Genomic DNA, 60948 nt, shown 5'->3' with positions numbered 1-60948 from the left:
TTCAGAGTACTTCGATTCTGTTTTTAAACACATTCTGTGTACCAAAACACTTACATTGGGTTTACATTCAAACATCATCCAAACACCAGCTTTCAGATTAGCTGCACTACTTTCATGGTTTCATTACACAATCATAGGGGTTTGAGTCTCTCTATTTTTACAGTCGGGCTGTACAACTGCCTCATTACACTAGCTGGCACGGCATCCTCTAGATGTAAAAACACAATAAAACAAAATAGTTTTAGAAATCATCTCTTGACCATTTTTGAAAATGTTTTATTGAATTAGCACATTAGTTATTTAACCGTTGAAAATGTCTTACATTTTCCAGAAAATGTACAGTATAATCAAATAATCACATTAATGCATCTTTAATTAGTACTTCCAAACTAATCATTAGATTAATGTACCTTTCTATGGTTTTAGTGAAGCTGATGGCATTGTTGTTGAAAATCATAGGGATGTGCCATTTTGGTCTTTGCATGTTTTCTTTTGAGGCGTGAGAAATAACTTTGTGACAAGGATAACTCGTGTGAGAGAACCAAACCCCCGGCCCCAACATATTGAAAAAAAAAACATTCCCAGGCTTGGGCTTCACATTGACTATACAGGATGTACAGTAGAGCCTTTTCCCACAGTAATTGTTAGTTGCGCTCTAATACCGTGGTTTCTCATTTCTGTTTTGTATGATCATACATACACACAATTTAAAGTATGCATAATACCGCCAACCATTATTGGTTGATCACATAATAAGCAGAATGGATCTTTCACAATGAGCAGAGCAGGCTGATGTTGAAATACTATACAAAGAGCCTCTACTAAAACACCACTTAGTTAGATTATACTGTTCTTCATAACTAAGAAACACTTGTGGGAGAGAGTGTGATGGAAAGTGTAAACATAGGAAACTTGAAGACACGAGTTGTAACAAGGCTGAGAAAGATACAGTGTTATTAACAATGGGGTCTTACATGTGAAAAATATTTCTCGGTAAGAAATCAGAGTAGCCTACATAATGAAGATATTGTTACAAGAAAAGTCTTGACATAACAATGGTATAGACAGCAAAAATGAGATTTTTAAAAAAAAGTATAATGTTTGTATTGCCATTATGCTTTCCTAAGGCATTCCGTGGTTGTATTGTACATATGATGTTGAATAATGCCTGATCAAGGTAATGTGTCAAGTATTTCTTGATGCTTAATATTGTTACATAAGTTTAAACAATAAATATAGTAACATGTCTGGACAGGAGATGTTAAGAAATATACTGCACAAGGTTAACAGCTAGTTTGGTTAGCTTAGAATGTTTGCATTTAGTTGTTGTGAGAGCATACACACATACACACACTGACAGTTGTGTTTACCAAATACAATGCTATTTCTCTGTAAACAAATTAACAACAGACTTTCAGCATGCTTATAGAGAAGGGCACTTGACATGTATTGCACTGACACAAATGACTGATGATTGGTTGAAAGAAATTGATAATAAGAAGATTGTGGGAGCTGTACTGTTAGATTTCAGTGCAGTCTTTGACATTATTGACCATAATCTGTTATTGAAAAAACGTATGTGTTTTGGCTTTTCAACCACTGCCATATCGTGGATTCAGAGCTATCTATCTAATAGAACTCAAAGGGTTTTGTTTAATGGAAGCTTCTCTAATATCAAACATGTAAAGTGTGGTGAACCGCAGGGCAGCTCTCTAGGCCCTCTACTCTTTTCTATTTTTACCAATGACCTGCCACTGGCATTAAACAAAGCATGTGTGTGTGTCCATGTATGCTGATGATTCAACCATATACGCATCAACAATCATAGCTAAGGAAGTCACTGAAACCCTTAACAAAGAGTTGCAGTCTGTTTTGGAATGGGTGGCCAGTAATAAACTGGTCCTGAACATCACTAAAACTAAGAGCATTGTATTTAGTACAAATCATTCCTTAAGTTCTAGACCTCAGCTGAATCTGGTAATGAATGATGTGGCTGTTGAACAACTTGAGGAGACTAAATTACTTGCCGTTACTTTAGATTGTAAACTGTCATGGTCAAAACATATAGATTCAATGGTTGTAAAGATGGGGAGAGGTCTGGCCATAATAAAGAGATGCTCTGCTTTTTTTGACACCACACTCCAAAAAGAAAGTTCTGCAGGCTCTAGTTTTGTCTAATCTTGATTATTGTCCAGTCTTGTGGTCCAGGGATGCAAGGAAATACCTAGTTAAGCTGTAGCTGGCCCAGGACAGAGCAGCACATGTAGCTCTTAATTGTAATCAGAGGGTTTATATAAATACTATGCATGCCGGTTTCTCTTGTCTATGAGTTGCGGCGAGACTGACTGCATCTGTCACGCCCTGACCCGAGTATTCTTTGTTTTCTTTATATATTTTGGTTAGATCAGGGTGTGACATGGGTGATGTATGTGTTTTTCACTGTCTAGGGGTTTTGTAGGTTATGGGGTTGTTTACCATCTAGGTGTTTATGTATGTCTATGGTTGCCTAGATTGGTTCTCAAATAGAGGCAGCTGTTTATCGTTGTCTCTGATTGGGAACCATATTTAGGCAGCCATCTTCTTTGGGTATTTCGTGGGTTATTATCTATGTCTAGTTGCATGTGTATGCACATTTAGATTATATAGTGTCACGTTTGTTGTAAATTTGTTTCAGTGTTCTTTCTTCATTAAATACAGAACATGTATTCATATCACGCTGCGCCTTGGTCTCCTCACTATGACGATCGTGACAGCATCACTTCTTCTTTTTATAAGAAACAAATCCCAAATTGTTTGCATAGTCAACTTACACACAGCTCTGACACACTTCTTATCCAACCAGACATGCCACCAGGGGTCTTTTCACAATCCCCAAATCCAGAACAAATTCAGGCAAGCATACAGTATTATATAGAGCCCTAATTGCATGGAACTTCCTTCCATCTCATATTGCTCAAATAAACAGCAAACCTGGTTTCAAAAAACAGATAAAGCAACACCTCGAGGCACAACACCTCTCCCCTATTTGACCTAGATAGTTTGTGCGTCTGCAATGATATGTAGGCTACGTGTGCCTTTACATTTTTTTTGTATGTAGTTCTGTCTTTGAGCTGTTCTTGTCTAATGATATTCTGTATGTCATTCTGTATTATGTTTCATGTTGTGTGTGGACCCCAGGAAGAGTAGCTGCTGCTTTTGCAACAGCTAATTGGGATCCTAATAAAATGTAAAAAATACAATAAAATACACCACACGCACAAACACCTGGACACATGCACACATACATACACACACTCACAGAAAGCATACGGAAAGAAACCAGATGAAAATTATTAGAAAACCTCCCAGTCCCAGTTCTTGTTAAGCCCCATTGTTAAAGATCTGTGAAATGGATTTAGTGCTTGGGAATTAAATCCTAACTGGTATGGCTAAAATAGCCCATTGAAGAGACGCCCCTTGGTGGTATGTTAAAGCACACCAGAGGCTGTAGGTCAGGCCCAATGATAGCAGAAAGTGTGTGTGTGTGTGTGTGCGTGCCTGCGTGTGTGTGTGTGTGTTGGGGGGATTTATCCTGTAGTTAGTAACCAAGATCACATTTATACAATCACCTTGATTATATAGTCAACGCGTAACCCCTTTCTATTGGCCTTGTTTCAGATATTTCTACACAATTTACCTTCAAGTCCTCTAGATGGCAATAATATCTCTGTACGTGTTTAGTAAGTCCTGAAAAGGCAGCATTTCGTTGGAACAGGGTTGAGTGAGTTAGTTTCAATTTCAGCGATGTCCAGTTCGAGAGTCAGTTAAGAAACTTGCTGCTATCAGTTCTCAGAATATGCACTCCATCAATTTCTTCAGAGTCAAAGCAGATATGATTCTTGTCAGATTATTGATGAATACTTTTGCATTGCATTGTTATTCAAATCAAATCGAGATGGGGGGGGGGGGGGGGGGGGTTGCAAATAGTATGGGTAGCCATTTGATTAGCTGTTCAGGAGTCTTATGGCTTGGGGGTAGAAGCTGTTTAGAAGCCACTTATTATATGGTATTGTCACAAATACCATTTTGTAGATGACCTCACATTGTAACCCATTCTGAAATGCAGAAAATATGGTCATTTAAGAGTGATTCTCTTTTTCATGTATAAATAATTTGTTTATAGTACAGATGAATTAGGCAAAGCCATAGCGTGTATCCCATCTATACTGTCTTTACAGTGGTTCTGCCTAGAATTCAAGAGGGAAAATCAACTTTTGCTCGTTTTATTGATTTTCAAAAGGCTTTCGATTGGGTGAATACAGACCTCCTTGCTTTTAGACTAATTAAAATGGGAATTGATGGTAAATTCTATGATGCTATCAAGCTCTTTATTGGGCTCCAGTTACCTGTGTTCAGGTCAATGACCTCAGGACTGGCTGGTTTCCAACCCCTTACTATGTAAAGCAGGGGAGCATACTCTCACCCACTTTATTTACACTATATGTTAATCATATATAGCCCTACAAATCAAACATGCTAAACTTGGTGTTGAAGTTGAGGATATATTCCTTGGCATTTTGTTGGGCATCTGATGACATAGTTCTCCTTGCTGAGACATACGATGACCTACAAAACACACTGAGTGAACAAAACATTAGGAACACCTTCCTAATATTGAATTGCATCCCCTTTGGCCCTCAGAACAGCCTCAATTCTTCGGGGCATGGACTACAAGGTGTCAAAAGCATTCTACAGGGATGCTGGTCCATGTTGACTCCAATGCTTCCCACAGTTGTGTCAAGTTGGCTGGATGTCCTTTGGGTGGTGGACCATTCTTGATACACATGGAAAACTGTTGAGCATGAAAAACCCAGCAGTGTTGCAATTCTTAACACGCTCAAACTGCGCCTGGCACCTACTACCATACCCTGTTCAAGCTTACTGAAAACTTTTGTCTTGCCCGTTCACCTTCAGAATGGCACACATACACAATCCATGTCTCAATTGTCTCAAGGCTTAAAAATCCTTCTTTAACCTATCTCCTCCCTTTCATCTACATAGACTGAAATGGATTTGACAGGTAACATCAATAAGGGATCAAAGCTTTCACCTTGATTCACCTGGTCAGTCTATGTCATGGAAAGTTGTTTTGTACACTCAGTGTATGTTCATTTAAATATTGTTAATTTATGGTGTACTAAATGGAGATTAGTGATAAATCAGGATAAGACCCAGGTTGTTCATTTCAGAAAGAAGAGTGTGTAGAGAAGTACACACAACTTTTATTTTGGTACAACCCTATTATTCTACACTGGGCTTTATAAATACTTTGGCTTCACTCTGGATGAACACATGACTTTTGAAGGTGGCATTAGATCACCAGAAGATTCTGCAGGTAGAGTCTTGGGGTCAGTGTTAAAGAACATTAAAGTATGTAAGGACCTTGGTTAGTGTGCTTATTCTCAGCTGTATAAATTATGTGTGTGTCCAGTGATGGACTATGCTGCTGGGGTATGGTGATCCAAAGTACGTACTAATTGTAACAATGTTCAAATCACAGCAATCCGCTGCTTTCTTGGTGTGCATAAACTGACTCCGAACCTAGCCATCTGTGGAGATATGGGTTGGGAACCGTGTGTGGTTAGGCAACAGTGTCACATGGTGCATCTATGGAATAGACTGATAAATATACCAGAACACAGAATCACAAAAAAGTGCTTGACTGGGACTTTACTCATAACTATCCGTGGGTTAGAGAATCTGTTTTTGTGAAACTGATTTGCAGCATATTTAAAAAATAAAAATAAACTTTATTTAACTAGGCAAGTCAGTTAAGAACAAATTCTTATTTACAATGACGGTCTACACCAGGCCAATTGTGCGCCGCCCTATTGGACTCCCAATTACAGCCGGTTGTGATAGAGCCTGGATTCGAACCAGGGTGTCTGTAATGATGCCTCTAGCACTGAGATGCAGTGCCTAAGTCTGCTGCGCCACAAATTACCATGTGGTGTTAACCAAATCAGGTACAAGCTTTTTCTGATCCACAAGGAAAAATTGCCAACTGATATTTGGTTTAATCCTGAACTTAGAATGTGTACTCTTCTCAAACAGAAGTAAAACCCTGAACTATATGTAAATCTGAATGTAACAAAAGCTCAAAAGTTAGTTTGTGTCCAGCTAAGATCTGCCCCCCCTCCCTGTGACACTACAGACAGGTAGATTCAACAGAATCCCTGAAGAGGAACATGTTTGTGTATTGTGTGATCCTCTACGAAATAGAAAGTGAAGTTTGTTTTCTTTTCAGAAAGGGAGTTTTTGACATTGCACAATTTATTTTCAAAGCATGTGGGAGAAGGAGAAGTGTATTGTTTGTGTAATGTAACAAGGTGAAAACTGTACTTTTTTTTATGAGTGCTAATTATTAATTTAATTGTTAAATGCATTTACTTTGTTCAATGTAAAAAATGTGTTTAGTGTTTTGTGTACACAGACTTGATATTGTGTTTTATAAGCCCGTATGGGCTGGGCACCAATTAGTGTACAACAGAAATAAAATCAATCAGTCTATAGTGTATTTATTTAGTGACACATTTTTACTGAAACCAAACCTGCAGGATCTATAGTCTATTCTGTCAATAGTGGTTAACTTACACATTCAGTTTTTCCAGTTTACACCTCTGTACATGTAGGTATAAAACTGCAAAGACACGTTGCTATAGAGTTCAAAGTCTTCATTTCTGGAAAATGTTTCAGAGTATCATATCATTACACTTGTTTGACAAGATAGAACATGCAAATAAGCAACTGAAAAGCATGATCAGTTCTGAAGCCAGGGCCTACATTAGACCTGCCCATCCTGCCCCTATCCCTCCCTCCCTTCCCTTGCCAAACAGGATCTGTAGGTTCTTTCAGAATAATTTTCTCAGGAGACAGGAATGTTTGAGTACAAGCCCTGTTGCCTGCTGGAACAGGCTCCTGACATTCCCTAAAACTCCCAGAAAAAAGGATGATGTACTGAGGATGATGTATTCGCCTTTCCTTTAGTTTTAAACCCAGGAGGGATAGGGATTCAAACCCCCCTGAACGCTGCCATGACTAAATCACCAAAAGCTAAATAAACATTCCCCTTTCCCTAAAGAATCAAGTGCTGAATGCCATAAGGCCGCCATCTTGTGACCTGGTGTACGTGCATAGTATATTGGCCCAGACGCACAGCCCAGACACACAGTGACTCACCACTGAAATTAAGCCGTCTGGAACGCAACCTTGAATGGCTGCAGGACTTGTGTTCACATGAGACTCTGACTTCTTTACCCATATGTGGAAGTGACACCCAACCAACCTCTCTGACCGTGTCTTCTTTAGAAGTAAGGTCATGAAGGATATCTGTTTTTGCGATTGTATTTTCTTCTACCAAATCAGTCTGGTGTAAGTCAGTGGTATTTTATTAAAAACCTATGTACAACAATTACAATCATAGACTCAAGGGAGGTAATGATAATGAACTGAATGAGTGTACAAAACATTAGGCTCTTTCCATATAGACTGACCAGGTGAATCAAGGTGAAAGCTTTGATCCCTTATTGATGTCACCTGTTAAAGCCACTTCAAATCAGTGTTGATGATGGGGATGAAACAGGTTAAAGAATGATTTTTAAGAATGGGGCAGTTGAGACATGGATGGTGTACGTTCAGAGGATGAATGGGCAAGACAAAATATTTAAGTGCCTTTGAAAGGGGTATGGTAGTAGGTCCCAAGCACCTCGACAAAGAGAGACTGTGGGTGGAATTCAATATTAGGAAGGTGTTCCTAATGTTTTGTACATGCATTTCAACCGTTTTCTAAGCATGACATTTTTTTCGAACAAGTGCATCATGTAGAAATTGCACACACATTTTCTTTCTGAAATTTCCAGGTTTATTTTTTATACAATAATAAGGTTAGCTTAAGTTTGAATTCATAAAGCTAATGGAATAACTTGCAATATCCCAACACAAATAGGTTTTTCCTTTTGAGTTGTCCATAGTTTATACAAAAACATGAAGTTACTGTGTTGAACAGATTTTGTGAATTTGTTAGCACTATATACAGTAGATAATTTATTAGACAGAAAATAAGATCCAGGTTAGTTAAAAAAACATATAGTATAAATACAGTATCACGAAAGTAGTGGCATCATCACCGAATGAAATGAAATATGGCACATTTAATGAAATATAATGGCACATTTCTTTTCTCCAACTATCATCCCACATCACCATCTATTCAGAGATAGATATGCTATTGAAAAGGCTGGGACAGGCTGGGACAGAAATTGAGAAATAAAGACATCACTGCAACATTTGCTTGTCCCCTGAAATTGAAATAACTCCCCCTTCCACTGGCAGGGAATAGACTCGTGGAGATGCACTCAATGGTTCAACCAAGAGTGGCTTAGTATTCCTGTATTCCTGTTCTCCAGTATAAACTTTCACCAACGTTGTCTCCTTGGTGCTCTTATTCCTTGAAAAGCATGGATCTGCCGCTGTATCGCATTAAATGCTATGTCTCAAAGTTCACTCTTTCTCCAGGAAAGCTCTCTGTAGTTTTATTTGACTGACCAGAAGCTGGAGGTGGGAGTGGTGGTACTTGGAGACTCTTTGGGAGCTTGGTTTGGGCTGTGGCCGTAGCTGGGGGAGTAAGTGAAACTTGGGCTGCTGGGTGGAGAGGATGTAGACGAGGAGCATGAGGAGGATTTCGATTTGATCTGAAACCACTTTTCTCCCAAGGCCTTGGCAAAATGGTCATCCACAGAGACGCTGATGGAGAGCTGGCGGGAGCTGGCCATTTGGTAATCCATCCCCAGGCTTCTCTTGAAATGTTCCTCCACAACATGGTCATAGCTGTGCTTAGATAACACTACAGTGGAAAGAATACAACAAAGGTCAGGCATAATTCTTAACAAGTCTGCAATATAACAGCAGCGTTGTAGCACTAGTTTTGATGAGATAAAAGGAGTATGAGACTGACCTGTGGAGGAGTGGCTACTGCTGCCGACCTCAGATCTGCAGGTGGGCTTTCTTGTGGAGGACACACAGGTGATCACAGAAGGACGCATCTGAACAAGGCAAAATCATTGGTTCATTTCACAACAGTATATGACTCTGTAGCTGTGTAGCTGAAATTCTCATTCCCCCAAAACAATAGGATTAACATGTCAATGTAAACATAAAACATTTCACCATCACTAACTCTTTGTCGAGGGTTCAGTTTGTTATTGGAAACAAAATACATTTGGTTATGGGATGGGACCTGAAAACTGTTCACCCTCATCAGGGTGGCACAAACAGGCCAAAGAGAGAGCTGTCTGTTTGCTCTTACTGATGACCATCCTCCCACCATTGCTCACATTATCTTCCCAAATCAGGCTGGATTGGATATCATGGACAAGCAGAGTCCCATAAAGTCTCTTGGGAATAGAATGTGCCTGAGAGTTTAGACTCCCTACAGAGATCTCCGAGATATGTAGGCTCTGACTGCCTAGGGCTACACTGGGAGATTACAAAGGCACATACAATATGACTGACACAAACAATAAATCCCGTCTTTCAAGTTGTTAGCACCTGGACTCACTATTATAATTCTTCCTCTTGAAATTACCTGATTGATGGCTGCGGTGCTTTTGGTTTTCTCCTCTGTTCTCTCAGGCTCTTTCCTTGGTTTCTTAATTAGGTCCAGTGGCTCATCGATAGGTGGTGTGGGATACACATGGCAGGGCAAATGACCTGTGGGGCTGGGGGTTGGGCTCCAGGAGGATGTGGGACTCTGGGGAACACTAAACACAGTTGGCCTTCTCATGTTGCTCCTGCTTTGTGCCCTTTCTCGCCTGAAACACAAAACCACACATTGAAACATGGAATCACACACTGGACATGGAGTTATGAAACCAGTGGTTGTCAATGATAATGTTATAAAGTCATGGGGAGGTTTTACAAACCTTTCTTCCAATGTTAGACCACACTCAAAGCTGTGCTTGCGCTTGACCGGATGCACTTGGGGCACTCGAACTCTCTCATTGGCCATATGCCTGAATCTATCTTCACTTCTTTGGTTGGGCTGACCTACAAGAGGAAAGATCAAGCACAAGTAAAGCTCATGGTTACTATTTGAAATAATATACAGTATAAATATTGGTTGATATATTGGCACAGATAATGATGACTTACACCTAACTGTAACTGACTGAAAAGACGTTAGGTGTGGCAATGAGTAAATAGGTGACTGGTTGTTTTGGTCTGTGGCACTGTGACATATGGTTCATCACCTGTATGAGTGGTTCGTGGGAAAGCTTTCATGCCACCGTTAATTGTAAACTCCGTTAAGCTGTTGAACTAGACCAACCAGATTGGTGAGTATTACAACTCTTTCCAGCTGATTCAATGTGAACGGTAAATGTTGTTTTTCTACATACAGTGATGATGACACCCATCTCATTTACATATCTATGAGAGAAATATTAGTTTCTACTCAAAATGTGATTTGAACTGGACAAACTTAACACTTCAGTTGCTAATGCCTTGATTGAAGTATCACTTCTTACTAAAAGAGAACTAAATGTCTCACAACTGTCATTACAATACACACATCACACAGAAGCATTCTCCTTATTGCAAGAAACTAACTGAAACACATCAGCAGCTGCTAACATCCTTTTTGTTACTGACAGAGAGATCGATGTGAAGCTTACCAATACATGACACTGTTTTTTGTATTTTGTAAAGCTAACACCAGTCCTCTTCATACCTCACATCATGTTGTTCCTTTCAAGCTAAATTCAAATGAATGCCAAAAGAAATCCACCACATTAGCATGCAATGCTCTACTACCACATTGAGATGCAACGCTGAATGATTAGGTCATGTTATTACATGATTGGTCCCCCTAACCTCAAATACTCCCCCAATCCACAATCCTCAATCCAATCCACATCCCAAACAGTACTGTCCCTCCAATCGCAACCTCTCACCTACGACCTCCCCTTCTGTCCTTTGGACAGCAGTGTCACAGTGGAGGCCTGTGGAGGGGGACTGGGGGGAAACCACACCTTGCCTGACTGACTTTCTGATGCCTGAGGCGTGGTTATTTGTTTCCCATGCAGGAGTAGAGGTACAAGAGGGCAGTATCTTCAGAGCATCTCCATCTACCACAGTTATTTTCAGCATCTGACCTAAACCCCTCTGAAATGATGCTTGAGTGCCATGACACATTTTAGGAAGTTGAAACTGCACCAAAGTTTATACAGTGAGGTATCATTATCACACTCGTCTACATTATCTATAACTCAGACTGTAAAAGTGAACGTTTGTCTTGGTTTCTTGAATGGGAGAAAAATGTTTTAGAATGGATTACATATGTTTGTGTGTTTATACAACTCAAACCATCAGCTAAAATGGCTTCATTGACATTCACGCCGACTTAGTAAAAGTTATTTTATAATGGCCATAAACATTTGCATTTCTAAAAACATTGTGAACTAATTACTAACTAATAACAATATAACAACTGTGCCATCATACATGATAACAATGCAATACGCAGCTGTGAAGACCGCTATTTAAAGCAGCACAGATCACTGCAGCACAATTATATTTTGTGAAACAATAGTATGAGAAAATAAATAAGAATTATTACCTTCCAAGATGTAGACTTTGAAACCACTGCTCATCCGAGTTATGTATTGGAAATTTGCAACAGCCATGGCTCCTTAATTGTCTTTGTCTGTGAATAAAGCCAACTACAGAGGACCACCTTGTCTGTTTGAGCTTAGAGGACACAATGAGCCTAAGTTCTGGTTGGTAATGGAAAGGCAATGAGATGCTTGGCTAGAGCTTGCCCAGGTAACGTATCAGGAGGCTGTACAGAGCTGCAGTGTCTTTCAGGAAAATGTATTCCTGCATTGTCATTGGTTGTTCCGATCACAACCTCCCCCATTTTAGATGCTTTTGTTATTGTTGCAGGAAGTGTGTAGGTACCTCAGAGAAGGAAAATAATGGTAAACTGTTCTATGACTGTCCCTGCACCACCCAACCAAGCATCTACTTCACTTATCCAGAAGACTAGCTATTTCAGGAATAAACAGGATTTGTAGTATAGATTACTCAACACACAAGTTAATTTAACAGAGACTCTCCTCTCTCTGGAAGTCAGCACCTGCCCTCAGCCCCTCCCTCGCTCCTAATCTACAATCTCACCAAACTGCATTTTTTAGAGTGCTTAACCCACTGGTGCTCCAATCATTCCACTGACCTGCCCATACACGCACACAGCTGTACTGTGAGCCAGCCTCACCATTAATCCAAAGGCTTTTGTTGATGGCCAGACAAAGGCTCCTAAGTCCTGGAAATGCTACTGCCCTGAGAAACAATCTTGCCTGAGCATGCTGAAGAGTATGGACACAAATGAGCACACTCAACACTCAGGACCTGACACATATAAAGTCACTTAAAAATAAATAAATACAACTTTTAAATTTTCTCTTTAAAAATTAGCACATTTAGAATTTGTATTGATTGATATGCCTTTTAATGGGGGGACTCATTTAGTGGATTACATTTTGTTATAGCCTACATTATATATTTATTTTGTACCTTGATTAAAGGATGTAATAACTCATTGAAATATCTTATTGGGTTTATGTGTTGTACGAATGCATTCTGGAGTTATTGGTATATTCTGTCTCAATTATTTTTGTGGTGATGAAGGTCTGTGAATGCACTCAACAAATATGGAGACTACTCGTGTCAGAATATGATTGGTGCTGCTTTAAAGCAAGGCAAGCTCAACAGTGACCCCATGAGGAGCACACTGGAATTTCTAAAATGTTATTCATAGGATTTTGTTAATTATAATGTATATATACTTCAAGAATACTGTGTGCAGAGTAAAACTGACATTCCTTCATGATCACCAATGTTATACATGAATTACATTACATTTGCTTTTATCAACATTCAATAGAATAGGATGATTTAATAGGACTCATTTTAATAGGACAGAAAATGATTCTGCATGTTCAGACTATTTAGTGATGTTTTCTTTCCTGCAGTCATTGTCTCATTGCTTTGTTTTATGGGAATATTTCCTGCCATAATGTCAACCAATCAACATGCAAAAGAGGCGTAACTTGATGTAGTGTGGATAATAGAAACAACATTGTGAGCAGTTCCCATTCAGCAAACATTTACTGGGTTCTATGGGCTAGTAGTTAGTAGACCAACTGGTTTCTATGAGTGTTCTGGGTGAGTAGGCTAATTGAGAGTAACAAGAACAGGAGAGCTTTGCTGGACCTGTATTTATATAACATGAACCCACCAGTAAGAAATTCAACCAGTGAACTCAGTAATGGAATCAGTGATGGTGCCGTCCAGGGTTCTGAACTGGCAACAATTTAACTCAAAGAAGTCATTCTCTCTGTAACAATCACTCGTTGCTTTGTCTATAAATTTGAAGCCTATGATAATGCATCACAAAACTCTCTAAAATCAATGACTTTCTTTTAATATCAAAATGTAACCAGATGCCTCAACATATCGCTATTGTTACCGCTTTATTCACTTTTTTCATTCATCACGAGCATAGACAACAGATGGCGCATTTCCTGTATAGATTGTTTTACCACATCACAATTACTAATTTCCTACACTTTATAATGCAATGATTACAGTGTAGGAGGTGAAGTGTCTGTTTTATTTCTCAGAATGCCCGCAGTCATTCCCCCGACACGAAAGCTACGCGCCTATCAATAGTCTCTCTTCAGCACCACCCTTCATCCCAACCTGCCCCGCTCGTCTCGAAGGATACAGGGGAGTGACGCAGGAGGATAGAAGGAAAAACTGCGCCGAACCTCGAAAGAAGGATTGGGTAGGGGGTGCTGCAATAAGAAAAAATATGTACACCCAATTGTAAGTCACGGATCATCCGTTCCCTAGAACTGAGACCGAAGCACGTCCTGTCTGGTCAGAGGACGTGGAAGCCAGACTCACCTGTTATCTATTTTACGCAGCCACCCACGAATCTTTTGATGGATGCGAATCGAATTTGGACAATTATTTGAGGTAGGCAAAGGTTAGATATTCGTGTTGACTTTTCTTACCGTGACCAGTAGACATATCCTTCCTCGAGTCAATTGAACAGGTCTAAACCTTGAAGCAGGTACAGGCCACTCCATCGGTAGAATTAGAAAATAAACGAATTTAATTGATACCCATTTTGACAACCTGTTTTTTTCTTCTGCGACCCCGGATTTATTATTTTCCAACTGATTATTCTATTCAAATGGAAAAATAGGTTTGGTTATAGGCTATTGGTAGGTTAATTCATCCATTGTTAATTTGCATCAGAGGGGAGGGTTCGCCATATACCTTTTCGTATACTTTTTTGATCTTCAACATGAATTACCTGCGTCGTCGGCTGTCGGACAGTAATTTTATGTCCAATTTGCCCAATGGGTACATGACTGACCTACAACGCCCTGACCCGCCTCAGCAAGACCCTGCAATAGTGTCGCCTGGACCACCAGAGAGGCGTATGTCTACCAACCAGCAATCTGAGGGCACTGGAAGCGGAGCCGGAGCTGGCTTTTTATCCTCCTTTACTAAAGCTGTCAAACAAACCACTGCCGCTGTCGCTGAGAAAGTCACCGAGGTAGCAGACAAAGCAGGCGTTGCCTCTGGTGCCAAGATACTCCTGGTTATTGATGACCAACAGACAGACTGGTAAGGAGAGTGATGTGTAAGGTTAGACGCCATTATACTCAAATGTGAGCCAGTAGCCTATGCTTCCAATAAACAGGTCATGATTAGGCTATACTTAATCTTTACTATAGTCATAACACACACACGTATGCATATAGAGCGAAACAAAGTGAGTCTAATACAGTGTACATGTCAAAGACATGTTATCCACAGTCATTACCTAAACAGGACACAGAAATTGCTCGTTTGCATCACCAGCGCATTCCAGGTGGTCTCGCGTGTGCCAAGCATGGCAAACGAGACTATGCTACATATTCAGATGATTATGTCGTGCCAAATAAGCATGCATAATATACCATTTTTAGAGTTTTTGGTTTTCTTAAAGGGATGGTTCACTCAAATTACACATTGGTTTCCTTTCCCTGTAAGCAGCCTATGGACAAGGTATGACCGTGTCACACCCTGGCCGAGAGCTTTGACTTTTGACTAATTTCAGTACCATAGAACCGACTACAACACCCTAGGTTTACACCAAGAGCAAAGAGAGCAGGTTATTTGAGAATGGGCTTGAGTGGAAATACATGAAAGGTAAGTCAGAGGCAGGTAATAGGTCAGACACACTGAGAAATATGACTGTCTACTTAGCACCTCTGCCTAGCTTTGGCAGTTAAAGCTGCTATATGTAACCTTTTGGGTAACCTGACCAAGTTCACATAGAAACATAAGTTCTTGATTGTCATTCTCATTGAAAGCAAGTCTAAGTGGTAGATCTGTTCTATGTCTGCTATTTCAATGCTTCCCGATCTTAAGTTTTGTTTTGGCGTCTTTTAATTTCGGTTTTGTACACCAGCTTCAAACAGCTGAAAATATTTTTTTTGTTAATGAAAATAGGGGTTTAGATGGTACAATGATTCTCTACACCATACTTGCTTGTTTTGTCCCATTTAACTGAAGTTAGACGAACTATTAGAATTTTAGCAACCAGGAAATGGCGGAGTGATTTCTACACAGTGAACCTTTAACTTCTTGTTGTGCATATAGAACAGTTTTACCTCCAATTTACTAAATTGAAATACAGCAGGCCATAAGGTGGCAGTATCTTTTTTGGCTTGTGCCTGCTGTAATTAAAGTAAGCTAACTGGCAATCTAATTTGTAGTACGCCTTTGTTGATACTTGGCATTAACTGGATAACTAGTGTAGCTAGCAACATAAATAACAATTCATTCATTTTTAGAATGAAGCAGCTGCCTGCTAACTGTTGAGAGTCAGTGGATTAGCTAGCTAGTTATGTTGTGCTAAATAGTGATGCTAACCATTTAGCTAACTTTAGCTAGCAAGCAAACTGGCAGTATGGGATAATGGAGAGCGAATTAAAATATGTATTAATCTTAAAATAGCTAGCTTGGTAAAGCATTGTGTGCATTGTGCTTCTGTTACCCATTCGTTTCATATGCCAGCCAACTAATGCGCAGTTGCACATTATCAAACTGAATCTAACAAAAACATTTTTTATTCAAGCCCAAAACTCCAATCCTCAATGTGAAAGCTGTAAAGTCTTGCTCTAGATGTTTATATTTATTATGAAGCGTTATTGTTGGTTAGGAAGCTCATTTATTTCTTCCCCAATTTGGTATTTTATCATCAACTATTTTAGCGTCGCAACAAAATGGAGGGATACATAAAACACAATCAAATTTTAATCAAACAAAAACAGGTTTAAGTGGATGGAAAGCATTCCCATGATAACCTTAATTTAAATAATCTCATCCAAGTAATACTTCTCTCCACAAAACCAAGGTTTCCACTGTATTGCCCACCGCAAACAGTTTATAAAGGGGCAGAGAAAAACAGTGAGCCAATCACATCACTCAATTAATCAAGCAATAAACAAGCTCTCAGTTAGGAGCATATGGACAGCTAGAATTTGCACATCATGTTCAAATCATCTGTAAGTGTCTTTGTTGAGCTTCACACTCAATTTGAGATACTTGTGTAAGATACCATGACGATGTATTGTTCTAAAATAGTTCATGTTTTTCTGTTTTATTTGATGTACGTACATCTCACCATCATTTGAGTATGCTTGTGTGGTAGGATAGCATTAAAAACTCCTGTCCAAAGTAGGCCTAGTTGCTATGCAAGTCAAATATATTTCTAACCCTCTTGCCTCTCTTCTCCATAGGGTAAAGGTCTTCAAAGGTAAAAAGGTTCATGGTGAATTCGACATTAAGGTGGAACAGGTGGGTTGCTCTTGCACCTTTGTTTTTTTCATTGTCTCTTTTCCCTGTATAATTATTTTGGTGACTGGTTTTCCCATACAAGCCATTAAAGACTTGCTTTTTAGCTTGACATTTTTGTAGATTAAAGGGGTGTTTGCTTGAAATAAAGAAGGACAATTTAGAATAGAGTTGATTTTATATTTGAGTCATTTAATAGATGCTGTTATCCAGAGAACCATATAGTAGTGAGTGCATACATTTTCATATGTACTGGTAACCCATGGGAATTGAACCCCCAACCCTGGCATTTTATGTGCCATGCGCTACCAACTGAGCCACACAGGAGTTGGAGAGGTGATTTTAGGTAATACAACACCCAATGAGACTCACAGGTAACCTCATGATGGGCATTATTGAGTGTAGGGATTGAAGCACACAGATAGACAACCCTTGCATCTAGTGACATTATCAGACTGTACATTGGTGCTGCAGACCTGCACTTACTATATGCAATAAACAATGAATCAAAGAAAACACAAGACATGAATAACATATTAAGTTGACTGAGAGTTGGATAATCATTAAGTGTGATAATATGTTGTCACTTTGAATCTGATAACAATATCTATGGAAAATAAGATGATGTTATGTGGGACCCCAAAACATTTATACCCGGTGGTGGAGTTAATGCTACCATCTGTGCTTTGTAAATGAAGACTTGAAAAAATGTTGGGATTATTTTTTCTGCCTTGTGGCATTTTCCATGTCTCCTATTTCTGTCTTCTCCTTTTATGTTGCATTAGAGTGTTTCCGCTATGTGTGCCATGAGTCTCTCAGCAGGAATAGCCCTGTGCAATGAATGTCTCATTATCTGCAGAGGTGATAGTCGTTACCTTGTACAATCTTCATAGTATTTGGGGACAAAGCCATTGAATTAATACGGTAAGGTATTCCACACAATCTGTCTTCTAGATCCATCTGTCTTAACTCTATCATCTAATTTAATCACGTCTGACAAACGTCGATTTCTGGAGTGAACTATAACCTTAGAATGTCACTGTTATTATAATCACAATGCTGTTTGACTGGGATTGCAACCTGGTCTCAGAGCATTTCGTATTATTCCGTACAATATGTTACGAATTTGAAAAACATACAATATGCTAAGAGTTAGGGTTAAGGTTAGGGTTAAGTTTATGAGTTAGGTTAAAGGGTTAAGGTTAGGGTTAAGGGAAGGGTTAGCTAAAAGTGTTAAGGTTATGGTTAGGCGAAGGGTTCGCTAAAATGGTTAAGGTTAGGGGAAGAATTCGCCAACATGCTAAGTAGTTGCAAATGAGCTAAATACCTTAAATTGTCTGGGATGAGACTCAAACTCGCAACCTTTGGGTTGCTAGACGTTTGTGTTATACGTACACTCATCCAGCCCTACCAACCACCTTACTTTAGTTTTTGCCTTAAGTAACCATCTGTCTTATGTAACTATATGAAACTTAACATATCATACTAAATGTAGTATCCCAGATTTACATACAGAATAATACAAAATAATCAGAGACCAGGTTGGGGATTGACACTGATGTTTTCCATTCAGGCTGACTTCTCTGAAATCAACTTGATAGCTCATGCTACGGGGGCCTATAGTGTTGATATAGAAGCAATCCGGAATGAAACCAAGGTCACCAAGTAAGTCCACTGTACATCCTTTGAATACAGTGTTCTACATGCTGTTTAAAGGCTGAGTGCATTCAAAAACATGATTTTCATGTGTTTTATATTTCCACACTATGAGTTTAGAATAATGCTGTGAAATTGTGAAAATTCTGACAATGCCTTTTTAGTGTAAGAGCTGCTTGAAAATACCTGACATTTCTGCCTGTTTTGGTGGGATGGAGTTTTGGTCTGCCTGGTGACAGTCCTAGCTAAATTCTTGCTTGAGAAATTGCTCTTGCTTGAGAAAAAGCTATTTTTGTTTCTTTTTGACTATTTTAATTGAAAACTGTCACAGCAAGTTACTTAATTGTTACCCAGAAATGATTTGATATTGAGAAAAAAACTTCTGCAATGGATCTTTAAGATAGTTATACATTTTTTAAAAAGATCATCAGTGTGTCATGATTTGCTGATGTTACAAGACATGCAGGATTTCTTGCAAGTTTCAAGTACAATACCAGAATAAAATGTTCATATGTCTGTCTGAATATAATGTATTGGTAATTTGTGGAATTGTTTTGTATTTTCTATTTTGCAAGATGTTTCAGGCCTGACTTTGTGCTGGTTAGACAGCATGCCTTCAGTATGGCCAAGAATGGAGACCACCGACACATAGTGATTGGGTTGCAGTATGCTGGTCTCCCAGGTGTAAACTCTCTGCACTCTGTCTACAACTTCTGTGACAAGCCATGGGTGGTAAGTAGTGTTGCCCGGTATACTGAAACATATTTTTTGATGCTAGAACATAAAAAATGGTTTGGTACTATAATTTTTGTTACTTTCGGTGCTTCTATCAAATGTGTCTCACGTTGTCTAGTAATTGAGAGAGGATCAAGTCTGTCTGTCAGCACAGCCGATGTCCCCTTTTAGAGCAAGTACACCGTGCCTGCTCCACTTAAGGAGTCCTTATACATTCTGGCAGAACTCGACTATGCGAAATGAACATCTGTGCTCGCGTACTCCCTAAAGACCTTCGTTGAAAGAAGAAAAAAGCGGCAATATTACTGTTGTTTGTCCCTATTGAGCCACCGTAGCAATAACATACCCAGTAACACTTTCTCAAAATAGGTAGAATTAATCTAAAATAAATCCAAAATCTATATTTAATTTAGACGATTTTGCCGAGGAGGTCCTTTTACATCTATCTAAGATGTTTGGTGCAGTATTTCTCAAGTGGAAAAATTTGCATGAAAACTAGTCTTTTCTCGTTGAATGACAACGAGCACTTAATTGAATAATCCCGTCCATAGCTCCCACTCCTACTAGGAGTAGTACTATTGACCAATCACCGATGAAGGGGCGTAGACTTTGGCTACCGAACCTTAACTTGAGTCAAGAAAACAAACCCTGCCGAAGACCAAAACTAACCAAAACGTCAGAAAATGTCAGCATAAAATATGCGCAAACTGTTTAGTCTGGGAAGCATACGGTAAGCTTAACTCATTGCTAGTTCTAGCCTGTCCTGAGGAACACCTGCACAGTCTGGGCTGCATCATGTTAGCTCCCCACTCCATTGTGCTGCAGAAAAGTTAACACACTTGAATAATGCAACATGGCAAAATGTTGCAATTGTTAATTACTGTTCCCAAAACAATGTCGTTTACATGCTAAGAACACTTTCAATGCAAGATACCGGTAGCTTCCAGCTTTGTAGGCTAACTTTCCATTCTAGCTTACAGTTGAAGCTAATATCAATTCACTACCCTACTTCTACAAGATGATTTCAGTGGTGATTTTAGCATGTACATTTTTCTGTGGGGCAAAAAATATATATATTATGTAGACGTATTCCAGTAAAGCCAATAAACAACACAACAGTAAACAATACATTAATTGCACTATAATGGTGACAAACAGTGCCACAAACTGTTAGGGCCTACATAAAGCTGTCCCAACAGCAGAGCTTTCTTTTTAGCACCATGGAGTGAATTCTTACCACCCTATACCTCACTATCAGCTGAGCATTGTCTGGCAGCAAAACAGTTAATTCAACCTAATTTATTGACTTGAAAAAAAATATAGCTGATATGGCTGACTTGCTTAAACAAATGTTGTTTCTACTGACAATTGAGATGTACAAACTATGGCATAAGGGAAAGAGGCAATTCGTAATTTCGATTAAGACATTAATGAGCGAGCTAAGACGGACCTAGTCAATATAATTATTTGTTCAGCGCTTTTGAAATGTACAGTGACAGAATTCCGAACATGGGCCGTTCTTACAGTGTTCTCCCTGCACACCAAGTCAGAACCATAGGATAAGTAGAGGGGGAATATAAGCAGACAATTTAAGCTCTTAAAATATTAAATGATGACATTTCTCTAAAACAGGCTATAGGCCTCATGTGCACCACCAAGTCAGAAGTTATGAGGGGGAAAGGGACCAAATTATTAGAGTGAGGCACATGGGCTACTAACAGCTAACTACACAACATAGACTTTGTATTACTTTCTTAGCTACAGTATACATATCTTCCTGGCATATTACATCATTTATGCAGCAGCACACAATACCTTTTTGGACTCACCTTGTTGTGCCTTGCTCACTTGAACAGGAAGGTGGCGTGGACTTGTGGGCATATTCTGTCATCAGAATTTGTCATCAATGTCTGGCGTTCTCTGGATTTATGGTTCTTTAAAGACAACTGGGAACTGGAAAAAAAACTAGGTTGAATCATGAAATCAGTGATCTTCAGAAAGAGGCCAGAGTTCCCGACTTCTCAGATCTCCCAGTCGGAGCTAGAGTTCCCAGTTGGCTTGAACTCACTGAAGTCTGAGATTTCCCAGTTTCCAGTTGTTTTGAACGCGGCAGAAGTCATGCTGGATTGATTGCATGGCCAATGTATTCAACCTTTTCTGGCCCGTGGTGTTGCATGTGAATGTTTATCCTTTTAAGCTTGGAAGAGGGACCCTTTTACCCAGACTTGGACCACACACCCTCTCCACTGAATAGCAGGCTAGTTAGTCACTGATTCCGTACAAACCACTCATTGTTGAATTTGCGATTTCCAACTTGTTGTGAAATGTTTATGTCAAATGACCGATGAGCACCAAGCCAATCACGGTGCAACTACAGAACATTACCAACCCCTACACTCTGTATTTTCCGCTGGCTGCCCCACCACCTCAGAAAGCACTGTACTAGGCTGAAACACCTGCATTTTGGAGCTGCCTTACTCAAGAAAGCAAAAAAGAGACCATGTTTGTATGCCGCTTTATTAACTCAATTATATATATTTTTTACATTGTTTGCAAAATGATATGTGACATGTATTAATGATAAAATAACATGCAAAACAGGCAACGGCTAGCCCCACTTGCCCTGAATGACGGGTCGCGACTGGCTGATTTCAAAGCGGATTGTCACCAAAAACCATACAATCATTGCAAAAAACGTTATTCATTCACTTTGTCTCCCTCGCCTCAGTCACATCTCTCCTGTTTCTCTCGCTGTATGTGAATGATGTCATTTGATCTTAAAGAGACAGTGCACACTTTGATAAAATAAGAGATTGCTTCTTCTATACAAATGTTTTTGATCAGTATAATAAAATAGGTCCCAAATAGAAAGGAAACAGAACATTTTTCATCTGTATGAAATCAGCCAAAATAAGCTCAATAACTCAATGCATGGACACATTCCTATTGAATATGCATTCACCTGTATTGTGAATAGGCCTAGTCTACAGCTTGATTTAATATTCAGATTAACATTATGTAGTTAGATTGGTAAAAACAAAGTCAAATTGTTTGTATGCTTGTATAATTGATTCATTAATACATACATGGCTGTCTCTGGAAAAATTGACATCAAACATTTCAAATGTAATGATATTGAACTCAAAAGATCTGTCTGGATCTAGTGCCATTATGTGACTTAGGCTAATACGCCTTCTTTTTATGCCATGGTATCGTTTTGGTATCCTTTTTTATATTGTTTTGGTATCGAGTATCGTGATGGTAATCGAGTATTGTGATACTAAACCTGGTATCAGTATCGAAGTCAAAATTCTGACAACACTAGTGGTAAGCATGGCAATATAAAGCAGGTTAAATTGTTTATTTCTTGAGCTAGACAGATCATGACTATTGATTTTACTGTAAAGGTAATGTATTTTCTGTATTATCATGTCTTGTTTCAGTTTGCTAATATGGTGAGATTGTACAAACAACTGGGACCAGAGGAATTCCCACTGATCGAGCAGGTTTACTATCCCAACCACAGGGAAATGGTGGGTGTTCTGCCATCTGCTTCTCTCTACTCCTCCCCCACCACGGCATGGCCATGTCCTCACACTAAACAGACCTAAGCACAGACTATTAGGTTGCCCCTCTGTTTGGATGACACACATGCTTCTGTGGCCAGTAAGAAAAGGATAAAGGAATAGCTAGTTCACATCTATTTTCTCAGATCTAATTACAGCGATCAATCTTAATACTGGCTCAGAGTGCATGTGTACAGGTCCTAGTTGAGCCAGAGTGGGTTTGATTATTCCTGTGCCCTACGGATCCCCTTAGAAGCACTGCACTAAGATCAGTGTCTGCCTGTATTGCCGCAGTGCTGTCCCCCTCCATGACTACAGTCGCAGGCCTGCTCTCGGCTCAGCTCGCCTCAACGATCAACATGAATCACTCCATAATCACTCCAGTTTTCCTTTTCCTTTTTGGGCTCATGCTGGCCTCGGCATATTTCACTCAATGAAGTAGATGTACACTACCTTTCAAAAGTTTGGGGTCACGTAGAAATGTCCTTATTTTTTTAAAGAAAAGCACATTTGTTGTCCATTAAAATAACATACAATTGATCAGAAATACAGTGTAGACATTGCTAATGTTGTAAATGACTATTGTAGCTGGAAACGGCAGATTTTTTAATGGAATATCTACATAGGCGTACAGAGGCCCATTATCAGCAACCATCACTCCAATGTTCCAATGGCACGGTGTGTTAGCTAATCCAAGTTTATCATTTTAAAAGGCTACTTGATCATTAGAAACCCCTTTTTCAATTATGTTAGCACAGCTGAAAACTGTTGTCTGATTAAAGAAGCAATAAAACTGGCCTTTAGACTGGTTGAGTATCTGGGTTCGATTACAGGCTCAAAATGGTCAGAAACAAAGAACTTTCTTCTGAAACTCGTCAGTCTATTCTTGTTGTAAGAAATGAAGGCTGTTCCATGCGAGAAATTGCCAAGAAACTGAAGATCTCGTACAACACTGTGTACTACTCCCTTCACAGAACAGTGCAAACTGGCTCTAACCAGAATAGAAAGAGGAGTGGGAGGCCCCGGTGCAAAACTGAATAAGATGACAAGTACATTAGAGTGTCTAGTTTGAGAAACAGATGCCTCAGAAGTCCTCAACTGGCAGCTTCATTAAATAGTACCCACAAAACACCAGTCTCAACGTCAACAGTGAAGAGGCAACTCTGGGATGCTGGCCTTCTAAGCAGAGTTGCAAAGAAAAAGCCATGTCTCAGACTGGCCAATAAAAATAAAAGATTAAGATGGGAAAAAGAACACAGACGCTGGATAGACGAGCTCTGCCTAGAAGGCCAGCATCCTGGAGTCACCTCTTCACTGTTGACATTGAGATGGGTGTTTTGAGGGTACTATTTAATGAAGCTGCCATTTCTCGGAACAAGAATAGACTGACGAGTTTCAGAAGAAAGTTCTTTGCTTCTGGCCATTTTGAGCCTGTAATCAAACACACAAATGCTGATGCTCCGGATACTCAACTAGTCTAAGGAAAGATTAAGATGGGCAAAAGAACACAGGCGCTAGACAGACGAGCTCTGCCTAGAAGGCCAGCATCCCGGAGTCACCTCTTTACTGTTGACATTGAGACGGGTGTTTTGAGGGTACTATTTAATGAAGCTGCCATTTTTTAGAACAAGAATAGACTGACGAGTTTCAGAAGAAAGTTCTTTGCTTGTGGCCATTTTGAGCCTGAAAATCGAACACACAAATGCTGATGCTCCGGATACTCAACTAGTCTAAGGAAGGCCAGTTTTATTGCTTTAATCAGCACAACAGTTTTCAACTGTGCTAACATAATTGCAAAATGGTTTTCTAATGATCAATTAGCCTTTTAAAATGATGCACTTTTAGCTAACGTGCCAAAACGTGCCATTGGAACGTTGGAGAGATGGTTGCTGATAATGGGCCTCTGTACACCTAAAAATCTGCCGTTTCCAGCTACAATAGTTATTTACAACATTAACAATGTCTACACTGTATTTCTGATCAATTTGATGTTATTTTAATGACAAAAAATGTCCTTTCTGTCAAAAAGAAGGATATTTCTAAGTGACCCCAAACTTTTGAACGGTAGTATACAGTAGATGTTTTAATTACAAGGGTTCTCACTCAGTTGATTTCACTGTATCATCTTATCTATATAGCCCATTAACACTTGATGTGGCTTTCTTATTTAGCTGTATCCTGACTCTTTTAGCAAAGAACAGCAACTTTGAGTTTATGGTTTACTCAATTAGCAATTTACTAAGAAACTCTGTGCTGCACATTCTCTTTAGTCAAACAAACCTACATATCTGGAGACTGTGTAGTATGATGTTTGCCAATGGAGGGTGTTGTGTTGTCTTTTGCTCCAGATCACCACTCCTGGTTTCCCTGTGGTGGTGAAAATGGGCCACGCCCACTCAGGGATGGGGAAGGTAGGATAGGCCTGCTCTTGTTACTGTTTTAAATGAGATAAAGTAGGCCTGGATCAGTGTTTATGCTTCACAAGTAATTACTATTAACATAATCTATTTCAATCGTATCTTTACCCTGTAGGTGAAAGTGGACAATCAATATGACTTCCAAGATATTGCCAGTGTTGTTGCTCTGACCAAGACCTATGCCACATCTGAACCTTTCATTGATGCAAAGTACGATGTCCGCATCCAGAAGATTGGAGACAATTACAAGGCCTACATGTGAGTGAAATAAATGAGCTCCTTGTTGTGGTGTGACTGAGGTCAATCCATTCTACAAATTTCCAAGCTATTTAGCACAGGCTACAGATCAAAGACCAACAAGATCCATTTAGACTGCTTATCCCAACATTGATGTGAATTAGATGATCAAGAGAGAACATGCTAAATGGTAGATCTTGTCTTTTTAACAGGCGGACATCGATTTCAGGGAACTGGAAAACCAACACTGGTTCAGCCATGCTGGAGCAGATAGCCATGTCAGACAGGTGAGTTCTATCACAGACTTGGCCTTTGTGCATCACACAGACAGCTGTGTGTTTCCTAGTTAGTAACAGTGTTCTCCAACATTGTAGGTATCGAATGTGGGTGGACTCCTGCTCTGAGGTGTTTGGTGGTTTAGATATGTGTGCTGTGGAGGCTCTGCATGGGAAAGATGGCAAGGATTACATCATAGAGGTAAAGGATTAGAAGTAATTTTAACTATTTACATGATGTTGCTCTTATACCTGTGTAGTAACACTGTATTTACACTGGTAACAGCATTGTATTAACATGTCATTTCCCCCCCTCGTTCCCTCAGGTGGTGGGCTGCTCCATGCCCCTGATTGGAGACCAGCAGGATGAAGACCGTGCACAAATTGCAGAATTGGTCGTCTCCAAAATGAACCAGACAGTCCCACACATTTGTCCCTCTCCTGTCCGCCCCACAGCTGCACAGCCCGCACAGGTGACAGACACACTGTTGCTAACCACAACTCAGTTTATTACACTTAAAATGAGTCAACAATTGTCAAAAGCCGTGTGTTTAGATGAGTGGTCTCTTTTGTTAATTGGCCAGTATATTTGGTCAATTGATCAACTAAAAGTGTATTTGTAACCCATTAACTCTGTGTCTCATTATAATATGTTGGCCATTCAGAAAGCTGCATCCCCTCAGCCCATCTCACAACCCAAAGTGCCACAGGCTCAGCAACGCCCTCCTCCCCAAGGTAAGAAAATGGCTCTATATTAAGGCCCCAAATCCCATTGCTTTCACTGTTGCTTTTGTTCATTAGCTGGTAATAAGATAGCTACATAGTTGTTTTCAAATGACTGCTTGATAGGGACTCTGGACTCTGGATAAACAGTGCTCTGTCTCCTTCAGGTGGCCCACAACAAGCCCCCACCAGCAATATAGGCCCTCGCCAAGGCTCCCCCTCCCAGCAGCGCCCCTCACCCCAAGGCCAGTCCCCTGCCCAAAGCTCCAACACCCAGAACCCCTCTGCCCAGGCACCACAGCAGGCCAGACAGGCCAGCCCAGGAGCTGGGGCCCAGCAGCGTCCCCCAGGGCAAGGGCAGAAACCCTCCTCTGGTCAGGGCTCCCCCCAGAGATCCATGAGCCAGGGTGGCTCCCCTCAGAGCCAGAGGCCACAGCAGTCAGGACCCCAGCAGCAGCAGAGACCCCCCCCTGGAGGCCCGGGCCAGAAGCCCACAGGGGGCCAGCCCCAGCAGAGGCCCCAGCAGAAGCCAGGTCAGCCCGCCAGGCAACAGTCCCAGGGAGGAGGTCCCCAGGTTCCACAGCAGCAGAGGCCTCCAGCCCAGCAAGGTCGCCCCGGGGCCCCTACTACTCAGCAGCCCCGCCCTAGTGCACAGGGCCAGGGAGGCCCCGGAGGGAAACCCCCTCTGCAGCAGAAACCCCAGCCCCCACTGAAGCCCAGCCATGACCACCCTGCTATGGGAGCCACCCCTCCACTGAAGTAAGCAAAGCTTTCCTAAAATATTCCAAAACATTCAAAACAATATATTTTTTTCTTAGTGTATCCCACCTGTATTACTCAATAGCTTAATATTTCAAATCAAATCCAATTGTATTTGTCACATGTGCCTTACAGTGAAATGCTTACTTACAAGCACTTAACCAACAATGCAGTTTTAAGAACAATACCTAAAAACAATGAGACATAAAAGTAACAAATAATTAAAGAGCAGTAGTAAAATAACAATAGCGAGGCTACATACAGGGGGTACCGGTACAGAGTCAATGTGCGGAGCACCAGTTAGTCAAGGTAATTAAGGTAATGTGTACATGTAGGTAGAGTTATTAAAGTGACTATGCATAGATAATAACAGAGAGTAGCAGCAGCGTAAAGGGGGGGGGGGGGGGGGGGGGTTGCAAATAGTATGGGTAGCCATTTGATTAGATGTTCAGGAGTCTTAAGGCTTGGGGGTAGAAGCTGTTTAGAAGCCTCTTGGACCTAGACTTAAGCCTCTTGGACCTAGACTTGGCGCTCCGGTACAGTTTGCCGTAGGGTAGCTGGAGTCTTTGACAATTTTTAGGGTCTTCCTCTGATACCGCCTGGTATAGAGGTCCTGGATGGCAGGAAGCTTGGCCCCAGTGATGTACTGGGCCGTACGCACTTCCCTCTGTAGTGCCTTGCGGTCGGAGGGCGAGCAGTTGCCATACCAAGCAGTGATGCAACCCGTCAGGATGCTCTTGATGGTGCAGCTGTAGAACCTTTTGAGGATCTGAGGACCCATGGCAAATCTTTTCAGTCTCCTGAAGGGGAATAGGTTTTGTTGTGCAATCTTCACGACTGTCTTGGTATGCTTGGACCATGTTAGTTTGTTGGTGATGTGGACGCCAAGGGACTTGAAGCTCTCAACCTGCTCCACTACAGCCCCGTCGATGAGAATGGGGGCGTGCTCGGTCCTCCTTTTCCTGTAGTCCACAATCATCTCCTTTGTCTTGATCACGTTGAGGGAGAGGATGTAACAACCTCCTGTTGTTTTTGTCATATGTAATATGACACCAGTCAGCCACACAGGATGCTCTATCTATCTCACTCCAGATAAAGATGGTTGTATAACTGATGAGAGCATTCTGTGTTCCAGATTTAGCTTTAATTTATTTTTATCTCCACCATGGAGACTGATGTGCATGATCCTGTTATTCCTGTAGGCTAGATATTGAGATAAATATTGAATTTGCAAATAATCTATGTTTTGTAATGGGATATGTTATAAGATCGCTATTTGATCGACATTACAAATGTTTGGACTGGGTGTGCATGAATCACTCATATGCATAAGTCTTGTGGACTGTTTCTGTATCATGTAAAATCATGCTCAAAGGAATGTTTTTTTCACACTTCGTGTACTGCACACTATTCAACAAGCCCTTTTCCAGTGACTGCCATCATCTAGAATTTCCTGCACTCCTTCAACCCTTTTTTTTGTTTGTCAAACCTTGGGAATTTGTTGTTGCCTATATGTTGTGCTCCCCTTTATCATTGCTCTACAAAATAATTTGCAGAAACGGTAGAAGTGTGTGTTAAAAGCTTTTACAATCAAGCATGTGATTATGTGCATGGCTGATCAAGTTTAGATTCAGATTATTCTTCACAGGATTCAACAATAACATGAAATATGTCCAATTTCAGGAAACACTGAAAAAGTAATGAATAATTGTAATGAAAGACATGGTGACTATTACTTTTCCATTGAGGATCAGGAAATTACAAGGACTATTTTTGATCATGCTAGATTTGATGGTCTCATTGACGAGAGGTTGGTATTAAATACCATCGGGTATGACCATGTTGAATTTCTTTGTAATTCTCTGGTGATGAATGAAAAATGAAGTTTAGTTGATACATCCTTTAAAACTGGAGCAGTGTTCGCAGAGAAAGGAAGAGAGGAATTGCTACTAGGATACACAACAGTAGGTGTTTGTCGTTCAAAGGTGCTCTTTGGTATAGGGGTTAATTGGTCATAAATAAAAAAAACAAGGAAGACCAAGGCACTCGTCATGTCATTAAAATACCTTTATCATTACGTCATGTTCAATAAAACAAAGATTTAAAAGAGCAGTGTCCCTTAGTGCATGTGATAGAGTGCCCAAATGTGGAAGGAGTAAGAGAAAGTGTTATGTAGTAGATTAGGACGGCATCAGGAATATGGCTTTAACAAGCTATTAACAGTCAAAGCTGCAGACAATTCCTTCAATTAATTTCTCTTCGTGCCCTCCAGAACTTGGAACCCTGGTCAAAATCAAAGTTGAAAAAGGAGCATGCCATTTGTCATTCACCGATCAAGTTGAGCTGATCAATGCACTGAATCAGTTATGTAATTAATTATATTACATACTGAAGGAACTTGTGTGTCTCTCTCTCTTTCTCTCCTGCCATACCCTAGTCTTACCATTCCATGAGTTTGCTGCATGACGTTAATAGCCTCTTCCTCTCCTCTATTGCCATTTCCTCTCTTTATAGCAAGTCCCAGTCTCTTACCAATGCCTTCAACATTCCAGAAACCCCAGCCCCGCAGGCCAGCCTTAGCCAGGATGAGGTGAAGGCTGAGACCATACGCAACCTACGCAAATCTTTTGCCAGTCTCTTTTCAGACTGAGAGATGGAGTAAGCCCCCCTACCACACCGACAGAAAGACAGACAGACTGAAAGACAGACCCTTCCCCGCCAATGCGCAAAGGACCAACAGGACTTCACCTCCCTATTATGGACATTGATGTACATTGATGTGAACATTCATTATAAAACATTCACTGCCTATACATTTCAAGACCACACATAGAATATAATACAGATAGGTTTGTTGGTGTCAGTCTGAAACATTCCCAGTCACCTTCACATTCAAAATTATTTGTACACACACACACACACACACACACACACACTTCTCTTGTTGTTGCACGTGTGTTTAAATTTCTGAAAAAAGGGTGAAGATTCTTGTCCCTTTATAGATTGTGTTGTTATATAATGGGACAGTGGCTGTTTGTATGGTATGTATTGAAAGATATCTGCTTGGTCATCCTTTGATCATTTTGAATGTTTTTTATGCTAATAGTGGGATCAATACACTGGTAATCTTCATGAAAGTGTTGCCAGTTTTCTGTTGTTACTGTAAAATCATAGTGACACATTTGACCAACTTTTGGTTGGCTCTCAAATGAACCATCACAGTAGGTCACTTCATTGTTACAGTAAAGCAACACTATAGCTGTTTGAGCTACCCATTTATTCTAAGTGATGTTGCTTTAGATGCATGTCAATAAAGGAGGTATGGTTGCAGTTTCAACCACTCACTTTGGCGCTTGTAACCGTGTTGTCACATGTAATTAGCTAGAGTAGTTAGCATTGCAAAAGTATGTGTTATTTTTGTGAGAATGCCGTTGCTGCCTCCCTCTCCCTTCTCCTGTTACATTAGGACAAAACCCCAATAGCACTCATCTTGGAAAACATGCCTTACACAGACACAGAGTTCAGTCAGATCAAATGGTATTGTCTCAGGGATGTCCTGGTGATTGTGACACACTCGTGTCAGGAGTCAGGTCTTCCATACGTTGCACTGTAATTAGGATAATGATCTACTGCAAATGATAGTAAAAGCATGTGTTTTTATTGAGGTAGAATGTATTTGTTATTTGAAATGACCCAAGAGATGTTTTTTTGATTTTAATGTCAGATTGCAGAGACACAGCCGTCTTAGTGCTCTATTTTACCAGCCCACAAGGGCCTGGAATGCTGCTGTCTCTGTGAGTGGAGAGTGTCTGGGTGCCTGTGCTGTCTGTCCCCTGGTTCCCAACAGCGTCACAGCTTGTGAGCAGGAGGCCTAGTCCAAGGAAATGCTCAGCCAAGGAATGTCCCATGGATCATGTAGGCAGTGTAAAATAAACGCACTGGGATTCCCCCTGTGGGATATAGCACTGCATTATACTTCTGTTTGATTTTCTACTCATAACACTTTCTCCCCAAAATATCAATCAATGACCCCTTTGATAATTGGTCAGAAAGAGAGCCCATTGCTGAGACCTCTTTCAAGGGCACTAAACATGTCTTCCAAAAAGAGTGTGTTCCATGTCAACATGGCAATATGTTGTTTTGGAGCCAATTTCGGAAAGTCCCAACCTCCTTGCAGAACCCTGTGCATCTGCCCCTTTGTGTATCCACAGTGACCCCTTGTGATAAGTGGTGCATAAACGTGTTCATGTTGTTCTGTAAAACTGTCAAACCAAATAGAATTGTTGTATAGATAGTGACATACAAATTATGCAGATTCGTCACGCCCCCCCCACCCTCCCCCCTCCCGCTGACGTGCTTGTTAATATTTTGTGTGTTTTCAATGAATACTTGTGGATGTTGGTTGTTGATTTTTGGCATTTCTGTCATTCATTTTTTGGGGATTATGCCCTTTTTAGTACTGGCATTTATGGTCATGGATTATTTCTACTTTTTGAAGAAGCTTTTTTAACTTCAGTTTCTCTTCTATTCAGGATTACATGTCTTTGGTTTTCGAACGTCTATTAAACTTCTTATAATAGGACTCAATGTAAATCATAACTCGGCAAACAGAATTGTCATGGTATACCATTTTGTGTGGATCACAGAAACCTCAAATGATACCTCCTACAAATCTGTGAAATTGACTTGTCTAGATGAAGGCGTGATTGGCATGCATTGTTACTGTTTTACTCTGCCCTCTGCCTCTGCTCGTAACAGAGTGGTATGCTCTCCCTCCTATAACTAATAGCTATGTTTGGAGTTATAATCCTCCTGTGGGTTATACATTGGGGTGATAATTACAACAATCTTGATGAATCCTATTTGTTGACATTCATAGACGTGTTTGTTGACGTGGTACATGTTTCTTTTAAATGTTTACATTCTTTTTAATGGATATATTTGAATGTATGTTTACAATTGGTAGGCTATGCCTTTTTCCTTTGGTAAAGTGGTTTTCCTGTTTTCTAAATGCAGATGTTTTATTTTGGAAAGGTTTTTATCTGTTATCTGCACTATGAATTTCTGTGAAATTGATTGTCAATATTGATGCCTGCCAGATGTATAAAATAAGAAATCTATATATGTATCTAAAATAAACAACAATGAAGAGGAAATATTAAATATATTGTAAATCATGGTGGAGTGTTAAAATACATGTAGAAACGTATAGTTGATGTTATTTGCAATGTAGCTGAATAATTATGTGAAAATTACTATGCTATCAACATGTGCACATATTCAATAAAGTTCAAGACCAATAGTAACATTGATTAAACATTTTCTTTGTTATGTTCAAATGAGGAATGATTCAGATAAAGGATAACTTATCATTGAGTAGATATGACATCAGCAAGCCCAGTGCAAAACTGTGAATAGCCAATGGCTCATTTCCTCTGTGGAATGATAGCATAGTTGCATACAGTACACACAGAGAGATAAGCTATTCTATACATAAGGTTTGACTCAATAATATTGGTGTAATAAGGTTTAGCTCTACCAATGTGACCACAAGGTGGTGCAGGGTTGCAGTCTGACTGACCAGCCAGTGGAAGGCTCAGAGGCCTTTACAGTATGTACTGTGAACTTTACCACACGCACAATGCACCAAAATGAGATCCTAGTTTCAAAATACAGTACCTAGAGTGGAGTGGCCTAAATGATTATTTTCTGATAATGTCTTTCTTATCATATTGTTGTAAGGACAGAAATAATGTTTTATTGCTTGGATAACATGTTATAAGAGAAAGATATATACAGAAAATAGAATACCACAGGTTGGCGCCACCTTAACAGGAAGGAATGCAACAGGCTTGAACCATATTACAGCAACAAATGAGCTGTAGAGGATATTCTAAACATCTGGTAACCTTGTAAGATTTCTATTTTCATGCATGATATGCCAGCTATACGAAATGGATAATAAATGTAGTATGGTGAGACGTAGGATATACGATTTGGTGCCAGCATTACTACAAAATACTATCCACTTTCAAATTATCCTATTCATTAAAACTGAGCCAGCAAGCACAGAAAATATCCAAAGCTGATCATGGCTTCTTTTTTTATTATTACAGTGCAACATGTGTGTTCATTCAAGGCTAATATACAGTACAAGCAAACACACCAACCCTGTAAATTCAATAGGAATGTCTTACCAGACAACAGCAGCATTTACCCCATACGGCCAAATAGATCTAGATAATATTGTTATTCTTGGTCTCTTTACTCTGGACAGAGGACTTGCTTCATGGCTTGTTTGTTTTAAGCTTTATTTTGTATATTAATAATCCAAGTACTCCCTTGAGTGCTCTTGCTGTGACTTGGCTTGGAGAAAAGGTTGTTAAGACAAAGTCAACCCATGGCTGTGTTGCACAACTGTCTTGTAAAATAAAAGTCCCTGAGCTCTGTCAAAACTCCATGGTTGGCCCATGCAGCAGAAGGACATAGCTAGGGAAGGATGAGGGAGTTCGATATTTTAATTACACCGTGGATCAATTTATGTTTCCCTTGAAAGTTTTCATTATACACTAGTGTGTCTGGAGTGCAGAATCCAATTTCTGCAGGATGTTATATGGGTTCTAACCGGCTAACTTTTTCTGAAAGGTCACACAGGATTTTAAAGCTCTGTCTGCCTGCATTTCTTATCTAGATACTCAGAGCGCTGCTGTTTCCAACCTCACTATACATCTTCTTAAATATCTGATGACCTATAGAGAGACCTTCATCTCAACAGTGATGAGATGATTTCATGTTGAATAAGTACTTGCACAAAATCCCTCTCTGATCTCCTGGCATACAAATGGCATAGTGTCGTTTACTGCTACCTCTCCACCTCTCGAGTTGACACAATATGACATGAGAATCGCACTGACAACCACATGATGTAGAGTGGAGGTGGAGTGACAGTGACATATGAGATGTTGTCAACCCTATCTATCAGATGGAAGAAAAGTGTTTATATATGACAAAATAACACACATTCAAGTGCAACATTTTATATTAGTTCAAGGAGCAAATACAGCAAATCTATTCTAAAGCTTTTAGGAAGTAGTTCAGGTCTACAGCTCCACCCAAACCCTGCCTGGTGCTGTTAGTCAGTAATGCAGTGTTGGGGGAAATGTCTTTAATGAGTTCAGCTCTCATTATCTTGATAGAGATTAATACAATTTCTGTGATAACATGAGCCTTGCATTGTCACCGACAGGGAGGGAGGGCGAAGACAAAGATGGCAGAGCGAGGAGGGGGCCCTGACATCTCTTTCTCTCACTATTTCTAGATCGGACCTACTTAAACAGCCCTGAGACACCGTGAGCACAGGTGCATCTGGTTCTGACTGTCTCTGATACCCAGACAGACACAGTAATTAGCATAAGAATAGAAAATGACAACCTAAAACAGAACAACTCATAATCTGACATGTCACATTAGGGAATGGTTGACGACTGGACATGTTTTGCGCCCTTCATAGATATTTACAATACTTTTTTATTGAACCTTTATTTAACTAGGCAAGTCAGTTAAAGTACAAATTCTTATTTACAATGACGGCCTACCCCGACCAAACCCTCCCCTAACCTGGATGACGCTGGGTCCCTATGGGACTCCCTGTCACAGTCGGTTGTGATACAGCCCAGGATCAAACCTGGGTCTGTAGTGACGCCTCTAGCACTGCGATGCAGTGCCTTAGACCGCTGTGCCACTCAGGATCTTTACACAGTAATGAAATGGGAAATTCAGTCAAAGCTATGAAGTGTGAACAATCATATTTAGGGAGATTACCTGCCACTGTATGCTAACTAAATTCTTGTTTAAATAAAAACACCCGGAAGTAAATCTGGAGATTTGCTAGTATCAAATCACATTTTATTTGTCACATGTGCCGAATACAACAGGTGTAGACCTTACTGTAAAATGCTTACTTACAAGCCCTTAACCAACAATGCAGTTAAGAAAATAAAGTTAAGAAAATATTTCCTAAATGATCAAAAGTAACACAAGAAAAAGACATAACATTAACGTGCGACAGCAGAGAGAAAAGTCTATGACTTGGGTGACGAGTCTTTGACAATGTTTGGGGCCTTCCTCTGACACTGCCTAGTATATAGGTTCTAGGTCAGGCCTACCACTCTGGTGTCGTCAGCAAACTTAATGATGGTGTTGGAGTCGTGCTTGACCACACAGTCGTGGGTGAACAGGGAGTACAGGAGATGACTAAGCATGCACCCATGAGGGGCCCCAGTGTTGAGGATCAGAGTGGCATATGGGTTGTTGCCTACTCTTACCACCTGGGGTGACCCATCAGGAAGTCCAGGATTCAGTTGCAGAGGGAGGTGTTTAGTCCCAGGGTCCTTAACTTAGTAATGAGCTTTGTGGGTACTATGGTGTTGAATGCTGAGCTGGTTAACCTGTCTAGGACTGGGGTTCCGCTAGCCAACAGCCAATGGAATTGCAGGGCGCCAAATACAAATCAACAGAAATCTCATAAATCAAATTTCTCAAACATACAAGTATTAGGCACCATTTTAAAGATAAAAATTGTGTTAATCCAGCCACAGTGTCTGATTTAAAAAATGCTTTACAGCGAAAGCTCCACAAACGATTATGTTAGGTCACCACCAAGTCACAGAAAAACTCAGCCATTTTTCCAGCCAAAGAGAGGAGTCACAAAAAGCACAAATAGAGATAAAATTAATCACTAACCTTTGATGATCTTCATCAGATGACACTCATAGGACTTCATGTTACACAATACATGTATGTTTTGTTCGATAAAGTGCATATTTATATCCAAAAATCTCATTTTACATTGGCGTGTTATGTTCACTAGTTCCAAAACATGCAGTGATTTTGCAGAGAGCCACATCAATTTACTGAAATACTCATTATAAATGTTGATGAAAATTCAAGTGTTATGCATGGAACTTTAGATAAACCTCTCATTAATGAGCCCAAACAAGCCAAAATAAATATCCGCCGATGTTGCGCAGTCAACATTAGTCAGAAATAGCATTATAAATATTCACTTACCTTTGATGATCTTCATCAGAATTCACTCCCAGGAATCCCAGTTCCACAATAAATGTTTGATTTGTTCAATAAAGTTCATCATTTATGTCCATATACCTCATTTTGTTAGGGCATTTGGTAAACAAATCGAAACGCGCGTGCAACTTCCAGCGGAAAGGTCGGACGAAAATTCCAAAAGGTTATATTACTAGTCGTAGAAACATATCAAACGATGTATAGAATCAATCTTTAGGATATTTTTATCATAAATGTTCAATAATGTTCCAACCGGAGAATCCCATTGTCTGTAGAAAAGCAATGGAACGTGAGCTACCTCTCATGTGAATGCGCATGACTGAGCTCGTGACTGCTGGCAGACCTCTGACTCATTCCCCTCTCATTCAGCCCCCCTTCATAGTAGAAGCATCAAACAATGTTCTAAAGATGGTTGACATCTAGTGGAAGCCTTGGGAAGTGCAACATAACCAATATCCCACTGTATCTTCAATAGAGGCTGAGTTGAAAAACTACAAACCTCAGATTTCCCACTTCCTGTTTGGATTTTTTCTCAGGTTTTTGCCTGCCATATGAGTTCTGATATACTCACAGACATCATTCAAACAGTTTTAGAAACTTCATAGTGTTTTCTATCCAATACTACTAATAATATGCATATATTAGCATCTGGGACTGAGTAGGAGGCAGTTTACTCTGGGCACGCTTTTCATCCAAAAGTGAAAATGCTCCTCGACTTTGGCGATGTCATCTACAAAATTGCTTCCAACACTCTACTCAGCAAACTGGATGCAGTTTATCACAGTGCCATCCGTTTTGTCACTAAAGCACCTTATACCACCCACCACTGCAACTTGTATGCTCTAGTCGGCTGGCCCTCGCTACATATTCGTCGCCAGACCCACTGGCTCCAGGTCATCTACAAGTCCATGCTAGGTAAAGCTCTGCCTTATCTCAGTTCACTGGTCACGATGGCAACACCCATCCGTAGCACGCGCTCCAGCAGGTGTATCTCACTGATCATCCCTAAAGCCAACACCTCATTCGGCCGCCTTTCATTCCAGTTCTCTGCTGCCTGTGACTGGAACGAATTGCAAAAATCGCTGAAGTTGGAGACTTTTATCTCCCTCACCAACTTCAAACATCTGCTATCTGAGCAGTTAACCGATCGCTGCAGCTGTACATAGTCTATCGGTAAATAGCCCACCCATTTTTACCTACCTCATCCCCATACTGTTTTTATTTATTTACTTTTCTGCTCTTTTGCACACCAATATCTCTACCTGTACATGACCATCTGATCATTTATCACTCCAGTGTTATTAATCTGCAAAATTGTAATTATTCGCCTACCTCCTCATGCCTTTTGCACACAATGTATATAGACTCCCCTTTTTTTTCTACTGTGTTATTGACTTGTTAATTGTTTACTTACTCCATGTGTAACTTTGTGTTGTCTGCTCACACTGCTATGCTTTATCTTGGCCAGGTCGCAGTTGCAAATGAGAACTTGTTCTCAACTAGCCTGCCTGGTTAAATAAAGGTGAAATATTTTTTTTTTTTTTAAATGATGGTGTTGATGTGAGCCATGGCCAGCTTTTCAAAGCACTTCATGGCTACCGACGTGAGTGCTACGGGACAGTAATCATTTAGGCAGGTTACCTTCGCTTTCTTGGGCACAGGGACTATGGTGGTGAAACGTGTAGGTATTACAGACTCGGTCCGCGCATGCTTTGAGTATACATCCTGGTAATCCATCTGGCCCCGCGGCTTTGTGAATGTTGACGTGTTAAATTGTCTTGCTCACATTGGCTATGGAGAGCGTGATCACACAGCTGTCCAGAACAGCTGGTGCTCTCATGCATACTTCACTGTTTCCTGCCTCGATTCGAGTATAAAAGGCATTTAGCTCGTCTGGTAGGTTTGCGTCACTGGGCAGCTCGCGTCTGGGTTTCCCTTTGTAGTCCGTAATAGTTTTCAAGCCCTGCCACATCAGTGAGCTAGTGAGTTTATCCTAAAGTTAACCTCTCTCTTTTAATTGTTTGCAGGAAATATTTGAGTACACAATCGTTTAATTAAAATGTCTTTGTGTGTGTCTACCGACGGCCTGTACAGGTCCGGAAAGATGCATCCGTTGTTTTGTTATTTTTGTTTTACTCTGCCTGCAAACACGCTGGATGATTCATAATCTATTGAAGAGCTTGAACGATTCATTATCGAGAGATACTTACGAGCTCAAAGAAACATGTCGCTAGTTTTGGAGGATTTAAGCACTGTTAAGGACAACACACCCAATCAACAAAAGAAACGAAATCCAAGTTGGCCAAGCGGTATCAACGATGACGTCAAACCATCCCCAAACAAGAGGGCACGCGTGGAGTGTGGGGAGAGGTTTACGGATATGAATGTTGACTTGCTGAAATCCATCAATGAAAGGCTTGCCAAACTTAGTATCTTGGATATACTACGAGAGGACATCAATTATATATCAGCATTATATACCAGCATTATATACCATTATATACCAGTCTAAATTCAGCCAATGTCAGATTGATGATCTAAGGAAAGAGAACACGGTGCTGAAAGGTACTGTAGACGTTATTCATGGCAAGGTGGACGTGGTGCAAAGGGAGAAGAAACAACTTAAAGAAACCCTGCTTGATGTACAGTGTCGATCAATGCGGGACAATGTAATCTTTTCAGGGATACCGGAGAATGACAACAGCAGAGGCTGTGAGGACACTGTCTGAGACTTTATGTCAACTCAACTGAAACTGCCCACAGATGTTGTGCGTAATGTCACTTTCTCCAGAGTCCATAGAATAGGTAAGGCCTCTGGAAATAGGCCACGGGCTATTATTGCATGTTTTGAACATTTTAAGAAAAAGGAAATGGAGACGAGCAGGGGCAGAGAACTCAGAAACACTGTTTTTGGAATGAATGATCACTTCCCCACGGAGATCAATGAAAGGAGAAAAAACGGTATCCCATCATGAAGGTAAATCTACAGGTTATGATCTGGAATGTTTTTACTTTTCTATGCTGCTCCCCAGATTGCAGCTCCACTGAAATACATATTTAATTGGTCACTGGAAAAGGGGACATTTGCAAATGTATAGCATGCTAAACTGTGTCCAATCCCAAAAGACAGCAAAGAACCCATTTCTCCTGCCAATATTCGACCAATTAGTCTACTCCCTTCACCCAGTAAGATATTGGAGGGTATTGTGAGTAGACAAATATGGGAGCACATGGAAAAGAATGATCTGATTACTGCCAATCAGCATGCTTATCGCAAAAACCATTCCACTGCATTGGTTGACATGACTAACCAGTGGCTCAATGCTATGGATAATGGCAGGTTTGTGGGTGTACTATTTTTAGATTTTAGTGCAGCATTTGGTTTAGTGGATTATGAAATAATTTAGACAAAATTATTGCATTATTGGTTTAAGGAGGCAGCATTGAATTGGGTACAGTCATATCTGACAGGAAACAGTCCACCTATATCAATGGGTCGTTTTCTTTCCCTCATGCTTTAAACTGTGGAATACCGCAGGGCAGCTGCCTTTAAGGCCACATCTTTACTTAACCAACGACCTGCCTTATGCCTTATCTGAAATTCAAGCTACTATATTTGCAGATGATACTACAATTTACAGTGGCAAGATAAAGTATATGTGAACCCTTTTGTAATGACCTGGATTTCTGCATAAATTCGTCATCAAATTTGATCTGATCTTCATCTAAGTCATAACAATAGACAAACACAGTGTGCTTTAACTAATAACACACACATTATTGTGTTTTTCTTGTCTATATTGAATACATCAGTTAAACATTCACAGTGTAGGTTTGAAAAAGTATGTGAACCCCTAGGCTATTGACTTCTCCAAAAGCTCATTGGAGTCAGGAGTCAGCTAACATGGAGTACAGTCAATGAGACGAGATTTCCCTATAAAAAAAAAACACAGAATTTGAGTTTGCTATTCACAAGAAGCATTGCCTGATGTGAACCATGCCTTAAACAAAATAGATCTCAGAAGACCTAAGATTAAGAATTATTGGCTTGCATAAAACCTGGAAAAGGTTACAAAAGTATCTCTAAAAGCCTTGATGTTCATCAGTCATCAGTAAGACAAATTGTCTATAAATGGAAAAATTCAGCATGGTTGCTAATCTCCCTAGGAGTGGCCGTCCTGCAAAGATGACTGCAAGAGCACTGTGCAGAATGCTCAATAAGGTTAAGAAGAATCCTAGTGTCAGCTAAAGACTTACAGACATCTCAGGAACATGCTAACATCTCTGTTGACGAGTCTACGATATGTAAAACACTAAACAAGAATGGTGTTCATGGGAGGACACCACGGAAGAAGCCACTGCTTCTTGCTGCAGGTCTGAAGTTTGCAAAAGTGCACCTGGATGTTCCACAGTGCTACTGGCAAAATATTCTGTGGACACACGAAACTACAGTTGAGTTGTTTGGAAGGAACACACAACACTATGTGTGGAGAAAAAATGGCACAGCACACCAACATCAAAACCTCATCCCAACTGTAAAGTATGGTGGAGGGAGCATCATGGTTTGGGGCTGCTTTGCTGCCTCAGGGCCTGGACAGCTTGCTATCATCAACAGAAAAATGAATTCCCATGTTTATCAAGACATTTTGCAGGAGAATGTTAGGTTATCTGTACGCCAATTGAACCTCAACAGAAGTTGGGTGATGCAACAGGACAACGACCCAAAACACAGAACTAAATCAACAACAGAATGGCTTCTACAGAAGATAATACACTTTCCGGAGTGGCCCAGTCAGAGTCCTGACCTCAACCCGATTTGAGATTCTGTGGCATGACCTCGAGAGCAGTTCACACCAGACATCCCAAGAATAAACTGAAACAGTTTTGTAAAGAGGAATGGTCCAAAATTCCTCCTGGCCAAGGGTTCACATACTTTTCCCACGCTGCACTATGAATATTTACACAGTGTGTTCAATAAATACAATAAAAACGTATAATTGTTTGTGTGTTATTAGTTTAAGCAGACTGTGTTTGTCTATTGTTCTGACCTAGATGAAGATCAGATGAAATTTTATGACCAATTTATGCAGAAATCCAGGTATTTATAAAGGGTTCACATACTTCTTCTTCCCACTGTAAACAGCAAGACAATCGGTTCAACAGGTAAAAGCAAGCTCTACAAGTAGATCTGGGAAATATCAGGGAGTGAGTTGTCGTAACAAACTTATTTTGAACATCAAGAAAACCAAGGTTACGTTGGTCTGTTTAACCAGCAAAAGGCCAACACAGAATGGGATACAATTAAGTATGGGGGAAGTACAAATTGAGGTGGCAGAAACCAATCTACTAGGGGTGCAGCTAGACAACTGCTTATCATGGTTGTCACAAATAACTAATCTATGAAGAAAACAAATATTCAAACTGCTTGCATGATCAGAAGGATGGCTAAATATTTACCGGGAAAGATTCTTAAACAACCCAAAGGTTAATGGGGGGTCAGGTTAACTACTGTTCTGTGGTCTGGGGAAATGCATCAGTAAATTAAATTAGGAGGCTACAGATTGCACAGAACAAAGCAGCAAGGATTTTTTTAAGGTAGAGATATGGTTCTTCTGAGGTAGTCATGCTCAACGCTCTTAGTTGTTCATCAATCAACAAGATAATTGGAAAAAAACATGAGCTACATAAGCTACAAAGCTTGGCAGACAGTTTACACTCTTCAAATAAAGAATCAGGGAGGAATTGGTACCATTAATAATCTTTAGTAGAATATATTTTGTCTGTAAAACTGTAACAGATACAGAAAAGAGAAAATGTATTAGAAAAATCACTATATACATTCACACAAATGGATACAAATAAAGAACAGCAGTTCTATCACGAGCTGGCAACAAGAAAATAAGCCTAGATAGCCAACATGACCCGTGCAGAAATTATGACAATATGTTGGGTGAATGGGCGATAGATAGCACAATTAGCTTAGCATCATCGGAACTTAGAAAACTAGAAAACATAAATATTCTAGAAACACAATTTGAATTAGCAAAAGCATGTCCTAATAACTCAAAAGTACAGTTGAAGTCAGAAGTTTACATACACCTTAGCCAAATAAATTTAAGGACAACAAAGTCAAGGTATTGGAGTGGCCATCACAAAGCCTTGACCTCAATCCTATAGAAAATGTGTGGGCAGAACTGAAAAAGCGTGAGCAAGCAAGGAGGTCTACAAATCTGTTTCAGTTACACAAGCTCTGTCAGGAGGAATGGGCCAAAATTCACCCAACTTATTGTTGCTTGTGGAAGGCAACCCAAAATGTTTGACCCAAGTTTAACAATTTCAAGGCAATGCTACCAAATACTAATTGAGTGTATGTCAACTTCTGACCCACTGGGAATGTGATGAAATAAATCAAATCATTCTCTCTACTATTATTCTGACATTTCACATTCTTACAATAAAGTGGTGATCCTAACATACCCAAGACAGGATGTTTTTACTAGGATTAAATGTCAGGAATTGTGAAAACTGTAGTTTAAGCCATTTTGCCACAACTTTGGAAGTATGCTTGGGGTCATTGTCTATTTGGAAGACCCATTTGCAACCAAGCATTAATATGCTTCAATATAGCCACATAATTTTAGCCATATAGCCACATCCTCATGATGTCATCTATTTTGTTAAGTGCACCAGTCCCTCCAGCAAAGCATCCCCACAACATGAGATGCTGCCACCCCCGTGCTTCACGGTTGGGATGGTGTTCTTCGGCTTGCAAGCCGGCCCTTTTTTCCTCCAAACATAATGATGCTCATTATGGCCAAACAGTTCTATTTTTGTTTCATCAGACCAGAGGACCAGAGGATTCTCCAAAAAGTACGATCTTTGTCCCCATGTGCAGTTGCAAACCGTAGTCAGGCTGTCTTATGGCGGTTTTGGAGCAGTGGCTTCCTCCTTGCTGAGCTGCCTTTCAGGTTATGTCGATATAAGACTCATTTTACTGTGGATATAGATACTTTTGTACCTGTTTCCTCCAGCATCTTCACAAGGTCCTTTGCTGTTGTTCTGGAAAAGATTTGCACTTTTTTGCACCAAAGTACGTTCATTTCTAGGAGACAGAATGCGTTTCCTTCCTGAGCGGTATGATGGCTGCATGGTCCCATGATGTTTATACTTGTGTACTATTGTTTGTACGGATGAACGTGGTACCTTCAGGCGTTTGGAAATTGCTCCCAAGGATGAACCAAACTTGTGTAGGTCTTGGCTGATTTCTTTTGATTTCCCCATAATGCCAAGCAAAGAGGCACTGAGTTTGAAGGTAGGCCTTGAAACACATCCGCATGTACACCTCCAATTGACTCAAATGATGTCAATGACATAAGTTTCTGGAATTTTCCAAGCTGTTTAAAGGCACAGTCAGAATTGTGATACAGTGAATTATAAGTGAAATAATCTGTCTGTAAACAATTGTTGGAAAAATTACTTGTGTCATACACAAAGTCAATGTCCTAACTCACTTGCCTAAACTATAGTTTGTTAACAAGAAATTTGTGGAGTCATTGAAAAAATGAGTTTAAATGACTCCAACCTAAGTGTATGTACCTTCCAACTTCAACTGTACTTACAGACTTATCTTTAACCAAGGCCTAGTAAAATGGAAAAATAGAGCTTGTCTGTCTGTTGTTGTAGCTTGGAATGTTCTGACAATAAATAGCTCTGCACCGAGAGTTAGCCAATTAAAAGCCACAGTACCCAACTTCGCCACTAGATGACAACATAGGACAATACAATACGTTGTACACTCCCCGCTTGACATAATGACCTTTTATGTCACTACGTTTACTTTTGGAGGATTAGGACGACTTCGGAGACAGGTCTGAAGAACACGTTAGGGATGCCATGTCTCATCACTCTCACTTCCACGTTTCTGACTTTGTTATCACCCCTGGGTACAGTTTTTACGTCTAACAGGCCATTTGTTTCTGTGGACTTGCCTGTCTTTTAGTAAGATGACATCTCCAACTTGCAGGTTAGGTTTGTCAACTTGCCATTTTCTGCATGACTGGAGTGTCACCAGGTATTCTTGTCTTCATCTTTTCCAGAATGTGTCTGTGAGGCTCTGATCTTGTTTCCATTGCTTGCTGTAGAGATCTTTGAGGTCGAAGTCTCCTGGAGGTGCTGTTGTAGTTTCAATATTTTGTGTCAGAAGCATTGCAGGTATAAGAACTGCTGGCATCTCTGGATCCATGGACACTGGAACTATTGGTAGAGCGTTCATGATGGCCATGACTTCAGTCATGAGTGTGATGAGGACTTCATGTGTGAGACGAGTAGAACTAACTTCCAGAAGCATGGCATCCAGAATGCGACGAACGATTCCAACGAACGATTCCAATCATTCTCTCTCAAACTCCTCCCATATGTGATGCATACGCCTATTCACATTGTTCATATTCAGTAGAGATTTCTCTCATTAGACCCTTGCCTTGCACAGTGATAGGTGCTACAAACCCTAGGGAGTCGTATAGGTTGTTGACCATGGACAGAACACCTCTTCTTGTGAACGTCTTCTCTTCTCATGATACACGAAAGGTGTAGCTGTCTTTTTCCAGTTTCCAACTGGTGCCTAAGCTTTGCTGAAGAGGTAGTGGATCTACCCCAGATCTTTGAGATATTTTGCGCGATCCTCTGGAATAAATGCTTCCATAACTTTGCTGCTTTTGGAAGCTATCTTGTGCAGCCCCACGCTTGACTCGGCTAACATTTGACTTGTTCTTTTCAGGATGTCAATTGCTTCTTCATCGCTAGAGAATGAGGTAAGTCCACCATCCAAGGTAGAAGTTCCTCACGACAAACTGTTTCGCATCTGTGCCGTGCTCTTCTTCACCCTTCTGGACTGCCCACCTCAGGCCGTAGATGGCCAGGGGCTGTTGCCGAACACGTACTTTCATCCTGTATTCTGTGATATCTTTGCTAAGGTCGTTGTCTTCATACCACAGGAACCTCAGGTAATCTTGGTGGTCTTTTCCGACAAAGAAGCAGTAGAACATCTTTTGCACATCAGCTGTGACTGCAATACATTCTTTCCTGAATCAGATGAGGACTCCGGGGAATGTGTTATTCAGGTCTGGTCCACTGAGGAGGACATCGTTGAGGGAGATGTGTTCATGCTTAGCGCTGGAGACAAACACTACTCAAATCTGACCTGGTTTTTGGGGATGATACACACCAAAGATGAGTAAGTACCAACATTCTTGTTTCCTCTTCAACGGTGGAGCTTTTTCAGCTTGGTCATTGTCGAAGAGCTTCTGCATGAAGCCATGAAATTGTTCTTTCATGTCCGGCTTTCTCTCCAGAGTAAATCGCAGAGAAGTGCCTGTCCTCTGTTGTTAGGGAGTTGACACCGGGGTGAACGGAAAGGTAGAGGAGCTACCCAGCTTTTAGACTTGTCCATGAAGACTTGTCTGTCCATGATCTCAAGGAAGATGCTATCTTCAATCGATGGGGCTGGCTTGTCGTCGTTTTGTGTTCTTTCAAACCCTTTGCATCCGAAGTTGTCCGCATCTCCAGCTGGGCCAGCGGCCTCTATGCAACTCTGAGCTTCCAAAAGTTGTGTGGTATTATTCAGTCTCTCTTTGATCTGAATGATGTTAGCACAAGGGCTAAGGAATGATGTGCGTCCACTTTGCCGCACATTTGTTCTGTAAACGCTAACTTAGCTGGCTTGTGAGATCCGTTCAGACATACACACTGATGATGACCCATCTGAGGTCAGGTGTTGTGCGTAGGTTGCATTGTGAGGCCCGTTGTATTGCTCTCTGACCTTGTGCACTCTTAATATGTCTGTTCCGAGCAGGAGAAGGATTGCTGCACCCAGGTCGAGTGCTGGAATCTTGTCTGCAACAGGCATCAGATGCGGGTGATGACATGCAATTTCAAGTGAGTGAATCTCTGATCTATTGTCGGGCATAATGTCACATTCTATGAGAGTGGGAAGAGTAAGCTGTGTTTTTCCTTCCAATGACTCCACAATGTAGTTGCTTGCTCTTTTTACAGATGTCTCCATACCTCCTCAACATGTCTTCAGAGTGTAGGGAGCTGAATCTCCTCTGACAGTGAAGAGGTCGAAGACTCAGTTCTGGCTAACGACCTGTTGCTCTGTTCATCTAAGACTGCATACATTCTGACTGCCTTCTCTCTGTGACCTGCAGGATACACTTTGACTAAGCATATCTTGGAACACAATCTAGAGCTGACTGCCTCTCCACAGATCTCCGTGCACTTCGAGGTTACTGCAGGTGTTGCCCTTTCCCTCTACCCCCCGCAATGGTCTTCCTTGGCTGCGGAGTTCTCTGTTCTCAATGGGGCCCGGTCTTCCGTATGGACACTGGAGTTCTGTTTCTTCTGTTGTGCTTCTCTGATGGTTTTTCAGTCTTGTGAAGCTTGAGCCTCCTGTGTTTAGGAAGGTGAAGCTTGGATCATTGTGGGTCCTCGCTTGGATGACAATAAGATTGGCCAAGGAGAACGGTGGGAATGCAACCCAATGATCTTCCTGTATTTTGACCCTTGTGAGATCCATCTTTTTTTGTAGGCTGTAGGGGAGCTTCTCTATGATTGGATTGACTCCGCGAGATGTGTCCAGATATGAGAGGCCTGGCAGGTGTCCACCGGTTTAGCCACCTCCAGCTCTAGAAGCATGTTTCCAAGCTCTCTTAACTTCTTGTTGTCTTTGTTTGTGATCTTCTGAAAATCCTCAATTTTCTTCAGAAGCGCGTTTTCAATCACTTCAGGTGAACCGTAGCAGTCTTCAAGTCTCTGCCATACCATTGTGAGCCCTGCTGTTGCATTGTGGACATGCACCGATCTGATCTTCTTGGCCTGCTCAGATGACTCAGGTCCAAGCTAGGGCCAGCTCTTCTCTGATTGTCAGATTTAAGTATTGGGTGCTGCTAATTAAGGATGATTTCCAGACCCAATGGTTTTCTGGATGGTCATCAAAGTTCAATAGGCCGGAACTCACCATTTCCCGACGTATCAGGTATTTAGTTACATCTGTAGCTCCTGATGTGTCAGGTGGATCCTCTCTGAAGGCAGTTGCAGGCCGTGGTTGCGGCTGAAACGACAGGCAGGTGAGCTTGGTTGGACCGCCCAATGTTGCAGAGCTGTTCTCTTACAGGCATGATCTCTCCTCTGTAACTTTTAATCGTGTTCTGGAGAGAGGGGAATATGTTGCAGTTCTGCTGGTTACCTGAAGGACTAACAGGTAGGTAACAGACTAACAGACCTCTGTGCTCATGACCACTTTGTTTGTCAAATCGAGAAGGCCGGTTCAGTTTTGTAGCATCCGGTTGTATCAACGTTGATCACTGCTGGATGGACCTTTGACGATTCCAATGACCTTGGGTCACGACGAGGTGGAGCAGTGTACATGGTTGTGTGCGATTGTACATACTCACTGTTGCGTTAGGCTGTGCTGAGAGGTGTCATCTGTGATTCCATCACACGATGTGACTCCATGTTTTCATCTTCAGCGGCTGCTTCCAGAACTTCAGCTTCAGCTATGGCTGCACTAGCAGCTTTCTCCTGTTTGAGAACATGTATGTCTGCTTTTACCTCTGCTTTCCTTCTAGCTGCCAGGGCAGCTGCTTCAGCCGTAACCCTTTGCTGCTCTTCTTCTATGCAGGCTTGTTTTATAATTATATCAGCATCACATATAGAATAGGAAGCCAGTGCGAGTGCAGCCTCTGCTTTAGCACAAGCCTTGGTGACTGCAGCACTAGCTGATGACAGGTTAGAGTGACTCGAATGCCTATAACTTGTGCGTTGTGACCTGGCAGCTTCAGCACTAGCTGATGTCAGGTTTGATTGCCTAGTCTCTAGAGCATGAGCTTGAGTACCGTGACCTGGTCTCCAGCGTGTTGTATGGGCTGCCCTCTACATCTTGATGCTGAAGGAAGGCTGGGGTGTTACCTTGATCCTTTTGTTGTTGCACAATGAGCTTGGGTTACTTCCCTGTGATGATGTCTGATGGCTGAAGAGTCTGGCTGGATAGCGATGTGAAGAAGGGATCCACTTTTCCAGTGGCTGGGCCCGTCGTGTAGTCAGTCTTTTTACTGTTCTGCCCTCACAATGTGTAGGCTACAAAGCTTGGCACAAAGCTTACACTCTTCCAATAAAGAATCAGGGAGGCACTGGTACCGTTAAGAATCTTTAGTAGAATATATTTCTGTAACAGATACAGAAAGGAGAAAATGTATTAGAAAAATCACTATACACATTCACACAAATGGATACAAATAAAGAACAGCATTACAGTATTTATCTGGTCAATATGTCAGTGTGTTATGTCTGTTTGCAACAGTGTGTTATGTGAAAATGTGTTCATATTTTAAATTGTATTTGAATGTTTAAAACTTCTTGTGACTCCCAAACTCGCATGCGGTAGCGTAATCATCGCCTGAAACTAATTAGCATAACGCAACGGACATAAATATCCCTAGAAAATATTCCTATTCATGAAAATCACAAATGCAATATATTGAGGCACAGCTTAGCCTTTTGTTAATCACCCTGTCATCTCAGATTTTCAAAATATGCTTTACAGCCAAAGCTAGACAAGCATTTGTGTAAGTTTATCGATAGCCTAGCATAGCATTTTGTCCAGCTAGCAGCAGGTAACTTGGTCACGGAAATCAGAAAAGCAATCAAATAAAATCGTTTACCTTTGATGAGCTTCGGATGTTTTCACTCACGAGACGCCCAGGTAGATAGCCAAAGTTCATTTTTTCCCAAAATATTATTTTTGTAGGAGAAATAGCTCCGTTTGTTCTTCACGTTTGGCTGAGAAATCTCCCGGAAATTGCAGTCACGAAAACTGCGAAAAATATTCCAAATTAGCTCCATAATATCGACAGAAACATGGCAAACGTTGTTTATAATCAATCCTCAAGGTGTTTTTCTAATATCTATTCGATAATATATCCGTCGGGACAATTCGTTTTTCAGTAGGACCGATTGGAGTAATGGCTACCTCTGTATTTTACGCGAGAGTCACCCTGGGAGACATCAGGTGACCACGCAATGTAGCCTACGGCTATTCTTCAACATAAATGCGTAAAACTACGTCACAATGCTGTAGACACCTTGGGGAATACGTAGAAAGCGTAAGCTGGTTGATGACACATTCACAGCTCAATAGGGACTCATTGGAAGGCAGGACTTTCAAAATATGGGGCACTTCCGGATTGGATTTTTCTCAGGCTTTCGCCTGCAAAATCAGTTCTGTTATACTCACAGACCATATCTTTACAGTTTTGGAAACGTTAGAGTGTTTTCTATCCAAAGCTGTCAATTATATGCATATTCTAGCATCTTGTCCTGACAAAATATCCTGTTTAAAACGGGAACGTTTTTTTTCTCCAAAAATGACAATACTGCCCCTAGAGTCGCAACAGTTTTAAGAACTCTTGGAAGATTAGTCCAAATGAGGACTAAAAGCGATGCTAATAATATCAAATCAAACATCCGACGAGTGTCAGAGCCGGTGTAGTAGGATTCAATCTTAGTCCTGTATTGACGCTTTGCCTGTTTGATGGTTCGTCTGAGGGCATAGCGGGATTTCTTATAAGCGTCCGGATTAGTTTCCCGCTCCTTGAAAGCAGCAGCTCGAACCTTTAGCTTGGTGCGGATGTTGCCTGTAATCCATAGCTGCTGGTTGGGATATGTACATACGGTCACTGTGGGGATGATGTCGTCAAATTAACTTATTAATGAAGCCGGTGACTGAGGTGGTATACTCCTCAATGCAATTGGATGAATCCCGGAACGTATTCCAGTCTGTGCTAGCAAAACAGTCCTGTAGCGTAGCATCCACGTCATCTGACCACTTCCGTATTGAGCGAGTCACTGGTACTTCCTGCTTTTGTTTTTGCTTGTAAGCAGGAATCAGGAGGATAGAATTATGGTCAGATTTGCCAAATGGAGGGCGAGGGAGAGCTTTGTATGCGTCTCTGTGTGTGGAGTAAAGGTGGTCTAGAGTTTTTTTTCCCACTGGTTGCACATGTGACTTGCTGGTAGAAATGAGGTAAAATGAATTTAAGTTTGCCTGCATCAAAGTCCCCGGCCACTAGGAATGCCGCTTCTGGATGAGCATTTTTTTGTTTGCTTATGACCTTATACAGCTCGTTTAGTGCGGTCTTAGTGCCAGCATTGGTTTGTGGTGGTAAATAGACGGCTACGAATAATATAGATGAGAACTCTCTTGGTAGATAGTGTGGTCTACAGCTTATCATGAGGTATTCTACCTCAGGCGAGCAATACCCCGAGACTTCTTTAATATTAGTCATCGCACACCAGCAGATATTGACAAATAGACACACACCCCCTTCCCTCATATTTTGCAAGTAGAACAACTGCATATTTGGTCAGTTGTAAAAATAAAATAAAATGTTGATCTCATAAATTGTGATTGCTTTTTACATTCTTCAACCAAGCGTGATTAGGCTTGTACGAGCCCTTTGTTGAGGTGGTTTCAGCATTGACAGGACCTCATTGATTTTATTAACTGAAGCACTGAAGATTTGTTGTCTGTCAAGTCATGAAGCCTTTTAAAGCCTTTTTAACAGAAAGGCATGAATGACCTCTCATTGACAACCTTACTCTCAAAAAAAATCGATCAATAAATGAACAAATTACTGCATGTATAATCTAAAAGCTCTGATTACATTTAAGTTAAACTTCCCATGACAATGGATTCCTCCGTGTCTTAGAATCCATTAGGCTCAGAAGTTTGGCCAATATACTGATACTGCACAAAACCAGGAACATGCACATTCATGTGATATTTATGGTAGTTTTATCACCAGTATAGTGGGATATTGGGATTGTCTGTAACTGTCTGAACCACTAGAACATTTTTTTTCCTTCATCATTTTCAGAAGGGGTAAGTTCCAATTTTCCATGGTGCACTTCGAATGATGGTCTGTGTTATGTTTGCACACATGGTCTAAGCCCACTGAGTGTTTCTCTGGCCAACATGACAGATGATGAAAGATGAGAGACTGGAGTGTGTGGCACAGATTTAATTAAACCGCTTCCCAGGATGCCTCTGCCACTCAGGAGACTAGCAGAGACGAGTTTGTGTTTGCAGAACGCAGAAGCAAATAGTATTATCTATTCTTACATTATATAAGAATAAACAATAAAAACATTATATTCCCTAAATGCTGCTTTGAGGAACTGCGCTAGGGGTTTGGTTCCTGTTATGGTTATATAACATTCCATTCCCCAACAGCATAGTATCCTGCATAATAGAAACCTCATTGATTATTCTTGATAATATGGACTGGATAGTGAAGTGATTGGATTTTGTTGACATCATTGCATCAACAAATGGGGAAGAAAGTTTTAACCCCTAGATCCAATCTACAGTGAACTCACGGACTGTTACATGTTTACAAGCAATTTTCGCCTTCATTCATCTCCAGCTCCTGAAGTAGATGGTCTCCATTGGTGGCTCCCATCAACACTTTACTTCATTCCCTTTGAAATCAATGCAGACTTTTTTGCTCCTACTCAGTATGGGTTACCATGGATACTGCTCCCAACTGTCTTAGCTTTTTTTCATGAACTAGTTGATTGGTGCCATGAAAAATTATTTTAGCCTTTTCTGATTTTCTTTATTTTTGCATATTTTTGATACTGAATGTTATCAGATCTTCAACCAAAACCTAATATTAGTTAAATGGAACGCCTGGAATTCCACAGGAGAATGTCAGGCCATCCATCTGTGAGGTGAAGCTGAAGCGCAGCTGGGTCATGCAGCAAGACAATGATCCAAAACACACAATCAAGTCTACATGAAAATAGCTCAAAATCAACACATTTGAAGTTTGAAATAAATGGCCTAGTCAAAGTCCAGACCTAATCCCAATTGAGATGTTGTGGCAGGACTTGAAACAAGGAGTTCATGCTTGAAAACCCACAAATGTTGCTGAGTTAAAACAGTTCTACATGGAAGAGTGGGCCAAAATGCCTCCAAAGTGACGTGAGAGACTGATCAACAACTACTTCCGTTTGGTTAGGTTTTGGTTGAAGATCTAATAACCTTCAGTATCAAAAATATGCAAAAGTAAATAAAATTAGTATGGGGGCAAATACATTTTCACAGTACTGTATATCTACATCTCTATCTACAGTATCTAACTAAACAAACAAAAAAAAGAAACGTCCTCTCACTGTCAACTGCGTTTATTTTCAGCAAGCTTAACATGTGTAGATATTTCTACGAACATATCAAGATTCAATAACTGAGACATAAACTGAACAAGTTCCACAGACATGTGACTAACAGAAATGGAATAATGTGTCCCTGAACAAAGGGGGATCAAAATCAAAACTAACAGTCAGTATCTGGTGTGGCCACCAGCTGCAATAAGTACTGCAGTGCATCTCCTCCCTCATGGACTGCACCAGATTTGTCAGTTCTTGCTGTGAGATGTTACCCCACTCTTCCACCTGCAAGTTCCCAGACATTTCTGGGGGGAATGGCCCTAGCCCTCACCCTCCGATCCAACAGGTCCCAGATGTGCTCAATGGGATTGAGATCCGGGCTCTTTGTTGGCCATGACAGGACACTGACATTCCTGTCTTGCAGGAAATCAAGCACAGAACGAGCAGTATGGCTGGTGGCATTGTCAAGCTGGAGGGTCATGTCAGGATGAGCCTGCAGGAAGGGTACCACATGAGGGAGGAGGATGTCTTCCCTGTAACACACAGCGTTGAGATTGCCTGCAATGACAACAAGCTCAGTCCGCTGATGCTGTGACACACCGCCCCAGGCCATGACGGATCCTCTACCTCCAAATCGATCCCGCTTCAGAGTACAGGCCTTGGTGTAACGCACATTCCTTCGACGATAAACGTGAATCCGACCATCACCCCTGGTGAGACAAAACCACTACTCGTCATTGAAGAGCACTTTTTGCCAGTCCTGTCTGGTCCAGTGACGGTGGGTTTGTGCCCATAGGCGACGTTGTTGCCGGTGATGTCTGGTGAGGACCTGCCTTACAACAGGCCTACAAGCCCTCAGTCCAGCCTCTCTCAGCCTATTGCGGACAGTCTGAGCACTGATGGAGGGATTGTGCGTTCCTGGTGTAACTCGGGCAGTTGTTGTTGCCATCCTGTACCTGTCCCGCAAGTGCAATGCTTGGATGTACCGATCCTGTGCAGGTGTTGTTATGCATGGTCTGCCACTGTGTGAACGGTCAGCTGTCGGGCCTGTCTCCCTGTAGCGCTGTCTTAGGCGTCTCACAGTACGGACATTGCAATGTATTGCCCTGGACACATCTGCAGTCCTCATGCCTTCTTGCAGCATGCCTAAGGCACGCTCACGCAGATGAGAGGGACCCTGGGCATATTTCTTTGGTGTTTTCAGAGTTAGTAGAAAGGTCTCTTTAGTGTCCTAAGTTTTCATAACTGTGATCTTAATTGCCTACTGTCTGTAAGCTGTTAGTGTCTTAATGACAGTTCCACAGGTATATGTTCATTAATTGTTTATGGTTCATTGAACAAGCATGGGAAACAGTGTTTAAACCCTTTACAATGAAGATCGGTGAAGTTATTTGGATTTTTACGAATTATCTTTGAAAGACAGGGTCCTGAAAAATTTATGTTTCTTTTTTGTTGATTTTATGAGTATACTAAACATTTAGAACACCTGCTCCTTCCATGACATAGACTGACCAGATGAATCCAGGTGAAAGCTTTGATCCCTTATTGATGTCACTTGTTAAATCCACCTCAATCAGTGTAGATGAAAGGGAGGATACAGGATATATAATGATTTTTAAGCCTTGAGACAATTGAGACATGGATTGTGTATGTGTGCCATTCAGAGGGTGAATGGGAAAGACAAAATATTTAAGTGCATTTGAATGGGGTATGGTAGTAGGTGCCAGGTACACTGGTTTGCGTCAAGAACTACAACGCTGCTGGGTTTTCACGCTCAACAGTTTCCTGTGTGAATCAACAATGGTCCACCATCCAAAGGATATCCAGTCAACTTAATACAACTGTGGGAAGTCAACATGGGTCGACATGGGACAGGATCCCTGTAGATTGTGAACGCTTTCAACACCTTGTAGAGTCCTTGCCCCATCGAATTGAGGCAAAAGGGGGTGGTTCTGAGGGCAAAAGGGGGTGGTGCAACTCAATATTACGAAGGTGTTCTTAATGTTTGCCATATTCAGTGTACAATCGTGGCCAACAGTTTTGAGAATGACACAAATATTAATTTCCACAAAGTTTGCTGCTTCAGTGTCTTTAGATATTTTTGTCAGATGTTACTATGGAATGCTGAAGTATAATTTCAAGTGTCAAAAGCTTTTATTGACAATTACATAAAGTTGATGCAAAGATTCAATATTTGCAGTGTTGACCCATCCTTTTCAAGACCTCTGCAATCCGACATGGCATGCTGTCAATTAACTTCTGGGCCACATCCTGACTGATGGCAGCCCATTCTTGCATAATCAATGCCTTGAGTTTGCCATGGACCCAAAATATCGATGTTTTGTTCCCCGAGCCACTTAGTTATCACTTTTACCTTATAGCAAGATTCTTCATCATGCTGGAAAAGGCATTGTTCGTCACCAAGCTATTCCTGGTTGGATGCTCTCGGAGGATGTGTTGGTATCATTCTTTATTCATGGCTGTGTTCTTAGGAAAAATTGTGAATGAGCCCACTCCCTTGGCTGAGAAGCAACCCCACACATGAATGGTCTCAGGATGCTTTACTGTTGGCATGACACAGGACTGATGGTAGCGCTCACCTTGTCTTCTCCGGACAAGCTTTTTTCCGAATGCCCCAATCAGAAAGGGGATTCATCAGAGGAAATTACTTTACCCCAGTCCTCAGCAGTCCAATCCCTGTACCTTTTGCAGAATATCAGTCTGTCCCTGATGTTTTTCCTGGAGAGAAGTGGCTTCTTTGCTGCCCTTCTTGACACCAGGCCATCCTCCAAAAGTCTTCGCCTCACTGTGTGTGCAGATGCACTCACACCTGCCTGCTGTCATTCCTGAGCAAGCTCTGTGCTGGTGGTGCCCAGATCCAGCAGCTGAATCAACTTTAGGAGACGGTCCTGGCGCTTGCTGGACTTTCTTGGGTGCCCTGAAGCCTTCTTCACAACAATTGAACCTCTCTCCTTGAAGTTCTTGATGAGCCAATAAATGGTTGATTTAGGTGCAATCTTACTGGCAGCAATATCCTTGCCTGTGAAGCCCTTTTTGTGCAAAGCAATGATGACGGCACGTGTTTCCTTGCAGGTAACCATGGTTGACAGAGGAAGAACAATGATTCCAAGCACCACCCTCCTTTTGAAGCTTCCAGTCTGTTATTCAAACTCAGTCATCATGACAGAGTGATCTCCAGCCTTGTCCTCGTCAACACTCACACCTGTGTTAACGAGAGAATCACTGACATTATGTCAGCTTGTCCTTTTGTGGCAGGGCTGAATTGCAGTGGAAATGTTTATTTGGGATTCAGTTCGTTTGCATGACAAAGAGGGACTTTGCAATTAATTGCAATTCATCTGATCACTCTTCATAACATTCTGGAGTATATGCAAATTGCCATCATACAAACTGAGGCAGCAGACTGTGAAAATTAATATTTGTGTCATTCTCAAAACTTTTGGCCACGACTGTATATATATCACTGAACAAAAATATAAACGCAACACAACATTTTCTAAGATTTTCTAAGAGTTCATTTAAGGAAATGAGTCAATTGAAATGCATTCCTTAGGCCCTATTTTATGGATTTCACATGACTGGAAATACAGATATCCATCTGTTGGTCACAGATACCAGAAAAAAAAGGTAGGGGAGTTGATCAGAAAACCAGTCAGTATCTGGTGTGATTGCAATTTGCCTCATACAATTGTCCTTCACATAGAGTTGATCAGGATGTTGATTGAGGCCTGTGGAATGTTGTCCCACTCCTCTTCAATGGTTGTGTGAAGTTGCTGGATATTGGTGGGAACTGGAACACAGTGTTCTACACGTCAATCCAGTGTCACACTCTGACCATTATTTGCGTTGTTTGTTTCTATGTTTTGTTTGGTCAGGGTGTGATATGAGTGGGCATTATATGTTGCATGTCTAGTTAGTCTGTTTCTACAGTGCCTTGCGAAAATATTTGGCCCCCTTGAACTTTGCGACCTTTTGCCACATTTCAGGCTTCAAACATAAAGATATAAAACTGTATTTTTTTGTGAAGAATCAACAACAAGTGGGACACAATCATGAAGTGGAACGACATTTATTGGATTTTTCAAACTTTTTTAACAAATCAAAAACTGAAAAATTGGGCGTGCAAAATTATTCAGCCCCCTTAAGTTAATACTTTGTAGCTCCACCTTTTGCTGCGATTACAGCTGTAAGTCGCTTGGGGTATGTCTCTATCAGTTTTGCACATCGAGAGACTGACATTTTTTCCCATTCCTTCTTGCAAAACAGCTCGAGCTCAGTGAGGTTGGATGGAGAGCATTTGTGAACAGCAGTTTTCAGTTCTTTCCACAGATTCTCGATTGGATTCAGGTCTGGACTTTGACTTGGCCATTCTAACACCTGGATATGTTTATTTTTGAACCATTCCATTGTAGATTTTGCTTTATGTTTTGGATCATTGTCTTGTTGGAAGACAAATCTCCGTCCCAGTCTCAGGTCTTTTGCAGACTCCATCAGGTTTTCTTCCAGAATGGTCCTGTATTTGGCTCCATCCATCTTCCCATCAATTTTAACCATCTTCCCTGTCCCTGCTGAAGAAAATCAGGCCCAAACCATGATGCTGCCACCACCATGTTTGACAGTGGGGATGGTGTGTTGCTTTTACGCCAAACATAACATCTTGCATTGTTGCCAAAAAGTTCAATTTTGGTTTCATCTGACCAGAGCACCTTCTTCCACATGTTTGGTGTGTCTCCCAGGTGGCTTGTGGCAAACTTTAAACGACACTTTTTATGGATATCTTTAAGAAATGGCTTTCTTCTTGCCACTCTTCCATAAAGGCCAGATTTGTGCAATATACGACTGATTGTTGTCCTATGGACAGAGTCTCCCACCTCAGCTGTAGATCTCTGTAGTTCATCCAGAGTGATCATGGGCCTCTTGGCTGCATCTCTGATCAGTCTTCTCCTTGTATGAGCTGAAAGTGTAGAGGGACGGCCAGGTCTTGGTAGATTTGCAGTGGTCTGATACTCCTTCCATTTCAATATTATCGCTTGCACAGTGCTCATTGGGATGTTTAAAGCTTGGGAAATCTTTTTGTATCCAAATCCGGCTTTAAACTTCTTCACAACAGTATCTCGGACCTGCCTGGTGTGTTCCTTGTTCTTCATGATGCTCTCTGCGCTTTTAACGGACCTCTGAGACTATCACAGTGCAGGTGCATTTATACGGAGACTTGATTACACACAGGTGCATTGTATTTATCATCATTAGTCATTTAGGTCAACATTGGATCATTCAGAGATCCTCACTGAACTTCTGGAGAGAGTTTGCTGCACTGAAAGTAAAGGGGCTGAATAATTTTGCACGCCCAATTTTTCAGTTTTTGATTTGTTAAAAAAGTTTGAAATATCCAATAAATGTCGTTCCACTTCATGATTGTGTCCCACTTGTTGTTGATTCTTCACAAAAAAATACAGTTTTATATCTTTATGTTTGAAGCCTGAAATGTGGCAAAAGGTCGCAAAGTTCAAGGGGGCTGAATACTTTCGCAAGGCACTGTATGTGTTTTGGCCTGATATGGTTCTCAATCAGTGGCAGGTGTTTGTCGTTGTCTCTGATTGGGAACCATATTTAGGTAGCCTGTTTTGTATTGTGGTTTGTGGGTTATTGTCTATGTGATGTTGCATGTTAGCACTCAGTTTTGATAGCAGTCACGCTCATCTTGTTATTTTGTTTGTTTGTTTAGTGTACTTCGTGTTTTTTCGTCATTCATTAAAAATATGAATTCACACCACGCTGTGCTTTGGTCTCCTCACTACGACGATCGTGACAGAAAAAAGTAGAGAGGCGCCGGTATGAGGAGGCAGCACGGCAGCGTGGCTGGAAGCCCAAGAGGCAGGCCCAAAAATGTATTGGGGGGGGGCACACAGGGAGTGTAGCGAAGCCAGGTAGGAGACCTGCACAAACTTCCTGTGCTTATCGGAGAGAGAGAGAAACCGGGCAGGCACCGTGTTATGCGGTGGAGCGCACTGTGTCCCCGGTGCATGTGCATAGCCCGGTTCGGTACATTCCAGCTCCTCGTATCGGCCGGGCTAGAGTGGGCATCGAGCCAGGTGCCATGAAGCCGGCTCTACGCATCTGGTCTCCAGAGCGTCTCCTCGGGCCGGCATACAATGGCACCAGCCTTACGCATGGTGTCCCCGGTTCGCCAGCACAGCCCAGTGCGGGCTATTCCACCTCGCGCACTGGCCTGGCTACGGGGAGCATTCAACCAGGTAAGGTTGGGCAGGCTCGGTGCTCAAGATCTCCAGTGTGCCTTCACGGTCCGGTCTATCCGGTGCCACCTCCACACACCAGCCCTCCGGTGGCAGCCCCCCGCACCAGGCTGTCTCTCCGTCTCATCTCTACAGGTGCTCCCGCCCGTCCAGCGCTGCCAGAGCCTTCCTCCTGACCAGCGCTGCCAGATGCTCCCGTCTGTCCTGAGCCGCCAGAGTCTCCCGTCTGCCCTGAGCCGCCAGAGTCTCCCGTCTGCCCTGAGCCGCCAGAGTCTCCCGTCTGTCCTGAGCCGCCAGACTCTCCCGTCTGTCCTGAGCCGCCAGACTCTCCCGTCTGTCCTGAGCCGCCAGAGTCTCCCGTCTGTCCTGAGCCGCCAGAGTCTCCCGTCTGTCCTGAGCCGCCAGAGTCTCCCGTCTGTCCTGAGCCGCCAGAGTCTCCCGTCTGTCCTGAGCCACCAGAGTCTCCCGTCTGTCCTGAGCCGCCAGAGTCTCCTGTCTGTCCTGAGCCGCCCCTCAGTCCGGAGCCGCCCCTCAGTCCGGAGCCGCCCCTCAGTCCGGAGCCGCCCCTCAGTTCGGAGCCGCCCCTCAGTCTGGAGCTGCCCCTCAGTCCAAAGGCACTAATGGGTGATGGGTGACATGTCTGGTGACTTTTTTGAATTAATTTTTTTACTTCACCTACAGTATATTTAACCAGGTAGGCAAGTTGATAATAAGTTCTTATTTATAACTGTGACCTGGCCAAGATAAAGCAAAGCAGTGCGACAAAAACAACAACACACGGGATAAGGATCATCAAAAGTCGTGCTATAAATTCACAGACAACACAAAGATTCCTTGATGTCCTTCCAGATTCCCTCTGTCTACCCGAGGATGCCAGAGGACAAAAATCAGTTAACCACCTAACTGAGGAACTCAATTTAACCTTGCGCAATACCCTAGATGCAGTTGCACCCCTAAAAACTAAAAACATTTCTCATAAGAAACTAGCTCCCTGGTACACAGAAAATACCCGAGCTCTGAAGCAAGCTTCTAGAAAATTGGAACGGAAATGGCGCCACACCAAACTGGAAGTCTTCCGACTAGCTTGGAAAGACAGTACCGTGCAGTACCGAAGAGCCCTTACTGCTGCTCGATCATCCTAATTTTCTAACTTAATTGAGGAAAATAAGAACAATCCGAAATTCCTTTTTGATACTGTCGCAAAGCTAACTAAAAAGCAGCATTCCCCAAGAGAGGATGACTTTCACTTTAGCAGTGATAAATTCATGAACTTCTTTGAGGAAAAGATTATGATTATTAGAAAGCAAATTTCAGACTCCTCCTTAAATCTGCGTATTCCTTCAAAGCTCAGTTGTCCTGAGTCTGCACAACTCTGCCAGGACCTAGGATCAAGAGAGACGCTCAAGTGTTTTAGTACTATATCTCTTGACACAATGATGAAAATAATCATGGCCTCTAAACCTTCAAGCTGCATACTGGACCCTATTCCAACTAAACTACTGAAAGAGCTGCTTCCTGTGCTTGGCCCTCCTATGTTGAACATAATAAACGGCTCTCTATCCACCGGATGTGTACCAAACTCACTAAAAGTGGCAGTAATAAAGCCTCTCTTGAAAAAGCCAAACCTTGACCCAGAAAATATAAAAAACTATCGGCCTATATCGAATCTTCCATTCCTCTCAAAATTTTTAGAAAAGGCTGTTGCGCAACAACTCACTGCCTTCCTGAAGACAAACAATGTATACGAAATGCTTCAGTCTGGTTTTAGACCCCATCATAGCACTGAGACGGCACTTGTGAAGGTGGTAAATTACATTTTAATGGCATCGGACCGAGGCTCTGCATCTGTCCTCGTGCTCCTAGACCTTAGTGCTGCTTTTGATACCATCGATCACCACATTCTTTTGGAGAGATTGGAAACCCAAATTGGTCTACATGGACAAGTTCTGGCCTGGTTTAGATCTTATCTGTCGGAAAGATATCAGTTTGTCTCTGTGAATGGTTTGTCCTCTGACAAATCAACTGTAAATTTCGGTGTTCCTCA

At 41.4% G+C, this 60948-nt stretch overlaps 2 protein-coding genes across 2 annotated transcripts; one reads left to right on the top strand and one right to left on the bottom strand.

The window, feature by feature from the left end:
• Window positions 1-7436: 7436 nt before the first annotated feature.
• LOC139389786 (transcription cofactor vestigial-like protein 4) lies at window positions 7437-11909 on the bottom strand. Its single transcript, XM_071136733.1, has 5 exons — window positions 11654-11909; window positions 9960-10083; window positions 9623-9848; window positions 8993-9080; window positions 7437-8881 (listed from the first exon to the last, which is right to left on the bottom strand). Exons 1-5 carry the CDS (start codon window positions 11718-11720, stop codon window positions 8571-8573), a joined length of 816 nt encoding a protein of 271 aa, XP_070992834.1. The 5' UTR covers window positions 11721-11909; the 3' UTR covers window positions 7437-8570.
• Window positions 11910-13727: 1818 nt separating this feature from the next.
• LOC139390024 (synapsin-1-like) lies at window positions 13728-32624 on the top strand. Its single transcript, XM_071137131.1, has 13 exons — window positions 13728-14736; window positions 16899-16956; window positions 18527-18618; window positions 19185-19341; window positions 22788-22877; window positions 25259-25321; window positions 25443-25585; window positions 25777-25851; window positions 25939-26041; window positions 26166-26312; window positions 26505-26574; window positions 26730-27321; window positions 29836-32624. The coding sequence occupies exons 1-13, from the start codon at window positions 14411-14413 to the stop codon at window positions 29969-29971; spliced, it is 2052 nt and encodes a 683-aa protein (XP_070993232.1). The 5' UTR covers window positions 13728-14410; the 3' UTR covers window positions 29972-32624.
• The last annotated feature ends 28324 nt before the right edge of the window (window positions 32625-60948 follow it).

This window comes from Oncorhynchus clarkii, chromosome 30 (assembly GCF_045791955.1).
Source record: "Oncorhynchus clarkii lewisi isolate Uvic-CL-2024 chromosome 30, UVic_Ocla_1.0, whole genome shotgun sequence".
Taxonomy (NCBI): domain Eukaryota; kingdom Metazoa; phylum Chordata; class Actinopteri; order Salmoniformes; family Salmonidae; genus Oncorhynchus; species Oncorhynchus clarkii.
Note: the sequence above shows the minus strand (reverse complement) of the source record. Positions and strands in the feature narration are given on the sequence as shown.

What these genes read in the sequence shown, in the direction of transcription:
- LOC139389786 (XM_071136733.1), bottom strand. Translation starts at nt 11,720, where the DNA reads ATGGCTGTTGCAAATTTCCAATACATAACTCGGATGAGCAGTGGTTTC. An exon ending in GCACCGCAGCCATCAATCAG is followed by an intron (nt 9,081 to 9,622) that starts GTAATTTCAAGA and finishes TGCCTTGTTCAG; the next exon opens with ATGCGTCCTTCTGTGATCAC. An exon ending in CAGTAGCCACTCCTCCACAG is followed by an intron (nt 8,882 to 8,992) that starts GTCAGTCTCATA and finishes TTTCCACTGTAG; the next exon opens with TGTTATCTAAGCACAGCTAT.
- LOC139390024 (XM_071137131.1), top strand. Translation starts at nt 14,411, where the DNA reads ATGAATTACCTGCGTCGTCGGCTGTCGGACAGTAATTTTATGTCCAAT. An exon ending in GATGACCAACAGACAGACTG is followed by an intron (nt 14,737 to 16,898) that starts GTAAGGAGAGTG and finishes TCTTCTCCATAG; the next exon opens with GGTAAAGGTCTTCAAAGGTA. An exon ending in TCTGTGACAAGCCATGGGTG is followed by an intron (nt 19,342 to 22,787) that starts GTAAGTAGTGTT and finishes GTCTTGTTTCAG; the next exon opens with TTTGCTAATATGGTGAGATT.